Source organism: Megalops cyprinoides, chromosome 1, assembly GCF_013368585.1.
Source record: "Megalops cyprinoides isolate fMegCyp1 chromosome 1, fMegCyp1.pri, whole genome shotgun sequence".
Lineage (NCBI taxonomy): Eukaryota > Metazoa > Chordata > Actinopteri > Elopiformes > Megalopidae > Megalops > Megalops cyprinoides.
Genome location: NC_050583.1, coordinates 19,849,625 through 19,921,713, shown reverse-complemented (window position 1 = coordinate 19,921,713; position 72,089 = coordinate 19,849,625). Strand labels below are relative to the sequence as shown.

The following is a 72,089-nucleotide window of genomic DNA, read 5'->3' as shown; positions in this document are numbered from 1 at the left end:
CAGGAAGAGTCATTAGCATTGAACTCCTGCAGCTCCGCTTTAAGTCTTCCTAAAACAGGGATCCGCACCCTCAGGCTTCCTCACTGCTTCCCTCCTGCAGAGCCTTCCCAGGCCCACTGGGGATGGCATGAGGATGCTGACTCAGTGCAGGTGGGTTCCTGCCCAGCTGCAGGGGCTGTTGGGTTTTTGGGCACAGCCATACCGCTCTTCTTCCATGCTGCTTGTGTTAGTGGTGCCTCCCCCAGTGGTGGTGGGGTGTTGTCTATAGAGCTCTTCAAATCAGACTGCTTACAACAATGATCCCACTGAGTGAAGAATACATACTCTCTCCTTGCAAAACGTTTTACACAGACAGTGAAAAGGGGCCATTGTGTTTCCAACAAAACTGTGGGTGACAACATTTTTACAAAAAAATTAATCTCTGTGTGGTCTATTTTCAATATTTCAACTTCTATGTGCATATTGGGGGTATATGGGGGATAAATATGATTATTACTACTAGTATTACTTCTGCTATCACTACTACTACTAATAATAATAATGAATATTTTAGGTCCTTCATCAACATTGTCCAGACCTCCATCCCCTGTTCTGTCCCACCCAGCTGGGGTGTAGTGGCTCTCACTGTAGTCACAGACAGTTGTCTCTGCTGCTCTCCCAGTGCAACGAACTTCTTCAGGAAGACAACAGTCAGTAGCACATTACCAGCTTCCTCACTAGCACAGCTGCATAATTTCTCAGAAGAGGAAAGGTACGCCAAATCACCTCATATTGTGTTTCCACTTTAATGGTACGAATTCCACAGAAATATATTCCCTATTATTTATTGCTGGAACTGAACACCACATTGGGCCCCCCGCCAGATTTACAATGATTTACAGTAGTCAAGTAGCCTAGTAGTGCGTATTAGTTTAGAAAACAAGACTACGTTTGATTTTGTGAAACTTTTTGGAACAAACCTTTTGTCAGCTCTGATAGACAACATATAGAGTATAGTGTGGACAAAAAGGTTGGCAAAGGCAAAACATCAGGCATATATATATATATATATAAATATATATATATATATATAGAGAGAGAGAGAGAGAGAGAGAGAGAGAAAGAAAATCTTGCTTGAATTGCTGCCCTTTAAAGCTTTTATTATTTATTTTCTTTTGAGGCCATTCCTGAATATTGGAAGACTGATACACATCAGATGCAGTTCTAACCTTGAAGCAAAATTGACTCATTCTTCCATCTAAAGTTGCAAAACAGTCCATTCGGTGACAATGACAAAAATTTGGTGCAGAACTCATGAAAGGGAAAAGTTCAGTATGAGAGCGTAGAATGAGAATGACGATGTGGAGGAGGATGACAGAGAGGATGAGTTCAGGAAGAAACACGCTGGTAGTTGAAGGTTTCTAAACAAGGCACCTGATCTCAGAGCAGGACCACACCCACACCACCCCTTCCTGTGTACTAGCCATACTGCACATTCCACACTTAGCTGTACTGCTCTACTGAATCAGCAGTCACTGACGATGCTCTGAAGAACAATTAAGGAAATGACTGGGTGAATTAGGAAGTTGGCCATGCCTCTGCCTGCAGCCCCCCACCCTGATACGTGTATATACCACACAGAAATACCACTGCATACGTTAATGACCAATGGCATGAGTGTACCATTCCCCTGAAAGGGGCAGACACCAGAATGGGCTTCCTGTCCTCTTACAAACAGATGCATTATCTGTTCCCGATAATTGCAGCTCAGACAGTGAGCAGCAGCCATGCGCATGTCACACAGCACAACTGTGTGGAGTTGCACGTACCCTGAGGAAGTCTCAGTCATCCATCACCTTAATTTCCCTCCCTGGAACAGTCACTGGGGGGCACTTGGCCTTGTGTGTGGCACTGGCATATGCATTGAATGAGTGAGGCAGACACCAGATTGTATCTTCTCTGCTTCCTGTATTGTCTTCTCAGCCATGCTCTTCACCATGTCTTAACCAGTTCACAGTTTTAACCAGTTCACAGTTTTAACCAGTTCACTGTCAGACGGATGGAGAATGTTATTCATAGTTTCTCAGGAATAGCAGTTCCGATATTCTTCTTCCCACAAACATGATCATAATCCAATTTGAAAATGTTATTCATTCAAATGAGTGTTTCTTGGTCTGATTTTTCTTCTTTTTTTTCATTTTCGGTTGTGAGATAGCCAAGAAAACAGAAAAATTGCACATGATAATGGTGTGCCCTCCACAGTCTCCTGTCATTTCCATTGATTTGAAGCCCGCACAGAACTGAATTTAACATTAACGAAACCTCACTCTCTCACACACAAACTAATCGCAGCCCAGCTCCCATGAGCTGCAGTTTCTGGATGGTCCTGGCCTCTCTGCTGAGACTGCATCTCCTTCCCTTATTAGGGTTGACAGAGAGACTGGCAGCCAGATAATTTTCAAGCAGTCTGACTCATCTTGAGCAGTCAGAGCCCAGTATGCCTGAGTAGGTTTTGGACTGTGAACTTCCATTTCCTTAAAATGCAGGGAGAAAAATGCAAAGAAGCATTTTACATTCAGGGAGGGTAGGTTTTATGATGATAAACTTTTTCCTGTGAGCAACTTACTGCTACTGACAGTGGCACGCTCAAGATATGTCCACAAGCCGTTCCAGACTCAGGGCCAGTGTCCTAAAAGTATTATTAAGAATGGACCAAACATTTATTTATAAATGTGCTAGGTGTAACTTTTAGCAAAGTTATAAGAGAAACTGTCATAACAGTCAGATTTACACTGAATGTCATGTGATGTTCATGAACATGTGTGGCGAGATGCATTCCAAATATCAGAATAGCCTTGGGTGAAATGTCTTTTTCATTCCCTGTTCATGACAGCAGCAGTGAATCTGGCAAGTCAGTTCTTTTGAATATTATTAGATGTTTAATTGTGATTCATTTTTAAAACTTTAACAACTCAGGTGGAATATAACCCTTCATCTCAAAGATGTAAGGATTGATAAAAAAAAAACAATATGCAGCAAAGCTTAATTAACAGGGAAAAGCTTAGTAAACAGGATATGCCTTAATCAGATGTTTTGCAATAGGTATGGATTGAATCCTTAAACATATGCCAACATATTTCTATTCATTTGTATGGTTTGAGGTTTGGATTAAAGGTGAAAAAGATGTTCCAGCATTTACAGGTACCTTTACCCTGGAATCTGATGTATGAGTCACACGTGTCAGCATCATATACATCTTGAGGATGAAAAATTTGTAAAATATGTGAAAATGTGCCAAAAGTTAAATATAAAACAATAACTAGACAAGTCCCTTGCTATACTCAGAAGAGATATATCACATGCTGTCTGTATTTGGCAGATCAGTTACCCTTGCAAGAAAATTTAGAGCTGGCCCCCATTTGTAGTCTTTACCTGTAACATCCAGACAGTGCAGCGACCCGATGACATCACCGGAGCCGAGGCAGTGCTGGATCTCATTAAACTCTGAGGTTTTGCGACACGCAGGTATGACTTTATCCAGGAATATCATCAAAAATGATTGCTTCTGACCGCGCTGGAGGGCACCCAGCCAGTGGCACGCATTCTCTTCAAATCGGGATGCGTGCCTTGCAGGCGGGTGAAACCGTGATGAGGACACCACGGTATGATGTTTCGCCCTTCATTTTAATCTGAGGACCAGTCTGTATGGTTTCTGTTCAACCCTCAGAACACCAGACAGGCAAGTAAGAAAAACAGAAGGGATATAGGAACAGGAAACTCAGACGGAGATGCACTCAGGACAGGGTGAACAACCTCATCATGTCCCACCGCAACAGTAACACACAACAAACCAGCTCCCAAGCATCAACCATGTGAATCCAGACATTAAGAATGCAACAGAATAAATATGGTGGTGCGTCTCCTCAGCAGTCTTCAACAGACAGCAGATACCCAGGCCAAAGGAACACCGCGAAATATTTGCTGACACTATATTATTAAGTACAGTGTGTCCTTAGCGTTCAAAGATGGTTCTTGTAAACAGAAACCCTGTGGTAAGTCATTTGGCCATCCATGTGGTGACATGGTGATTTAATATTATTCAGTGCATGCGACTGCAACCCACATCAGCCGTTTCAAAAGCTTAAGAGTGCTCTCAAGGCATTAGGAGTCCTCAGGAGCACTCTCTTATCTTCTGGACGTTGTGAGAGCACTCATAATTCCTGAAAGGTGTTATCAATTTCTTTCAGTCAGGTTCTTAAACTCTGGGGAAATTGCCAGTTCTTTGTATTTTCTGCATTTTATAAGTGGTGCTTTGAAGCATCCTTCTTTTTATGAATATGGCCTCCTGATGTGGAGGTGTCGACCTGAGATGTCATCATCACTGTGCCATCAAGAACATACACTATATGGACAAATGTATTCAGACGCCTGACATTACATTGTAATGACATTGTATTCAAATACATATACTTTAATATGGAGTTGGTCCCCCTTTTGCAGCTATAACAGCTTCCACTCTTCTTGGAAGGCTTTCCACAAGATTTTGGAGTGGTTCTGTGGGAATTTGTGCCCATTCATTCTGTAGAGCATTTATGAGGTCAGGCACTGATGTTGGACGAGAAGGCCTGGCTCGCAATCTCCGTTCCAGTTCATCCCAAAGGTGCTCAATTGGGTTGAGGTCAGGGCTATGTGTGGGCCAGTCAAGTTCTTCCACATCGAACTCATCAAACCATGTCTTTATAGTCCTTGCTTTGTGCACTGGGGCACAGTCATGCTGGAACAGAAAAGGGCCTCCCCCAAACTGTTGCCACAAAGTTGGAAGCATAGCATTGTCCAAAATGTCTTGGTATGCTGAAGCATTAAGATTGTCCTTCACTGGAGATAAAGGGCCTAGCCCAAACCATGAAAAACAGGTGTGGCCAAATACTTTTGTTAGGTATAGTGTACCTCAAATGGTACCCATGGGCTTTAAGTCAATATGGTTTGAGCATGGATTAACATTAACTTTATAGGTCGGCAACTGTCAACTGAAAAGGCTTTGCATTTTGCAATGCGGACAGCAAGAGGTCTTCTGTTTTTTCCTCCTCTTATTTTTGCAGTGAGATGTGTGTGACAGATCCGAGATCGCTCATGATCGCCCTCAGAGTACAGAATGTGTCCTGTGGCAGAAATACTTTCCTCAGCAACAGAGCACATACTGGAACAAAGCTGCAGACTTAGAGGAGAGCGTAGAGGAACAATGATATGAGGGAGGGCATCGGATCACTGAGCATTCAGGCCTTCAGGGGGACTGCTTGTTTACTGCCTGTTCTGCTCTGTTCAGTTCTGTATGGTTCCATAAAGTTGATTACTTCAAACCTCAAGACTCTCCGGATGGAACGCGTCCAATTCTTAGGCCTGTCATACCACAGTGGCTCTCTCCGCTTTGTGAGCAGTGTGCATGCGTTCAAAGAGAACAGGGGAGAGAGAAAGACAAAATGAATCACCGTAAGTAAAATAAAAAAAAAGAGAGAGAGAGAGAGAATAAAAATGTCACACAGTCTGAGGACACTCAAATATGCTTGTGGATCTAGGTGCAGTTATCATTTTGGTCCATCAGGACCTGTAAACACATTGGCCAGGCCCTCCAGGCACCGGGGGGTGTGGTCTGCGGGCAGTGCCACCTAGTTTGGCAGTTGTCCAAGGTACAGGGTTTCAGAATCAGTTGAGCTGACAACGTGACAAGATTGCTTAGGGCCAAGGCAGTAGCAGTGGTGTCAAGGACTTTACTGATAAAGCAGGAGGTACATACTTACTGAGGGACAGGCTAGTTTCGATAATTCATATACATATCTTATGTGTCCTGAAGCTATACAGTATACATTTATGTTATTTTGTTCAAACTGCGAGCCTTACAAATCCCTCTCGGCTCGGAAGAATTATATTGAGAGGATGCAGTTACTAACCTAGGAGTGGAGATACAGTAAATCATTGGGAGCTTTAGAGCAAGTAGAGAGAAGAGGATTTCGACAGATCCTAGAACTTAAACAGATTGAAGTGAGATTTAAAACACTTAATCTCTTTACAAGGCTCAGGGGAACTTTGACTGAGGTCTTTAAAATCTTTAAAAGGATTAATAAGGTGGGTAAATGGTAGCTGTTTCGAGCTAAATTATGTCAGCTGAACAAGACAGGACCGGGTGGAAACCTGTTAAAAGTAAAGTTTCCTCAAACACTAGTGTTTTTTTTCATGAAGATAAATGAGTGCATGGAGCAGTTTACCAGCTTTTTGTTTGAGGGCAGCTTCATTTTTCATATTATTATTATTATTATTATTGTTATAAGATAGATTGTCTTTCATGCAATGGAGAGCACCCTCCACAAAATGTGTGCTGTTCCTAGAAGGGTTATCTTCTGTACTTTTTGGATGTTGATGTCGCTTGGAGTCCTATTGGTAAATTTTTCCAAGCCTTTTTTTCATAAGTCCTAGAGCTCAAATAATCACTGGTATAATCTCTGTGGACATTCCCCACATTCTTTTGATCTCAAACTCAAGATCCTTGTACTTGGAGAGTTTCTCAATTCTGTTCTGATGGTACAGCTACATTAATCAATACGCACTTTTCTTTCACTGTTCATTTTGATAACTATGTCTTGTCTGTTTGCACTTATCTGTTGATCAGTATGAATTAGCATATTCCATAAAATTGTAACACCATTAGATTAAATCACAGTATTGGGTTGGTGTTAGTACTGCTTGTCTGTTGTTTCAATATTGTATTCCTTACAGATTTTCTAGTGCAGATACGTTGCTATTTTGTTGTGTCTGGAAATACATTCTGTTTTTGCCAGTTCCGGGCAGCCTGCGATGATGTGGTTGACGGTTTCCTCAAATATACTGCAGATCCTGCGGAGTGGGTCTGTTCCATCTTTGATTATTCGATGGTGGTAGGATCTTGTGGCAAGGCTTTGGTCTTAGGCAGCAATGATCAGTCCTTCTGTTTCTGCTTTCAGTCCATGGCTTTTGATCCAATAATTAGTCTTTTGCCTGTCCACGTCTGTTTCTTTTTTGGTATTTCCCATGCATTGCTTTCTCCTCCCAGTTTTCTTGTAGTTGTTGCTGTTTGAGCAGCTTTGCTTTCTTTCTAAATCTTTGGGCATAGCTGTTAGCTGCCTCATTACTGGTTGGTATAGTATCTGTGAATCTGTGATTCCTAGTTCAGTTTTGTACTTGACAACTTCTTTTATTTTATGGAATACTGTATAACTTCTGACTGTCATGTTGTTTCACTCTTTGGAGAAGCACATCATTGCAAGTTGATAGATATGTGTCCAAGCCAATGGTTGTAGTTTTATAAGTCAGTTCCAATTGGGTTAAGCCATGCCCTCCTTCTGATCTTGGTATATAGAGTCTGTCAACATCAGCTTTCAGGTGGTGAATTTTTTCCATGGTCAGCATTTTTCTTGTTTTGGTGTCAATCTTTTTGATGTCATTCGGGCTCCAGCTGATGATGTTAAAGCTATATGTCACTACTGGTATAGCTAATTTATTAATGGCCTCAAACTTGTTAGCTGCATTAAGCTCACTTCTCAGTACCATCCTGACTCTTCTATAAATTTTTTTTGAATTCTCTCCTTAATGGCTGAGTGTTGAATGCCTTCTCCTTTGTCAATTCCTAGGTACTTACACAGTAAGTACCCTCCTGATCTAGCTCTTTGTGTTGTTGATGTCCAGGTTTATATTACAGGCATTGGTGATCCTTCCTCTTCTACAGGTGGCTTTTGCCACCTTATTATTATTATTATTATTATTATTATTATTATTGGTGTTGTTGTTGTTGCTGCTGTTGTTGGTGGTGGTACATTCTTGGTGAGAAACAGATTTTAGTTTTTTTTTCATGTTGTATAGAGGAGAAGAGCTTTCCATTTTCCTCTTTCAGCTGATAGCAGGGGTTGCTTGTGTCTACCCATATGTACAAGATATTGTGCATGTATATGAACACAGACACATACACGCTGATGAATTCTGGCACAGCCATTTATAAACAATGAGACACCATCCAGAGTGAACATGGATTAGCCATGTCTACCTTATTATTACACTCAACTGTAAAGCCATTGATTTGTGCACCATTTGCACCTATAACCTCTTCATATTTCCTCTGTGTGGGAAAAGGAAATGGAAGGAAATATGGAAAAAGGGAGAAAATTAATTGAAATGAAGATCCTCCGTTCCTACCCCTCTCCTAGCCAAGTCATGACAATTGAACTGTACTTTATCAGATAGCTAGCTGTTTCCAGCAATAATCCACAACTTCACACAATTTGAGTTTTGTTAGACTTCCTTAAAAGTCATTTTTGTCTACCTCCTGGGTGGTTCTCTGGTTTTAATTTCTCTGTCCCTGGCTCTCCATGTCTCTCCTTTAATCTGTCTTGATGGTTCTGTGGTTCTGTGGTGTCCCCCTCAACTGTTACTATTAACAATCTAATTACGTTTGATGCGCTACAGACATTTTATTGAATATAAATGTTGATAATACTGGACTAGTAAACATAAATCTACTCTGCCATTTTTTTTATTTATATGCATAAAACTGCAGTTTGTTTAAAAATGCACAATATAAGCACAGTGTTCCATATGGGAATACTCTTCTAAGAAGCATATTACTTTTGTAAGCTGGTAAATCAAAAGCTGAAATACGTATAATTTCTCTCACATATAACTTAAACACAGTTGCCTTACCTCCAATGTTTTGACATTTAAAACATTCTTTCTGGTCTGCTGAAGCCATTAACTTGTATTTTTATTCCCATAACTACTCATGCACTTGGTAATAATGTCAGAAAACTGTACTCGCTGAAACGTCTCTGTGTTCTGTGCATCTGCATTGCGGACACTAGTCTGTCACAGCAGGGTTGCTCTTCAGCACAGTTTTATCCGCGAGCTCACTCAGCTGTGGATTTTTTTTTTTTTTACCCACGTCTGAGCCACCACGGGTGTCTGCTTAAGCTGCCTAAGCACTTCTCAAGGTTTCATACCTTCATTATCTGAAGCAGTCTGACAGATTACACAGCAGTTATGGTGGACATTCGCTGTCTGTAGAAACAAAACCATGTTCCATGCATGATTGGCGAGAGGATTCTTTTGGCTACAGGGTTTTGAATCACTCAACTTCATGGATGCATCAGGTATCCAAATAATAATGCATTTAGTTAATTGTGAGCTATGTACCGATAGGTGAGAAGGAGCGCTGAGCATTGAGGGAGCTATTTTCAGAGAAATCAAACAAAATATGAAAAAACAGTAATAAAGCTATGTTGGCCATTAAAATGCATTTATGGTGAAAATTTACTCTGGATATCAGAGGTCAAATACAAGTTGTCACATTTTCATTGTCATGACTGTTAGCATATTAGTGTAATTGTGATGCTGGATAGTTTTGGTTTAACATGGAAAGCAGGTATTATATTTATATTATTAAGTATTATCTGCCTATATAGGTACAGTTATTTAATGAGAATTAATTTATGTAGATTTACCGTTACATTAAAACAAGCTCAAAAACATGTAAAAGCAGAATGTTTCATTTTTCAATTCATTTTGAAATTCACTAGTGCAGCAACACTTGCCCTGTTGAAATGAAACACTGGGGAGGTGTGTGTGTGAGCGTGTGTTTGTGTTTCTGTTGCCATGCATAGGAGGGGATGCAGTGTATGTGCGGAATCAAAGACAGTTTCCCATGTCCTTGTCATTCCAAATACAAAGCGGAGTCAGCAGCGGGAGTGAACAGAGTGTTCCAACATCACTGTTAGCAGCATTAACATATTCTTATGCACTCAGGAAGTAATAATTTCCAATCAGCTGCTCCAAAACCTTACCAAAACACATATTACATTAATCAGCTGCTTCAGGGTACTGAAAATATCAAAATAATTATATAAATTAGGCCTTGTGTTTGCCAGGATGTAACATTGTTAAATACACAATTAGGTTCTCAATATGAATTTGACTTAACTATTTAGCTTTGTACATGGTGCAAATAGCATCTTTAAATAAAATTAAGAGGTAAGAAATAATTTGTTTTTCCCCCTTTCCTAAGAAAGTTGTAACACATGTATCCTCTTTGCAAACGATCAAGTAATTAGCCACAATAACAAGGAAAATATATTTCACTAATTCTCAGTCTTATGAGAGTTTCTTGAGATGATCTTTTCTGAAATACAGGCACCAGCGTGAAAATTAAACCCCCTCCCATAATTATACTGTGTTGTGGTCTCCTCCATGCTGCAGCTAAGTAAAGCTGGGCCAGATACCATATTGGGAATGGATATAGTGCTGGCAAACCAATAAGGGGCACTCTCCTTTGTGGACAAAAAGTACTGCCCCCATTAAAATGTCTGTTATCATTAAAGATCTGACGGCACTTATCACAAAGAGATGGGGTGTTTCCTTGCTCCCTAGCCAAATTTCTATTCTGGCTTCATTAAAACAGGGCACCTGACTGTCCTCTGTTTAACTGGCGAAAATAGATCCTTGGTTTTCCATTGAAAATCATGTTCTAATACAACATGGCTTCAATGCAATATGTTTCTCAAATGGGTGCTACATATTCACGGTGAACAGTGGATTCATTTATTTGTTCATTTATTTCCAATGCTACATACCCAAAAATGTAAAATAAAAAAGGAACATGACAGCAAATTCAATAATATTTATTATTATATCTGATTTGGCACTAAAAGCACGGTCTTGTCTCAGCACTGCTCACTGGTATTAACTGCATCACTCCTATCTGGGAGGTCAGGCTCAGATTCCCACTCCTATCAGTGTTTAGTGCAGCTCAGAACTGATTACGTCACAGTGCATTTGGCCGGGGCGTTGATCCAGGGAGGCTTGTAAATTCTGGAATGCGGTCATGGAGTTGAGTTGCTGTGTTTACTGCCACGTGTTTACACAGCAGGACAGCAGGACCACCTCCCAGCACCACAGGGATCTGAACCTTACCAGTCACAGAACTTAACCTCCCCCCCTCCCTCTACAGTTTACACTGCCCGCTCTATCCTGACCGACACTCAGAGATATGTAGCGAGAGTACGTGTCAGTGTGGGTGAGTGAGTGTACTGAGTGTGTTTGAATGTGGATTGCCAGACACATGGCCAAACACACACACATACACACACACAAACACACACGCGCGCGTGTGTGCATAGACATACACACTAACACAACATGTCACTTCTTGTCTATCAGGGTGGAGCAGGGACCGCACTCTGCCCAGGGAAGACAAAGTCCAGGAAATGCATATGCATGAAAAACCACCTCATCATTTCCTAATGATTCAAGAGGCTGCACTCTCACCTAAAGGCCCAGGGCTGGATACTGGGCATGCGGCTCACGTGCTGGCTCCCCCCAGGGAGGAGTGTTAGCTCTGAGCGTATCACAGCCGTGTCAGCGCAGATAAACACTGTCTGCACTCGTCCACTTAACACAGACATGCTACGGGCAAGGAAAATTTGGAAGAAAAATGTAAGGAGCTATTTCTCACATTTATTATTCATCTCCAGCTCAATATGGTTTGACCAGTGCATCCGTATTTCTGCTCTCACCTGCATGCTTAAGCTTCTGGGTGGTTCTGCAACTCGACTCTTCTGGACAGGTGGGCATGGAGTATAGCCATGAAAGCAATGGCTACCATTCACTGACCACCACATGACATCCCACTGGTGTAGACTCAAAATTCTCCATTACTGCTTAGCCATGATATTGCATGACCTTGCTTGTGTTGACAGGGTTACTCTGTGGCGATGGCTGGAGCAGAAAAGTAGAGGACAGCCTCTTTTCACATCAGCAGTTTCAGTGCTGAGGGGGCTGAGAAAGATTTCAAAGCCAGAGTAATCCTTTCCCTTTGCAGTAGTGATTTTGCCAAGTTGAGCTCAGAGCAGATGCTTGTTAATATGCTGAGGCAGCCTGTGTACTGCTGGCCTGGGACCTGGCTTCCCGGTCACTGAGTCCCCCTAATTCTGAACTACATATGCCCTTACAGCTTAAAGAATATCCCTGTTCAGACTTCTTCAGGTCATTCCACGTAGCGATTTTAAATGGATGTGTGTGTTGCCTTTCACCTGTTTCTTTTCACAATGGATTGTTGATGCTTCAACCCAAAGTTCTCCATCAAGTTTGCATTTCCTTTCTTTCACCTCATGGCCAGCTTCTACGTTGATGGCAGTACACATAGTTCTGGACACACAGGTCAAGTACAGTAAATGTCTGGGACTCATCGCTGCTCCGAGGTCCCACGTTATGCCTGATAATTCATAGTGAACAATTCCACAGAGCAGAATGAGCAAACGAGGTCTCGAGGAGTCCCGTTGTTTCCTCTAGAAGGAATTACTAGCAGGTAGAAATGCAACATTGCTGTCCTTTCTGACAGATGTGGCTGAAGATCGCTAAAGTGCTGAAATTAGGAAGCAGTGCAAAATAGGTATTTGAGCACTAGTATTACAGCGCACCAAAGCCCTTGGTCACAAACCTTGTTTTCAGATTATAAAACTTTACTCAGGAACCATTTTGAGACTGATTGAACAAAATTAATTTAAAAAGAGAAATACAGTATGTGTCAACACCATAGTGACTCATTATACTCCCACTGTGTCTACACATGAAGGACTAGGTTTGATGTTGTCACAGTGGGAGGTATAGGAAGTGACAGAGGGTGGTGTACTGAACAGAAAGGAGAGGCACTCCCTCTGTGAGCCTCCCTGAGGCATTTTCACTTGAGCAGCCCCCCCCCCCCATTTCAAAAGAATAACACATTTGATTTTCACTCATTTATCAATTTATTTCAGGATGATTTGTTTAACCCTGAGGGAAACATGACTGACAAGTAAATTGAATCTTGTTTCATCTTTCAAAAAAAAAAAGTGAGTCTGAAAAGACGCCACTTTGAGCACAGTGGGAAGAAAAAAGTTTTGGGTTCAGTTTGAAAGGCCTTGTAATATAATTTCAGAAAGATTTGCCATTGGCTGCAGCTTCGATCCTCGCTGCCTACGAGGGATTCACAGGAGATCACTGCTATTGAGTGTCGGGGGGTCCTAATGGAGCAGAGGAGGTCGTTGGCTCCGTTAATGGGATGGATTGTTTGTGTCAGCTCCTCCTGCTGCGACAGCTCTGGCTTCGGGGGTTCGCTCTCGGCCACGGATCGCAACAGCGCCGCGCCGGGACGGTTATCAAAACACCTCTCCCAACTACTGCCCTATATGCGCGGAAGGTCGGGCCGTTTACAGCGCGACCTCAAACACGGCCGTCGGCGCTGGGACAACAAGCCTGCGCCGCCGGCCTGTTTTCTCTGGCAGGACCCGACCGCTCACGGGAGGATTCCACAGGGCACGGAGACAGGGGGGAGCCGTAATCAATCACAGCTAAAGTGAAGAAACACACCGCTGTGACACTGGAACATTGGAGGAGAACCACCGTCTGCCTGACAATGGATGACGTGTGACTGCCCAGTGCACACAAAAGCTGTGTTTTTAAAGTCAGAGGCGTCAGTGGAATAATATATGGCCGGATTCAGACTGATCTGCAAGGAGCCAGGCCTTTCCTCCCCCCAGACCTACTGTACCCCTTAGAGAGTCACAGCACATTTGGACCATTTCAAACTGAACCAATTATGCTCAGCAGCTGCGGCACTCCCATATTGCGGGGAGAGGGATGCAAGGGACGAGGTTAAGGCCTCCAGTTTAGCATCTCTCCTCTTCTTGCTCGCGCTACGCACTGCCGCGCTGGAACTTCCTCGAAGTTTCCGTGAAAAAAAAAGTGAAATATGGACAAATTGTTCCTGGATGTCCCTGCGGAGAGCCGAACGAACAGATGCGGTAGATTACGGGATGGTATGACGCGCCACAGGCAGATGTGTCACCAATCACTCCCCTGGCCCCTGCGCCACCGCACTGATGAGGTGTCGCAAGCCGAGGGAACGCGGCGGTGACAGCCGGGGAGGAAACCGCCACATCTGCAGCTCCCAGTCGGCGCTATTAGAAGGAGAGGGGGGCTGGTTCAGCCGAGGCACAATTGCAAACGTGTGGAGGCGTTTAGGCGTTTAGATCTTTGGGACATCAGCACCTCGTTGTGACAGACATCACCAGGAGACAAGAGTACGCCCACATTCATTAAAACTGGCGGGAAATAAGTGGCTCTTGACGGATGTCCCAGTTTGGATCTCTGTTTCCATGCCTGCGTTATAAATGGGATCTGTCTTTGTCAGAGATGGCAAGGCTAGGGCTGAGGGATGGGGGTCAGGCAGCAATTTGTTCTCAGCACTGCATTCGGCATGGGCAGGTGGACGGAAAGTCCTCTTAAAAGGAAGGTGTTAGAGGTTACATTCCATTGAGATGTTCTAGATTAAAAACCCCATGCACTTGTGAACACAAACAGATTGGGAGAGATTTGGAGGGGGGGGCATCCTACTGATATCTTCTACTCATCGGTGAACACCCTCTCCAGACATTACTCATGAAAGAACATTATCTACCCTGAAACAGAAGCACCTCCGGCTTTGGACACGGCTAAAATGTAGAAAACAGAAAACACTGAAATAACACAAGAGAGCTGCTGTTTTGTGAGAGCCCATGCTGGCTCAGAGGTTAAAAGCAGCCCCTGTGGAGAGGATTACCACATATTTGTAAACTGAATGTTTTCGTGTGCTGTGTAAACTGAGAGATGACGCTGAAGGATGTCACTGGTCTGTTTCTCTCTCTTACTCCCTTGTTCTTTCTCTCTTTCATGCTGTCTCCATTTCTCCCCCTCCCCTGGCTTTTCTCTCCTTTTCAACTTCTCTCTCTCTTTCCTTTCTGTCATTACTCCTCTGATTTGTCTCCTCTTTTTCTGTCTCCATCCACCACTCTTTTTCTCTGTTTCCGCTTTCCCGTAACTCACTACCCTCTCTTTATATTCATCTCTTTATTGGCTCTCTCCCGCAGCTTTTTTCTTTCATCATTTTGACCTGTTTTCATTAATTTCTCTTTCTTTGTACCCCTTTCCCTTTTTCTTTTCTCTTCTTTTTCCTCTCTCCCCCACTTCTCTCTGTATTCCCATTTCTTTTCTCTTTCCCCTCACTGATGAGGCAGTACTCCCAGTTCCTGCTAGAGGGCAGTATAGTGTCAATCTGTCTCAGACTGAACATTCCATTCACAGTCTGAAAGCAGAAGAAACTTCTGAAACTTCTGCTTAGCTTCTACTAGCCAGCAAAGAGGGGACATTTCTCATTCTCTTCCACCAGCATCTTCTATGTAGATGAGTTCATCCCCCTTAAGAGTGCAGGGATTCTTGGCTCCTTTTTACCATTCGATCTCTCCCACCCACACATGAGAACACATAACCATACAGAAATGTGCGTCCTCATACATACACGAATAGTGAAATCATGGCAGTTTACTGGTAGGGCGATTAATTGGGAAACAGGGACTGGCTGTCCTCCACAGGCTGACGGTGAGTCTCAAGGAAGCGCTTTGGGCAAAGGCACGCTAAACCGACATCAGCAATTTTTTCCACCAAGGACGGGAGGGATTACCGTGCAAATTCGCAGACAATTACCCCGCTTGCACTTAGCCACAGCCACTGATCCAACATAATGCACATCAGAATCCCACACAAGCGTCCATCACAGACAGTGAAGGAGGAGCAGGTGGAACCCCTTGTATCTGTGAACGTACTGTCTCAGGAAAGGAGACGGATTATGGAATTATAAAGAACGCGCATAACGAGCATTAAGATATAAATGCTCCCTGGAGCTGGGCCAGCAAGCAAAGTGAGCTATTGCTCTTCATTTTGACAGCTGGGGTGGGACGGCTGATAATGAGCCACTTAATGCCGCGACCCCCAGCTCTGCATTAGCTGCATTATAAACCTATTTTGTTCACTGCTTCATAGAATAGCATTGGCTGTCATATTCCCTGTCATGCAAGCCCCTGATCTCCTGATCCTCTGCTTTGGTTGTATTGCCAGACTCCCTCAGCACTGGCACAGACTGAGTCTTTCCAGTCAGTGACTACCAATGTACCATTCATGCTTCCTTTCAACAGGGAATACACATGCAGACAAAATCTCTCTCACACACACACAGGCAAGCAGACGCACACACACACACACACACACACACACGCACGCATACGCACACATGCAATTTATTAAAGCATATATTTCTCTAATATGTGTTATTATATTGAGAGGTCACTGTTCCTGGGGAAATCTGAGATGTGAATGTGACACAAAATTACTGTGTGACTTCAGAAGATTGACTTTTGGAAAAGCAGAGGGCTTCACTGTGACACAGCTGCTTAAAATGATTTGTAATCATGCAGCATTTCATTGTACTACCCTTTTTTAATGAGAGTTTTGAACCTTCCATCAGTATGAAAAACAATAAAGTAGATTAGAGAAAAATGAAAAGTATAAGGGGAAAACACATTAGTTTGACATTCTGGTACAGTAGTTATGCGTATGTGTGTGTGTGTGTGTGTGTGTGTGTGTGTGTGTCAGGGGGTTTGGGCAGGGTGGCAAAGCATTTCTTCAAATGACAAATCTCTGGATATGAGGAACAAAAATCCCATGTACTTATTGCTTGGCTCAAAAAAGCGGTCAATCAAATCAGAATCCGTCAAGGAAATTAGTGTATTACATTTCTTTCCACAGCAGTGTTACCTTCCAGACTGGTGTGCTCTTTGTAGCGCCATCCTTAAGGTTATTTCCCCACAGAGTCTGTTTTTCCCATCGGCCTTCTTCCACTTCCTCTTGGTAGGTTTGGAAGTCATTTAACACTCCAAGTGTCAGTGTAATGTGTCTGTGCAGTCCCATGTGATACTCACATGAGTGCACACAAAGGTATGTATACACACAAGGATAGACATACACTCTTTTTCAGACACAGATTCACATTCACACTCATACAAACATATTCACATTTACTCACATACACATACATTCAAATGCAAACACACACACACAGGCACATTCACACACACACACACACACACACGCACACACACACATGCACACACACGCACACACACACACACACACACACACCCAGGCATCCTTTTTTTGCCTTTTGAACAGCGGCCCTGTCAAGCCCATAATTGTTATTAGAGTGACTGGCAAGCGTCCCTGTGTCCTTCAGTGGTCCTGGGTTTTCGCTGAAGCTAACTTACCCCATCAGTGCACAGTAAGAGCTTGGCAAAGGCTCTGCAGATCAGGAGCGGGCCGCTGTGTGCCGCACAGATGACAAATTTCTCCTTCTCAATAAATTCATTAAAGGTCACCCTTCCTCCACCGCTGGCTTTTCAAGGAACTCCAGGCCAAAGCCCGGCAGTACAGTATGTGTTTCAGTCTGATCATCCAGTCGTGGCACCAGTCCCGCCCTCTGACTCTCTCTCACCGTCTCAGTTTTGAGAAAAATAACGAACTGCTGTGTGATGGCCTCCAGATGTGAGCATCAAACCCCTGCAGAACAAAACAATCTCCACTTACTCTTCTTCTCATGAAGCAAAAAGTCAAACCACAAACACGCCATCAGATCTCACAAAAGGTCTATGATGCTATGGGTTGTGCTTTGTCTGAGGTAAGCTGAGAAGGGCAATACAGTAGTGTGGGAATGTGATGGCAAACTTGCCAGTGGTGTTGTCACTGACATTCAGGGATATGCCTCACACCTCAGAGGGATGAGTCAGACTACAGACCACTGACCAATATGTAAAGCGTCAGCCATCATCCCCCTGGGTGCATGACACCAACAGAACTTGCGCACTAACATATTAGCGTGCATTCCACGTTTCACATCTGTCACTGTTGCTTATCTCTCCCCTCAGATCTCATTTTCAGCCATTTAAACTTTATTCATGGAAAGTTGCTTGCAACTGTGAATGCAATAACACACAACTGACTGTGACAACAAATTTTCTGACACCCCCCTTTGATTAAAAGTGGCCTGCTGAAAAATAGCATCAGCAGGGCGTGTGATGGCGGTAAATTCCTGGCTTTAAACATTCCTCAATGTCAGCTGTTCTTTGCTTCCCTTTGCTGTATGTCTTCCTACCCCCGTGGGGCTGATCGCCTGCTTGAATTGGTCAGTCGTCCTTACGCAGAGCCCGAGGGACTGACCCCAGGTAAAGTTCTCTGATGAGAGCAGCGCCACAGTAAGCCTCTGAGGAGACGCCCCTGGACAGAGTCTCTCATTCGTAATCCAGGCACGTTTCTCAGCTTTTCTTCTGACCTTTACCTTAGCGCGAGTTTCTGACTGCACACCGTACCTGTGCAACACTTTTGCAGAAATTCTATTCAAGGGGAGGCAAGGGGAGGGCCACAGTCTCCCGGGCGTCTTTGCCTGACAGACATGGACAAAAGCAATCGCACAGCGGAGTAGCGTGCCAACCGCCTTCCTGTGTAAGATTCCCCATACATCCTCAAGAAAAAACAGACTGTACAGAGCTGCAATGTACCACAAAAAAAACGCTGCAAATCAACCGACAAAGAATGCACTTGCACATGTTAACAGAAGAGGATGGGAGTTTTTTGTTTTTTTTTTAACTGTGCACTATTCCTTGCACACAAGAGAAAATGAATGCTAATTATGCCATGGCACAATATCAGCACAGCGAAGAATGTCACACTCAGTTTGTAAGTGCCATTCGGAGCATAATTTTCATAGCAGTTATGTGAAGGACTTTTAAAGGCCCTTCAGTAACATTCCAGTGTTATCCAGCATTATTGCCTCTGATTGCAACAGTGTCAGGCTGCAAAAATACAGTTCAGTTTGGCTATTTAGTATTGAATGGTGGCATGACCTCTTGGCACAAGGAATCACACATAAATACCCTGCACAAGGAGATATTTTATTTGAAGGATAATTCATCAAAGTGTCCCCAAGTGACTGAAAGTGTGGGAGAGTGACCATGCTCCACTGTACAGTGGTATAAAAAAAAAATAATACCACTATGACATGGATACATGCATACATGGGGAGTGGGGGCTAAATATTTAAAACAACAGAAGCACATTCTGAGTGCAAGTGAAAGGCAAAATTTTGAAAGTGAACCATGATGAAATCTGTAATAAAGTCTTGGTCATGGAACATAGAAACACAACTTATATGGTTGAATCTTGAAAAAGATCATCTTGACCAAAATTGAATTGATTTCATCTGCGCATTAAAAACATTTACTTTACATTGATTCATTTGGCAGACGCTTTTATCCAAAGCAACTTACAAGTGAGGTGCAATACAACACAAGCAAAAAACCATACTCAGTCAAGATTAAAAAAAAGACTATAAAAAAATTATATTCTGTTGCATAAAACTAAATTGTGACAAAAAGTAAAGACATAATACATTCATTTCTGATATTGATTTCCAATATTAGGAAAAGCATTTTCTGCTTCAGAGGGAAGGTTCTTTGAAACAGGAGAAAAAAAGCGTGTGCGTGGTGTGAGGCTTGTGTGTATATCCTCTAAAGGACCCAGAGCACTGGCTGGAGCTCAAGGTGTGTGGCAGCACAGCCCAGTCACACAGAAATAGCCACAGCAAGGGGAACGAGCAGGACACATTTCCAGAATACCTCCTCGTAATCCCAGCCCCTTCCCTTCCAATGCTCTCTTTCCCTCCCGCCCTCACTCCCTCCCCTTTCTCTCTCTCTCTTGCTCTTCCTCTCGTATGCGAGTGCCCCCCTCTCTCTCTCTCTCTCTCTCCCTCTCTCTCTCTCTCTCGCTCTTCCTCTTGTATGCGAGTGCCTCTCTCTCTCTCTCTCTCTCTCCCCTTCTCTCTCTCTCACACACTGACTCTCGCTGTGAGTGAAATACAGAATGCTCAATCTCTAACAGTATCTTACAGTACTGCTGCCTTTAGACAACTCATGTCTTTGTTTTGTTTTTTTTTTTTAATGTTTGTTTTTTATTTAATTTCTCTTCTGATTGTGTTAACATCATTGGCCTCTTGTTCTTAACCTGATCTAAGGGGCTGTGATCTGCAAGGTGTTCTGATGAGTGAAAGGAGCAGAAGTTTGCCATGTTACTAAGCTAATTTCCTTTTTTACAGTAATTAGGGTTTCTTTTACAGAATGAGTAAATCTGTTTGTATGATGATCGTGCTTTAATCGTGGACTTTTTTTATCAATTCAAGATCAAGGATTTTTAATTCAAATGCCCTCACTGGATCTGGGGTTCAAGTTGCTGATTCTCTCATATGAGACACATATGGCGCACAATGAGTTAATGGCTGGTACATACAGTAATTGAAGCTAAATGCTGAACCTTTCAGTTGGAGGAGTCGTTCTGTCTGCCGGATTCAATCAAGGTAAGGCAGCAAGTTTTGACTTAAATGGCAGTTCAGTTTGACTCACTGAGACTTACAAACACACGGCTTTACTCTGCCTGAAAAGATAAGGGGATTTTGTAAATGAGAGACAAATCACTCGAGCTCATGGAAATACGTTTCTTTATTCCTGAGACATTAATGTCCTTTTAATTTTGTCAGAGACCACAGTAGCTGAGGAGTTTTTCAGAGTTTTGCCATGCCCTAGAGGGTTTAACACTGGCAAATGCCCTATGCTAAAAGTGACTTTGTTTTGTTTTTTGTAATTTTTGCGTCAACATTTACTTGTTCCAAACAAGTAATTATTTTGACCAAATTAGAGTGGAGTACTTACAGCCCAATTAGAGTGGTGTGTATTTACATCTCTGTGTCACCCAGATTGTTGTTTTCAAACCTTGGAGGGAGCATTGAACCACTCTCACCATATCAAAACACTCAGATCAATGTATTCAGCTACTGATGTGCGTGTGTACACACACGCAAACACAAATTATTCCTACGTTCATTTTTCAGTCAATGTCAATGAAACTTGAGGTTAATTTATTTAATGTATATTCTGTTGTGTTTCCTGTTCGTGGACCTCGTCCTGCTGCATAGAGATGACCACTGTATCAATGGAGCCCCTGGTGGTGCTGGTGGAGAGGATCCCCAATGCTACCGATCCTCCGGTGGACCCCTCCACCAAGGACATGGCCGCCACACTCACCATCGGCACCATCCTGTCCGTCATGTGCCTGGTGGGCGTGTCTGGGAACATATACACGCTGGTGGTAATGTGCCACTCCATGCGCTCAGCTGCGTCCATGTACATTTACATAATCAACCTGGCACTCGCAGACCTCCTCTACCTGCTCACCATTCCTTTCGTGGTCTGCACCTATTTCCTCAAGGGGTGGTACTTTGGCAATGCCGGCTGCCGCATCCTGATCAGCATGGACTTCCTGACCATGCACGCCAGCATCTTCACGCTGACCATCATGAGCACGGAGCGCTATTTTGCGGTCATCAAACCCCTGGACACGGTCAAGCGCTCCAAAAGCTACCGCAAGGCTATTGCACTCCTGGTGTGGGTGGCGTCGCTGGTGCTCACCCTACCTATGATTGTCAGCGTTCAGCTGATGCCAGTGGGCATGTGCCACTCTACTCTCAGCCCGCTGTCCTACAATATCTACATCTCCTTCCTCTTCTGCACCAGCATTGTGGCCCCTGGCATGATCATCGGCTACCTTTACATCCGCCTGGCTCGGACTTACTGGATATCCCAAACGGAGACCTTCAGACTGACCAAAAAGTTGCCCAACCAAAAGGTTCTGTACCTGATCTTCACCATCGTTCTGCTCTTCTGGGCCTGCTTCCTGCCATTTTGGATCTGGCAGCTGCTAAACCAGTTCAGCCCCCCTGTGGCCCTCTCCGCCAAGGCCAGACGGAACATCAACTACTTGACCACCTGCCTGACCTACAGCAACAGCTGCATTAACCCTTTCCTCTACACCCTGCTCACCAAGAACTACAAGGAGTACCTGCGCAAGCGACAGAGGACCTGGACCTCCGGCAGCTATTTCAACCGGAGGAATCGGTTCCAGAGGTCCCCGCGGCGCTCCCTGTCCTCCAGCAGCCAGCAGTGCACAGAGAGCTTTGTGCTCGCGCACACATCCCGAACCAACAACAGCAGTCTGTGAGGTAGGTCCGAGCTGCCATTACGGATCTTCACTCACCAATCTGTGCTTTTTCTTTCTCTGTATGTCCACGAACGCATTTTGGTTTCAGTCCCTTTTGAGCCCTCTGTGGGTTAAGATGGTCGATTTCTTTTGTTTGATTCTGCTCACCAGTGTCTCTCTTTTTTAACTGTACGTGTGAGTTTGAGTCTACCCGGGGTAAGCACATTTGATTGTGCCGTCTGAATGTGTTTGTGGCTTCAGCTGTTTAGGCGCATCCACGGTACAGGTAGCAGAGATTCACAAACAATGAGCAGGTCAAACCCAGCTCCTTGTCCTCAGTGAGACATTCTTTGACATGTAATTGCTCAGCAGAGACAGAAGGGGTGTCTCACATGTCAGAGAGCTGGGACACAGAGGAACAGAAATGCCACACAAATGATGGGGACACACTAAGCACTGACTGCTCCTCGCACTCTTGCACAGAGAGGCATTTCTCACAGCTGCAGGTTCCAGAGATCAGCAGCAGCTTTCAGGCTGAGATGGACGCCCCCCTCCCCAGAATACAATCTGCTGAGTGACAGTAATTTACGAGGAAGAACATTAACCTGTTTTATGATGTGCATACCGTGGAGTATACGATACACGCAACAATGTGTAACTCATAAGCAGTTCAACGCCCTGAGCACATGCATAGCTGTATGTGTGTGTATATATAGATGCATTTACAGAGCACAGGTGTGTACATTACCCCCTACATGGTCTTACTGACTGCACTGTAAGTTTGAGATGTGCAACAGGTAGATGACATCCATTCATGTGTGAGCACAAGCTTTCAATCTTGCATGCATACACACACTCACGAATAGGGCAAAAGAAAGTAACAAGGGGGGGACACAGAGACATTTGCCTCACATTAGCAAAAATAAATTGTTGCCTCACAAATAAACAAATGCTGTTATAAATCCATCAGAAAACACTTACATACAAAATGAAGCAAATGCTTTCCTGGGTAATGTCATTGGCAAAACATCAGATACTAATCCTACATGATATTTTTATTGTCGTTGTATGAGCAGCTGCATCCAAACCATTGACCCTAAGTCAGTAATATGAACTTCGTTTGTTAGTCTCTGATGGGAAACGCAGTATTTCTCAGCCTCCAGTACACAGAATTATGACAGATGTTTAACTGCAAAATCTCACTGCCTCCTAAAAACTGCTCCACTCCTACCAAAACTTTCTTTTTTAAAAATTCCGTACAAAGCATTCTTTTCTTTTTTGAGAAATGTTTTAACCCACCCAGGATTCCTTTGGCGTAGTCCTGCCTTATTTGTGCATAGAAATCGCGTGTACAACCACAAGTGAACGGAAGCGCTGAAATAAAAATTCCTAATTAAAAAGTCATGTACTGCACATGAGTGTGCATTAAAACATTCAGTGCATTAATTGGCACAGCCACGAGGTTCACTGATATTACTGTGGTACATTTTTTCAGATATTGTCATTGAACTGTGTGCTTGCTTTTTTTAGCTGATGCTTGAGTATGGCATACGTATAACATTAGAATTAGAATATGGACTGCTTTCACCCTGTGCTTCAGTGCACTCTATCCTGTCACTCTTTCTTCACTTCCTGCAGTGCTCTGCAAAAGAGCGGTACAGCAACACTGTGTTTGATCATTTCCCTTAATAAGCACACGCCAGGTTTATGTAGGCCAGGTTATAAAAAATCTTCGCATTTCTTTTTGTGTAATGGGGCTTTAAAATGCTAGAGGGCCACAAATAATGTGCAGCAAAAAAAAGGCATTAAAATTTACCCTCACAGTTTTTGGATTATATATAGAGATTGTATGTGTGCAACAGGAACTATTCCACCATTTGTAGCCTGTAGTCAATGCCTCTGGCAGGGGTAACTGGTCTGTTTTTATGTTGATTTAGTTAGTGTCATGTTTCTATAATCGGCTTTCTTAATGAGCTTTTCATCAGCAATCAGTTTCTTGTCTCATTAAGAGTAACACTGCCCATCTCCCATTAAAATTCTAGCAACTGAGTTTGACTGACTGAACTCAACAGTACAGACAACAGTAAATCATACAGTATTTCTCCAGAATGACAGCGTCTGAAGATATCAAGGGGGAAAAAATATCTGACAGACTGCAGAGAATGTTCCAATAATTAAGTTCTCCTTTTATTTTTTGGCTGAGTTAATTTCTGAAATATATCGTATAGCGTGAGTCATGTATGGAGATCAAAAGAGCTGCCCTGGGTACGTGTAGTTAAAGATGCCTCTGCTCTTCCCTGTCAGTGCAGCTGGGTGTTCTGGTGCTTTTCCGTCTCAGATCTTACTGATCAGCACTGCTAGCTGCACATGGCATTAACATACACTCCAGACAAATCTATTTCACCCTCCAGATGAGTGATTGGATTCCTGTTCTCCTGTTCTTATCAATTTTCTTGCTTTTCAGAAAAATGGAGGGATTTAATGGTCTTTTTTTGCCAGAGGGTGGGGGTGGCAGCATCTGAATTATTGAAGCCATACATAATGATTCCCTACATATCCATCAACTGCTGGAGAACTGTGATTACATGATGTGTCATTAGAACAGATACTGTCCTGAAGACAAGAAAAGAGAAAATCCCTATTTACACAAAGTTAGCTTATCAGATGGCTCCAGGATATTTTACCACACATCCCAACCTTACTAACCTCCCATACCAGGATTAACCTGTAACCCACGTCAGCATCCTTTGGCCAAAAGGACGGGGTTTTATAGCTTTTGCAGTGATATTGCTAAACATAAATCTGAAATATATGACTCTCTGAATTCATATCTTGTTTAAATTTGCTTTGACAAGTGTTCTTCTAAGATTAAATTTGAACATGTTTGTAATTATGTTCAAAATGATGGTCACAAAGAGTCACAGAAAAGAGTACAAAATTCCCTGGGGATTCACCGGATGCATTGATAGATGCAATAGGATGTAGTGGATAGAATAGGTAAAATAGCCAATGAAATGGTGTAGGGCATATTAGGATACTCTAGAAGGGGGAACCCATGTGAGAGAACACCTCATGACATGAGTAAAAAGTAAGCAAGTACCTTGGAGGACCTCAAGAAAATTGTCCAATGTGAAAGAAAGAATGAAAGAAGGAAAGAAAATTACACTGAAGAAAAACTAGCATACAAATCTGACAGGGGTATGGATTGAATATTAATTTTGTTTTCCCCAGTTGTTGAAATGGGGTTCAAAAGGTTCCACACTAACTTCCCGCGGCATGCTGTTAAGTGTAATAAGAGCCCCAACTTAAACTTGCTACTATACACACACTATTTTTGAATGTCTTTATGTAATCATGTCCAAACGTGTTTATGGCAGACACAGCCTAACACGGGTGATTCCAGGTGGAGCCAAAGCACTTATTTCTGCATTTATTTCATATTGCTATGACAACCAAGACAAAAAAAAAACTGCACTTCCACTTCTTTGTGTTTCAAAATGGTGTTTCTAAACACCTGCCTTTTCCTCTGAGATTTTGTGGGGAAATAAGTCAGCAAATCACAAGGAGGTAAAAATAAAGCTCTGCTGTTGCCTCATTTTCCCAGTTGAGGATGCAAAACATGGACTTACCCAAGCACAAGCCGGGACTGGAGTCGGCATTCGTTATCCACGGGTCACAGCCACAAGGCTGACCCCCGCACACCTGCGTTTCTTCTCCATAAATCATGGGCTCCAGGTTCAATTAAACAAACAATGTGCGGGTGCCTTTCCGAATTCATTCCAGAATGGTTTTAATTTACTCCCTCCCTTTCTGACTGTTTTCCTGCATCTCTGATTTTATTTTTCCCCACTCGCTTCAAGGCTTTTTTTAAATAGTGAGTATGTGTACAGATTTAGAATAGTTGCATCTCTCTGCAAGTATGACTTTTGCAAGGTCTACATAGATTTCAAATGCACAAGACAAAATCATTTTTTGGCTTGGTTTCACTTCATTTTTTTTCTTGCCCAGGGCAACTTGCCCTTTAAAGTCTATCAATAATACAAAACATATGTATTATTTACAATACTCCGTATCCTATGGAATTTCAACAACTCCCTTTCACACATTTACAGGCTTTGTACTCTGAATGGGATGCTACTCGACATGTGGTACAAATGAAATTCCTGTCTGTCAGTTTGTTACAGCCTGGGCTGTAGCCCACAAACTTCAGACTGATCAACTGTACCATTTACTTTTTATGTCTTTTCATGTAACCACTGCGTATCTACACACTTTCAAATAAAGGACATCACAGAAAAGAAATGACAGCCATAATTTGTTATATCTGACAATGTAGGCCAGTGTTCTGCAGCTCTGAGACTTCAGAAGCAAACTGTATATATGATGGTTTTCAGTCCTTCCAGTGGTTAATTAGTTATACTTCTGGATGTTAATTGAACACTGATCTGCATTTGTCATTTATTGGCTGCTTGCTTTATGTTCTCCATGAAATAAATGTTTTGGGGCTGAGGTTATGCTATAAGCTTGAGCTTGCTATGAGCTTCTTACTTTGGTTTATTCGTGCTTATTGAATAAAAGGCATTAAATGTCACTAATTACTTAGCTGAAAAATAAATCAAATATAATTACTTTAGATCTACATCAATTAACTGACACGTGATTGTCTTAACCAGTCTGAATATTATTCTGTTTTACTAATTTTATTATTTATGCATTCTTTTACTAATTTATTTATGGGTGGGAACACTCATCTGCTGTGACTGAAAAGATTTTCATGTGAAGATGCATACAGTGCATGTCATAAGGTGAAGGTTCTCAGTATGAGAGGTAATAGAGAACTGCTAGCAGCAAGTTGAAGATAAAACATCTAGAAAACCTAAAACCAAGAATGCTAAAAAAATTGTTAAAAATGAAAGAAACAGAGGGTACTCATCCCCCCTAACGCGAAGTAACTTAAAATTAGTCCAGTGGGAGGCACTCCAAAATGAATGATTTATGCACTTTTTATTTCTCCTTGTCTTTATTCTTAAAAGAAAACAAAGTGCTGGAGTCTGTTGTTTTAAGGCTAAAGAAAAGTGAAATAAAAGTGCATAAATCATACATTTTGGAATGCCTCCCAGTGGACCAATTTCAAGTTTTTCACAGATACCTTGCAAGCCTGTAGGATTGAGGTAGATCAGGAACCAAGCTACCAGCCCCTGACTAAGGCTGAGAAACACGGCTGGATCTGAAATAAAATGAGCATGTGGGCTGAGAGAGATGATAGTCAGGTGTGATGCTGGGGCTGGAAAAGATCATATACTTGCCATGAGGGTGAGCCATATTGATAGTAACCATTTTTCTGTGTTTGAGATTAAATTGGTCTGGAAGTGTCTGAATGTCCATCAGGTTTTGCTGTAGATCAGCAAAACCATCTGGGATAAGGTGGACAGTTGAATCCAGCTGAGAAGCTGAGATCCAGGTCTCAGATCAATACCGTACGTGCTGGGTTTTACCACCCATATATTTTTCCGAGATAATGTTTTGTCCTTATTGAAGGTTTTCAGAGGTAGCACACTTGTGGGATAATGGGATACTTTCTGCTACGAGTAACTATCAAAAGACTGCAGTTTTCTCTGTCTCCTGTCCATCTGCACTCTAATGTTCACCAAAAGCACCCTGGGAAGGAATTTAATGAGGAGTACCTTATGCTGGAGTGCTCTGTCTCAACAGCATGGCACTGGGCAGAGGAGACAACACACCGAGGGAGGGAGGCATGGAGGTCCAGAACAAAGGCAATGCAGAATGATAACCAATGTAGGCAGCGATGGGTCAATACTTACCCACTTAAACCCGCTTAAACCCACTTAGAACTGCAGTTTTAAAAACAGCAAAATTTTAGACTGAAAAAATTGCCCATAAAAAAAAAAAAAAACAAAGAAGAGAGCTGAAAAGTAGATTTTTTTTTTTTACTTTTTGGTTTGTATGATTACTCTAGACCAAAAGTAATTAACTGACAGCTAATTTTCTCAATCAATCAGAATGGTAGTTGGTTTTACTATTTTTATTAGTTATGTATTCATTTATTCATTTATTCATTGAGTGGAGGGAGGCATGGAGGAGCAGAATAGAGTCAAAAAGTTATGAAAAGAAGTAGAACGTTTTTAAACTTTTCAGTTAGTACAAATCCTTTGAACAATGTATTTTTTTAACAATGCACACACATTTAGAATACATTTAAATAAGATAAAAACAATTAGATCTTCACAGAGATACACTTTAAGTAATAAAAATAAAATTAAACTAATCTGAAAGAGAAATATCATCTTTATACCAAGAAAGTGCATAATACTGAACAGCATCTGATGAGCTTGTTATATACCTTCTCCAGGGAACAAATTTTGCAAGGTTATTTGGGAGAAGACATCATCTCTCCTGTTTTCCTTGGATCTTTTCACTGTGGTAAAGCCATCAGCTGTTCACAAAATTAAAGTCAGGAGCATTTTTATGAAACAACAATTTTGATGTCGTCACTATATCAGAGCTTGGTGAGTCAAACAGGAGTCAAATCATACTAAGCAATCAGTCTTCACAGACTCCACAGGTTTTAAATGCTTCATTTATGCTTTCTGCATAGTGTAGATAAATGCACAAGTATATCAGTATAAACCATTCCTTTTATTTTATTAGTTAAATGCTTGTACAGGGTGGCTCAAAAGTCAATGATTCCGAATGATGATAAAGATAAATATTTTTGCCCCAGGAAAGTGATGCCTGCAAAATTAACACAAGAAGAGAAAGTGAAGTTTTTTATTTATTTTTTATACGGAGGAGAATGTGCCCAACGATCTGTTGCTGTAGAATTCAATGAACAACATCAACGAAAACCACCAATTGATCCCAGAACCGTGGGGGGAGAATAATTACTCCACTAAAACAAACAGGAAGGGTCCGGCCGTCATGGTCTTGCTGGACATAAAAGATATTACAAAAAGTATAACAAAGTTGATGGCCAACAATTTGTTGTTCTTGTGTTTATTAATACCCGCTTGAGGCATGGCTTTTGGGCCACCCAGTGCAGTACTTCCAATTTTAAATCATACCATGATCAGGATTATAATTAGGATGAATGGGATTACAACTATGAGGTTACAGGGTGTTTAAGGAAAGAGGGAGTTGTGTAGGAGGGATAGAGGGGAGGAAGAGAGGATGATAGAGTGGAATAGCAACAAGGACACACAGCAGACCTGTTAACAGCAGCACTGAGTGAATCTGGACAGCTGGCTGCTTTTATCAGATTTTTTTTTTCCTTTCAGTGCACAGGCTTGTAAATAGTTTTCAAGTGACCCTGGACAAAAGTGTCTGGCATCTGAATCCTATTCATTTGGTTCTTAATTTGAGTCTTATTCAAATTCAGTTTACGATACGGTACATTTCACCGGCTAAAGCATGAACAGAACGTGATTTCCCTGGATATGTCGCACAATTTAATTACATTCAGTGTGGATTTCATGCACAATTTATGTGACTCCCACTTGTCGCAGAGGGGCCACACAAAGCTAAATTATAATATCCTTCTCAGCACATCAAAGGAATCTGTGGCAACTTTTCTGCACCGAGGCAATCATCCTTTCACATACAAAAGTCTCTCACCCTCAGGAGCCCCGTCACACTCTCACACAGTAGCCTGCACAAGGTCATACTGTTACAGAGGCGTCACTTTCCACCCGCATTTCCTCTGCTCTGAATCCACACTCTGCTGCAATTGCACAACATCTGCCTAATTTACAGCACAGACGTCCTCCCCCTCAGTACCAGATTTAATGTGACACGCTATGCTTGCAATGTTTCTGCTATTTGACAATGACATGCTTCAAAAAGTATCCACATCCCTTCCACGACTATACAGCTCATCCAGATCTGTGCATTGCAATAACGGACGGCAAATCGGGACACGTGAATGCGTACGTTTATCGGTAGGCCCATATATCTGTAAATCTTAGTGCAGATGAAAGACGCAAAGAGCTTTGGCGATCTGGGAGGATTAGAGACTTTTGATCTCTGTATAACCTCAGGGGATTCCAGGGAACAGACTTCCTCCTTCCTCTCCTGTAACAGAATTACCCTTTACATGTTGAAAAGAATGTTGGTATCTTTAATATGATTTGTAATAATGTTATTTCAACCACACAGACACTAGATGCAGTTAATTGTTAGATTTGTTACATTTTCATTTGATTTGGGTTTGTCTATTTTTTTTTCTAAATCACTTTTCTAACATGTTTTTAAAAGATGGTGATAATGTATAAAATTCCTGACACAACAATCTCTCTCCTCCAGTTGCAAATGCCCCTGAGATGTACAAGATTCAGGATAAATTTAAGTACATTTTCCAAAAGCAAATACTCTGAAAACACAAAATCACAAAAAATGAAGATAAAAGGATATAAATGCAACCATGACAAATATTGTTAACAAACAATACATAAACACAAACACCACACAAAGTTATCTGGGAATAACAAGACATTTTCCAATTGAAAATAACTGAGGGGCATACACAGTAAATGGAACAAAAGCTATTCAAATAAATTCAGATGACTCAACAAACTAATGCAAATATTGCATTGCATATGCAAAGACCAGTCAAGCCAGCTGTCACTCATGCCAGTAAATCGTTACCGCCATGCATCTGCAGGTATTCTACATGCAGTGTTGCATCTCCACTCAGAACACAACATTTAGATTTGCATATTCAAATGATTAACCAACAACTAAGCAATTTTTGAGCAACTGCTATAATATCTCACATTGGCACACGCAGCCCAGTTCTGTATTTACAATTTACTTACCAGTTCCCAGTGCAGAACACTGTGGAAACAGTTGACATCTTTGTAGTTAATTTGGTTGGACAAGCTATCCAGCTGCTGACGATCAAAAGCCTCTGTTTATAGAATGGAAAATTACTTTTGGTGTTATTTTGTCTGGGGTCACGGTGCATTCTTGGTTGTTGACCATAACTGCACCCAGCACCAGCAACGTCTGTGCCCCAATCCATATTGTTTCAAATTTCTGCTGTTTCCCCACTGCCATTAATAGTGTGATGTGGTTCTTTTCTGAATTCTGTAATGGTGAAGGACATTTAAGAAAATGAGCTGTACTGGTTACCACACAATGTGATAATTGAATAGATGGCATTAATGTTTGCAATAAGGCCGAATGGAAGGAAATGGCATTTAAACAACTGAGCTGAGCTTTTTGATTTTGTTTGTATCAGTAACAAAAGGAAAGTAGTGTAAAATTTTGCCTGCCCTTTTGAATTAAGCCTTTTTCACATTGCCACAAACTTTTGAAAAAATATTTTCTTTATATAGAATATTCAATATAATTCTATGTATATTTAAAAATTATATATAGCGTATTATAACAATCTATATTGCCTTATCTAAAACTGTTTCTGTTCTGAATAATTAATATATTTTAGTTTAAAATGGACAATACATGATAGTAAACATATAAGCAATTGCATCAATTCACAAAGAATCAGATTTAGCTACACAGATTCATACGTAGTCCTTTGGTAGGTGAACAGGCATAGGTATGTTAAAAAATAAATAATAATGATGTTTAAAAATTAAATGGTATAAATACATAAAGTCAGCATATGACAATAAATTATCTGGGCTCAGTACGAGCTCACAGCCAGACACATCTGGTGTTATGACAGCAAAGCTGAGCTAGGTTTAGCCAGTTTGGGAAAGCACCGTAAATAGTCCAGCTCCTGATTTCTTTGGGTAAAATTCAAAAGCTCCAACTGAGAAGGTGACTACATTTGCATTTTCTGTCCGGCACATTATAGTCACCTCTCCTAGCTGTTGTAGTTGTTATGTTTTTCTATTTTTTTTTTTTCTTTTTGTTGTTGTTTTATGAACTGACCTAGTGGTGGTGGAGCCAGATTGTGCAAAATTTTGAAAATGAGGCACGCCTCTGTAAATTTTATCAAATTTGTCAGTTATATTCCCTTATGATCTTACAGTGACATTGGTTGTTTGGTTTTTGTCCAAACCTTCAAGGTTTGCATTAACACTGATTTCAGTAGGTCATGTGGTTATTCCTGTCTGTGACAAGCTTGTTTAGCAGTAGAGAGGGGAAGACATACAATCACAGGGTGGTGTATAGTGTAAATTACATTTATGATGAATATGTAGTGTGCTACTGTAAATTGCTCACATTATTGTGAAATGCCCAGGTACTGAAGATTACAATGAGCAAACACTGGTGCAATATCGCATATTGACCTTTCATTTTATATATATCATGGCGTGTGAGATAAACGGTCCTTGGCAAGTGCATGAGAAGCATGAAAAATCAGATAAATATACAGAGAATAGATGTTAAAGTCTGTGGCGTTCGCAGCCGCTGCCCCCCAGGCATAGTGCAGTTGAATACATTGCGTTCTGCCATGTCAGCTCAAAGATCACCACCACGGGGCTCTATGGTGAAAATGAAGTTTAGCTGAGAGAAAATGTTTCCACTCTCACATCTGCAACTCAGACGTCAGATTGACAGAAAAGGAAGGAGAATGAGGACGGCACCTTCGGAGCCCAGCATCGGCACACAAAGTCTATATACGGGAGGATACGCAAAGGGAGAGGACAAACTGGCTTTCTCGGCCTTAATAGGATGAAGAAATGATGAGAATATGAAAATGCTCTCACAGAAAAACAAACACGTGACCTCACTGGAACACACACAGGCACACAACACAAATGCATGCACGCACAAAACACACACACACACACACACACACACACACATGTGGACAAAAACAGAAGGGTTTTAAGAGTTCTTAAGGAAACATCAGTCTTAAGTAAGACCAGATGATGAAAGACATTCTTTAGGCAATACATAAGAGGCATTCTGGAGCACTGAGAACAGGCATGAATATTTATCACACATCTCAGACAAGACAGGTAGCAGGTACCATGACGTAAGTGTCCACCATCACTAGGGGGAGAACTGTCAGTCCACCCTCTTTACCCCTGCTAACTGACATCTAAGTATGACCCCCACCCAAGAGTCCAGGAACAGCATGCATGAAGAAAAGAATTCATTTATCAATCCCACATTTTGTTTATCACACATAAAACAGAAAAAAATTGTCAGAAGAAAATCTATTAGCGCCTCATTGGTGAAAGGGATTAGTATGATTTACTGTGTGATTTACCATATGTGATTTGCTTCCAGTGTATGCCAGAGTAATAATGTGCTGAAATGATCATCAAAGCTGTTAAAAGTAGATTCTGACTTAACCTCCCGAACTGAGTTAACCTCTGAAATGTATTCTAAGACAGTCGTTCCAAACATTGTGCAGTTTTGGAAAATCTTGAGTGCACCGAGTGCTTGTCTGTCTCACAATACAAGTTGGCTACTTCCTGCACTGACACACCAACATAGCCTTGAAATCAGGTCATAGTATGTGATGCAACTTTATGATTTCCACTGTTGCTAACATGCTCAGAGGATTTAAAGAGCAGAAAATAGCTCCACAGTGTACAAAATCACCCAGTACCAAGTTGTTTGGTTATTTCTTTTAGCTTACTGTGTTTGTTTGTTGCATGATTGTTGCAGGAGGTCTCTGTTTAATAATCATACCTCTTCTGCTTCTCTCTAAGTTGTGATTTTTGCCTTGGTGCTTATGGACTGGTGCCATTTTGTCTGCCTTCTTCCATCTTCATTCTATGGCTTTGCTGTGTCTCTGCATAAAAAAAACTGCCAGAAGTGGCTGCTGGAACATTATGTTTTTGAATGGTCATTTTTTTATTGGCCATTGGCAGTCCTTCTTGTAAGTCTGACCGATAAAAATATTTAGGCTTGCTTGAAACTGAATTGGTAGCTGTGAGATGGCAGAAATAGCAATTAAAATGGGCCATAAGCAGGGAACACTCAATGCCTCTAACCTGATGTACAATTTCATGGTGCGCACACCAATGATTGTAACTGACTTGTAACACCTATTATCAGGGCTAAAACAGTACTGTGCTCCAGGCTTAACAATGGTTTATGGCTGAAGCAGATTTGGAAAGGCTTCACATGTGTATCTCTCTCTGATGAGATATCAGAGATAACCAATCCTTTTTTTCCTTGTTCTTTTTTCATGCTCATCTGGCAGTCAGCTTTTGAGCTCTATATATGCTTGTCCAGAGTGCTGTTTGCAAGGTGACTGATACTGCTTTCTTCATGAGAAATACTGACAGAAAGGGTTTCTGGCACATGAAAGGCAGTGAAGGACACCCCATGCACACACGCACACACACACACACACACAGGCACACACACACGAATGGGGAAAACTGCTGTTGCATTCTTGACTGCAGTTATTCAGACACACAAAAATGTTTTTTCATGTATGCTCATGTGTTTTTTTTTAATGTGGGAAAACACTGAACCCTACAATGAATGACAAGTTGCAGCTATAATATGTTCAAAATATAAATTCAAGTTCTAAGAAATGTACAGAATGATTAATTGCAAATAGCTGGACCTGATTTAAAAAAAGAGTTAACAGGGTATGTACAATAAATATCCCAGCTAATGATATTTTTATACTGTAATTCTCTGCTAGTCTACATATCTACGATTTGATATGACATGTCAAATGTCACACTCCCAAGGCCCAGTATCACATGTATATGGAAGTGTTACAGTAGTTTTTCACCTGCCTGTGTGTCTTGCCTTCTTTGTTAGGATTTTCCATTGAGAGTCTGAGGAATGACCACATCTTGTCTTGCCTCCAAGTTAAACCTTTACTCTTAATATTTACATCAAAAATCAAGTTGCTTTGAGCATTTCAGATATTTGGATAAATCAAAGCCATTTTCTGAAATAATAAAGGGTTTTTGCATTCACACAGGCCCATTTCAGGAAGCTGACAGAGAGTAATGCAGACTGGGCTTTTTGAATTAGTGTAAAATTACAACAATCATTTTCAACATACAACATACACTTTCTAAAGTAATGAAATAATTTAGTAAACTTCAACAGACCCCAGATGGAATATACAATGAAGTACACAGTGAAAACATTTATGAAGCTTTCAGTTAGTCTTTATTCAATTCACAAAAATGAGGAATCACAGAAGAGTGGACACTGAAAGAAATATACCTCTATTTTTGATATGCCTGTCTTGGAAATTTAAAGCTACAGAGTTTCTTGTACATTTCACTGAAAATATTGGAATCTACCAAAAGGGAAAAGTTATTCTTGGTGCAAAAAGGGCATTATAAGAGGAAGACAAATGGATTTGACAAGGGGAGATAATGCACTCCAAAAAAAGTTCCTGGATTTTTTTTCTAGATCTCAAAAAACTGTTGACTCAGGCTTATATTACCATTAAAGGGAGACACACTAACGGCCAGATTTACCGAAGGAGCCTCTGTGTTATGTAAAGATAAAACACTGCATTAAGCTAAACTGTTTCTAACTAGAAGCAACTGGTAACTTGTCTAGTTACTCTGTATTAACTGTTGCTGTTTTATACATACTGTAACAGTAGTCTGAGTATTGCCATTACAAGTTGGTGTAATCATTTATACCCCGTGTAATAAGCTGGAGTCTCTTCTGCCACTCACATTTTTGCTTAAAGGCAGCCTCTGCTGTCACCTTCAGCGCTTTAGACATGATGCAAGCTAGAAATTATTCTGTCTGTAAATCTTGCTAAAATCCACAAATCTATTTTTTTTTTCCACAAAAGGCGGCTCTAGGGACAACATGATTCACTCAGTGGCACTTAGAAGTGAACATCCTGGTAGAGGGTGGAGGGGGAGAGGGAAAGCAGTTAGGACCAACTTGCAAGGAGACTTGAGGGGCTTCAGGCAGAGAAGGTGCTTTGCAGATGTTTGCTGTTGTTTGTTTGATTTTCATTTTGATTGTAACCATGTGCCAGTGGTAGGCTATTTCCTCCTTTGCTCTGTTAATGTTCTAAATGCTCTGAATTGTTTTGCATTTAAATGTCATTAGCGGCACACAACGTTTTAATTCAAGTATTTATTCAAGAATAGTTTGTTGTTTTTTTTTTTTTTTTGTTCTGTTCACTGAACGGTTATATTTTCCGGTTATACTGACCATGCAAGAAATTAAAACCCGTACCACTTTGGCATTTTCTTACCTGATGGGTCATTCTGCTGACCTGATACAACCAGTTTTTAAGAATTGTTTTGCCAATTTAAATTAGGATCAGTTAATGTGTTGTCAGTTAATAGATGAGAGCATGAAGAAGCTAGCTGATACTTCTTCCCCAAAATGCTTTTTGTTCAACAGGAGTGATGATGTTCAAAAATGACACCACTTAGTATAAATAAACAAGTCATGATACAACTGGTAAAATTAAAAGGATAAAATGGAGACAACAAGGGCTAAAATGTATATGTGTGCATGTGTGTGCATCTGTGTGTTTTACTGTTTGATGCGAACTTAATAACAAAAGTATACTATTACAAGATTTTCACATGAACATATGAATACTACTACAAGGCCCTAACACAAAAAACATACATACAAATATATACATTCAAACCAGATAAAAAGCAGGAAGGATAAAAACACGTGTCCATAGTCAAAATTGATTCTTCACAGAAAGATTAATCTAATATGAATATTTTACTGGCACAAGCTGTGCAGCTTTAAATGTACTCTGAACATAGTCAGGGGCAAGACCATTAAGAGCTTGAAGAGCAGTTAAGAACCCTTGTACTGCAAGCAGTACTTCACAGGGAACCAGTAAAGTTGCCACAGGGTTGGATTGATGTTCTCTGATTTTTTGGTGTGAATTTTTTAGTTGTGTTTTTGTGTGCTTCAAGTGATAATGGAGGGGGAGGGTCCATTGTACTTGAGGGTATATTGCCCAGGTTTCTCACATTTGCAGATGTTTTGTACAGCGGGACCATTAATGTTAAGACTGATATGGGGGGGGGGGGGGGGGGGGGGGCGTATATAGGGGCAGAGGTTTTGGTGCCATAAGCATGCAACACTGTCTTGTCACCATTCAGCTTTACAACATTTGAACTCATCCATTCTGTAAAGCCAACTAACAGGGAGGGAGGAGGAGGATCTGAGGTGGGGTTACTGCTAAGAAATAAATGTGTATTGTCAGTTTAAATGAAAACAAAGGCCCTCAGGACAAATGATTTCTCAAAGGGAAGGGATACAGATAAAAAGTAGACCCAGAACATAACCTTGGGGGATGCTCCTAGCAACACATTCAATCTCAGATTTGTGGCCACAAATTGAGGTGAAGTGCTGCCTATTGAAGAGGTGTGATCTGCACCAAGCCAGTGTCATGACATAGATACCAAGAGGTCTCAAGGCACGACAGGACTGACAGTGTCAAAGGCTGCACTTGAGGCAAGCAGGAAAAGAATGTTAACCATACAATGCAACAAAAGGAAATGGCAATGTGAGGTAGGCTACTGTTGTCAAATAAGTTATAGCTTACCATAAATTATGTAAAACTATACCTTCAGATTTTCCACAGGTTTCACATTACCAGTTCAGCAATATAGCTCCCTACTTGTCCCATATGCACCTGTTACCCTATTCAAGAAGTGACAATGCTGTTTTCTTCAGTTGGATTACCACCTATTTTACCTGCACCACTTAACACTAAAACCTTTGTGTGTGTTCCCTAAACCAGTGTTTCTCAATCCTACTCCTGGAGCCCCCCTGTCCTGCATATGTTCTACCCATCTTTGCTTCAAACACACCTGATTCAAATGACTAACATGCTCTTGATTAAATCAGGTGTGCTCAGCTAATCAAAAGTGCCACTGATGAGTTCAGTCAGATAGGTAGAGCAGGGGGGCCCCAGGAGCAGGATTGAGAATCAGTACCCTAAACCAAGTAATATGCTACCTCCAGTTTTTTTGGTTTGTGTGCATGCTACCAATTGCAAAAACAGGGATTCTCTCCACAGCAATATTTGCATTACAAACATAGAAAATGTGTTAACTTTACACTGACTGCCACCACATACATATGAATTGCACCTATAACCTCAGTAACTTGTCTCTATTGAAGGAGACTCTGGAAATTTATTGAATTTGGAGGAGATTAATAGTAATCCTGACTACAGCAGATATTGCTCATGATTATGATTACAAATACAAGTTCAATTTTTTTTTTGTCCTGACACTGGGTGAACTCAGCAGGGGAAAAAAAAAAAAAAAAAAAAACCTAGTGGTTTGTTCATTGGGATCACGCAGAGGGAAAATTTTCAGACTGGAGCCATTTCCATGCATCAGCTGTGGTCAGAATTCCTGAGTGCCATGACACACTGCTCTGCTTTTTCACTCACCCCTCAGACCTTTCGAAAGGGGACCTAGTGATTCCATGAGAAAATAACACCCAGAGGAAGACTGGCTGAACTCACCAATTAGAATCAGCCGTTTAATTTAAGGGCCATTCACAGTACTCTGTGTGCGTATACAACCAAGTAAATTCAGCTGGAGTATGCTTTTTTTGTCTCTTGAAAGACCAGCAGCAAGCCTTGGATGACCCATGCTTCAGATAGACAGCAAGGTTTTAAAAATGCAGTGCAGCTGGAACGTGTACAAAATAAGTTTAACCAACTAACCTGAAAAGCTATCGATCAATCAATCAGTTAAAAAGAAATGTTCAGAAACCTAAGACGAAGCAGCACAACACCTCCCCACTCCCCACTCCCCACTCCCCTACACCAAATACATCTTGTGTGTCTGCAGCCACAGCTGAGTCTAAAATAGCTCCTGGCAATTACCAAAGCAGTTTCAGCTGGTCACATTCCAATCACTCAATCAGCAAGCTTACAAACCAAATAACACCTGCATAACATTTAACAAATCACAGTAAATGGGCTGGAAACAAAGCTTTGTAACTATATGTCCTGTAAGTGATTTAATGACATGTGGCCCCCCAAAAACAATAAAATAAACATAACAAGCAAAATGCACAAATGATTATTGCAACAGAAGTAAAAAGTTTTATGTCATTTTTTAACAGTGAAGGCTGCTCATTCCCACACATTTAATTAGTAACAGTTTGTTTGACATCAGGGTCAAGAGAATGACCCACTGGACTTAATCACAGAGTGGCTGAAACGCTAAGCAATTACAGGGTAACATGACATTTTATGCCCTCCAGTTAACATCACCCATCACAGTGCTAACTCAATAAAAACGGACCAGAGATATTTACACCTGATTGTCACAATGTTAGTTTTCAAATTCATTTTTTCAGAAATATTTATTTCAAGTGCCAATTATACACACATAGCAAGTGCACAATTTGGTAGTTTTCCTATACTATAATACCAGTTAACTACAATCAGGTGAAAGGCTTTTTGATTCACGGTGAGTAAAGATAATGAGAGGCCTGTGGAGTGTCAGGAAGAGGAGCAGGGGAAGTGTGGGAGCCAGAGCCCAGAGCGAATTGAGAGGGATGAGGCAGGAAGCCTCAAAGAGAGCCACTGTGTCTGACTCACGGGACGTCAGGACCCGACAAACAGCAGCAGGTTTGTTTTTCTAATAAAGGGGGTACATAGCGTGCTCTTTCAGGTGCTTTATACATTAGGGCTCCAAGAACCCAGGATTGATGGATGGGTTTTAAGTAAAACACAAGAAAGACAAATAACATCTTTGAACGACCGGGCCTCATCTGAACTGCTTCTCCTGCAAGCCTTCGCAGCAGGAAGTGAGAAGCGAGTGAGACTCGATGGGTGCGTTATGCAAAGCCAAGGTGATTTCTCTCTAGTTTGCATTCATGCACCTTTATTTCCCTCTTGAAACTTCCTTCTGAGACAAACGAATGATTTGTTTAATTGTTCTGGGCCGCTCATTTGCAAGCGGACGGAACATCAGTGCAATTAATCTTATGTGTATGGAAATGAAAAGCATCCCAGACTGAAGGTTAAAAAGGTTCATGCAGTCATACCCCGTATTAACATTCCCCATTTCCACAGGACGTGAGAATCATGGGAGATCAGCTCTCTTGATAATCATCATCACCAGGGTGACTCAGACTTGCCCTCCTGTGAGCATGGTGACAAATGTGACATCCCCCAAAAAGGACATGAGAAATTGTGCAAAATAATACCCCCCCCCCCCCCCCCCCCCCCCTCTTTCAGAAACAACAACATTCCAGGGTTGCCTTCTCTCTCATTTCCACAAAGCCAAGGCTGAGGTAGTTCCACCACCAGAAACTCGGCTGCCACAGGGACTGAGAACTGCTCACACATAGCATCACTGCTGCGTCTGCCTCCATCAAGTCAGCAACAGTTGAAGTTTATGTATTTTGGCATGAGAGGCCTGACGCACCGGCATGCATTCCTTGACGGAGGTCCACGTTCGAACATCCTATCCTGGACCATGACCTGTGTTTTTTAAAGGAAGTTCCACTCTGGAACATCCTTGCAGGGGAGAATGACCTGACCGGCGGAATCCGGTTCCTTTATGGACCGTCCATTTCTTAAGCCAGTGGTGCAGCTCATGTTGCTGTGACCTGACCCGCTCCATTATCAGCTCAAACCTGGACAGTCTACAGTACAGTATCTGACAGTTGACAGTATCTCGCAACCCTGCCGGGTTGCCAGCTCTCATGCATTCCCCCTGACATTCACTCTTTGAGGCCAAAAAGCTCTGAGAAAAAGCCTCAGCATAGCTTTACAGTAAATACATGACAGTTGGCAAGCCAGCTTTTGCTTTTGTCTTGAAATAACAAAATCGCAACTAAAGCTGACTCTACACTTGTGTTTCATATTAATGTCAATACTGATGTCAATACTAATATCCTGATACATTTACGATATAAAATGCACTGTAAATTCAACACTTTAATATGTGAGTTTCTAAAGCAACATGAGGGATCATGAGAGATGTAATAGATATTGAAAGAGCTCAAAACCTGCCCTAATTGCAGGTGCATTAGTCACAGAAATAGAAAAATTCTTTGATGTGTCAAGGGGAAAAATGATGAAATTCATGGCAGCATATGCCAAACAAGGAAAAACTGCATCAGGAAATAAGAACAGTGGTCATAAAATGGATTCATCAAGAGAGATGGACAGATACTTAACAGGATAGTTGCTAAAAGCCACAAAACAACAGGCTTAAAAATGACCTCAGAACTGAACCTACACCTTGTGGATCTCAACAAAAACTGTATACATGAGCTTCAGAAAGCTGATATTTATAGTAGGACTGCCATTCAGAAACCACTTTAACCAAGGCCATTGTGCAACAATGCATTACCGGGTGCAATGAGTTTAAAACCTTTACTTCTGAGCAGTGGAAGAAAGTAATATGGTCTTATGAGTGATCTTTGACTGTTTTTCCTATATCTGGACTGTATATCTGTGTTTAGAGAAAGGGAAGGAAGCCTTCAACCTACATTGCCTGCTACCAAATGTTAAACATAGTGGTGGCTCTGTTATGGCATGGGCATCTGGCTCGTGGTAGTTTCAGTCAAGTTATTACTATGTATGCTATAATTATGGCCAAGGAATATAAAGCCATTTTAGGTGATCTGGTGCACCCTATGCTGTAACCACTGTTTTCACAATATGCACCCATATTCCAAGATAATAACACTCCTGTACACACTGCCAAACTGATTCAAGAGTGGCTTCGTGAACATCAGGATGAAGTCAAACACTTTCCATGCCTCCCTCCTTATCGTTGGATTTAAACATCACTAAACCTTTATGGGAAGCTCTGAAACAAAGAGTGCATAGTAGATTTCCACCTCCTTCATCTCTTATAGAACTAGGGGTCTGAAGAATGGTCCAACATCTCACTAGAAACAGTTCAAAACTTGTATAATAGCATTCCAATACCATTCCAGACTGAAGCTGTTCTGAAAGCAAAGGGGAGCCCAGTTCTTTAAAGGTTGTGCCATGTTTGCATTTCCCATGTCCATTGAAGCAGTGTGATGCAGACAGATCAGGCAGTGACAACGACTCAACATGGAACTTGATAGCAGACTTTCCAATTTATATAATATGAGCTCTCCAATTTTGAGCCTGACAACCCCTCACTCATGTCTCAGCAAAAGCAGCACCGTTCATCGCATTAGGATCACAACTGGGAGAGGATGGGGTTAGTGCTATCATAACTGTTCGATAATGTTTAGTAGTTTGCCAGTTTTGCAACATAAATAAATGAAGTCGCTTGGGGATGTTTGTGGGGTCCTCCGTTAGGTAGTTAAACACCCAAAAAACAAACCACTGACAAAATGCAAATAAATTAAACTCATAAATAAACAGGCAGAAATTTCAGTCTCTGACAGAAAATGCTACACATAAAAGAATTTTTGGTGTTCCATCAGCAAATAGTACACAGAGTCAGTGCTTATTAACAATGTTGACTTCAGAGGTGAGGGTTGAACTGATGCCTAAATATGCCTAATTAGATTCTGGCTAAGTATCTAATTCCTGTGGAGACAGAAATCCAGCCAAGAGGCCTTTCGAACTGTTGAGCTCCTGTTTTATTCCTGATTGCAAACTATAGAAGGAGCTGCAGGTGTTGTAACATTAAAGGAAGCAAAGTGAAGACACACAGTAACTGAACTCCAGCCCCCAGTGCTAATGTTCCCCTGGCACCTGCTACTCACTCTCATTGATTTTGCTACCTGCAACCACCTCTGCTCCCATTCACAGGGACACTGGAGCTTCTCTGTGAAATGGCACAAGAATTTAAACTCTTTGTTAGCCAAATGGCACAGCCAGAACAGACCTGAGGTCTTTGGTGAATTCTCACACACAACACAGGCATGATATGGGGCTTGCAAAACCTTCACTTCAGGATTTGACCACTGCCTGTTCAGATAACACTGAAAAACATTGAGGGCCACATCACATAACAAATGAGGTGCAATAGCAAAGGGTATCAGTTCAAAAGAAAGGGGATCTTCCTTGGGTAAATCTGTTAGAGTTGTGGAGGGAGATATTGAACAAAAAATACACATCTACTGCATAAGCACACCCATACAAGATAATCTGTCACACAGAGACTAAAGTTAAAATTACACTTTCATCATAAGAACCAGGGGATCATCCAGTGAATAGTTCAGATGGGGCCCACTACAATTCACTGCAGGAAAGGTTCAAATTTTTCCATGACATCATAGAAGACATTCAATCATGGGATTACATTGGGATTTTGGAGGTCATGGAACTCTTGTTTAGCATCCTTCAGTGTCTGAAATTGTCTGCAATGTATAATATTTTAAGGGGTACTTTTTATGTGCTTGGTATAGCTGTGATGTTATGCACATGTAGTATGCACATGCACCTTATCTATAGATAACCTTATTCTATAGAATTAGTCTATAAAGACTTAATTAGTAAAATATTAAATATTTAAAAATATTTTCATCCTGGACAGACATGGAGATGTCATGGAAAGTCATTTTATACTTTTTTTCACAGTGAGAAAAATACTTCCATCTTTCTAACTCGCTGGCTTGATAAATGATTATCTTTGATATATTTGCACTGTCAGTGTGTGAATCAAATTGGCTTGTACATTAAGCCCCCTACCAAAAGTCAGGCATTCCCTGCCAACAGCATCTGCAATTGTTAATATGTGTTTCCAAATGTGTTTGCCTTCACAATCCCAATTTAACTATTGCAGAAATAAAATAATCCTTAAATAAGAATAAAATAATCCTATAATAACTTAACCTTAAAGCTTCATTGAAAAGTCATGGGAAATATAAACATGATTTGAGTAGGAATCATGACCTGAACAGCAAATTATGCTAACACATAATAGACTGAACTAGTTAGTGATGATAGATTTCCTGCTCGTTTTGGTTCATTGGCCTTTCTGTCTTCTGTCTAAATATCATGCACAACAAATTGGCTTCATTCATTTCGGGATTATAGTGGATAGGTCAGCCAGGGTTTGCTGGGCTCACTACTCTGAGTCATACTGTGATTCACAAGGCATCTGCAAGCTATTGGGAAGACGGACTAGCTCCTATCCTCCGATTGGTACCCACTTCATTGTGTGGCGCACTGTCTGTCTTGTAGTGTGAAAAACAGCCACTGACTGTGTGTGAGTGCATTGGAAGTTTGCATTTCAGCACTCCTGCACAAGACCAGAGGTTGTTGCAACAAGACTGGACTACATTTGGTGATTCAAAACAGGGTTGGATTGAAGTTGAAAAGGCTTAAAAAGTGAATTATACCTAGAAAAAAAAACAGAAGAAAACACAACATTCAGTGTACTCTTGGGACTGCAGAAAGTTCCTACATTTTCTAAAATAGTTTTGTTAACTGGCCAAGGTGAAAGAGTGGCGTTGCACTCCAATCTCACCAAATATAACCCCTTCTGATTCATCCTCTTTGACTGACTGCCAGTCACAAGCAACAGCGCCGTGGGTTTTGGAACAAGGTACAACAATAACTCACAATGCTGCAGCCCCATGCAAGCAAATATTTTTAACTGGGTCTGTCTCTGTGATGTAAACAACGACACAGTTGACTGGGGAGGGGAGCGTTTGCAGCTGACAGACTGCTAACCCAATATAATGGTTTTCAGAGAGCCCAGACACTGAAAGTCAACATGTAACATACTTTTCAATTTGTCAAATCTGGGTCCCAAGGCTCACAGGGGAATTACAGAAAAATGCTATAGAAAACACTGCGAGACTAATGCTGTCCTGTAACTCAAAACCATGAACTCTGCCAAATGTAGGAAAAGGAGGGAAAAATTAGTCTCCGTTTTCCCTCAGCAGGAGCTAAAGGCATATTACTGCTGTTTTCATTGAAAAATGGCTAAAGGTTTGGCAAAGCTGGTGACTACTTAGTTTCCAAATCTGCTCAAAGCCAAGGCTTTGCAATGAAATGCAGTCAGATATGTGGTGTTGGGGGCAAACCAATCCATTAAAGACAGCCTGGTCAGAAAATAAAGAGGGAAATAAACCTGAGATGAAACATGATGAGTAAGACAAAGGGGACTCTGTCTAGATTTTTTGTGTTTGGAGTGTGAGAAGACGTAGAAGGAGCAAACTGAATCCAACACCATGCTGTATGAATGTTTTAAGATGACATAAGCTAAATGGTGATAAATATCATACAAATTCCTGTGGCACAATACACACAGCATGGGGAAGGGCATCTGCCAAGCAAATATATATTTGTCTCATTTAAAATTTTTGACTGTATATGTGTTTTTATGACAGAAAAAAATATCTAGTGACAAACTGTGATGGTCTAGTCATTCTTTAATTCTTACTCCAGCTGCAGTCATCCTTGGATAGTTTCATTTAGCTGTGTCTTCTTTTATTTTGGAATAGGTGGTCCACACTGCCACAGCTCCTCATACTTTGGCTCTGTTTTATTTATCTTCTTTTCATCTATTTTCTTGTTCATTTCTTTCTTGACTTTTTATACATAGTACCGCAGCCGAGGCTAGGTGCTGCCAACGGGTTATACGTTTCACATATTTGAGTGCAGCTGTAGGCTGAAACAAAATCTGACTAATCACTCCGTACAAGGTCATGATGTCACACCAGTCTGACCGCAAATCAATATGATCATGGCCTCTGTGTCCACGGAGAAAAAATTCTGTCTGGCTGGAGCAACCAAGAACTGGGTCTGCACCTCACTGATTGATTCAGAAAAAATATTCTGATCACACTCTGACTTAGTCTAAGCCTTTGTAGGCAATTCAACACAAAGAGATTTTATTCAGGTCTAGGCTGGACCAGAAAAGTATCAGAGAAATTGATTTCCCATTAATTGAATGTACTAGCAGTGATAGTGAAAGAAGAACTATAATTGAGTATGTTTATAATAACAATGTCTGTATTGCCCAATTATATAATTATATAATTATATAAGTGAAGGTTAACTGAATATCAATATCATGAAATATGACTGACTGTCTCTTTGGAGTCCCCTCTGTTGACTAGTGGTTAGAGTTGCAGATAAACACAATCAAAGTCAGTTCAATTTACTATTCCCCTGTATGACAGAACGATGTTTTGTTTGGCTTTCATCAAAGGATACAGGAACCTGGCTTAAAGAAAGTTTCACCTCTTCCAAAATCCAAACATACCTGCTACCTCTGATACCTTCTCAGACTTTATAGATACATTTACTGCTTGGAGGATGCAAGCGATTGTCAGTAATAAATATTATAGTTTATTCTTGAGATCAACAATATAATAAAAAATATACAATTTCTTTATGCTTTGCACACATCCTGTGTAATGACTTTACAATGTTTACAACTTTATATTACACTGCTGGGATTTCACTGGTAAAACTGAGGTAACGTACAGTATATTTCTCAAGTGGAAGTTGTAATCTGTGACCAGCTGTGACATACTTTAAACCCACACTCTGAGGTCCATAGTCTAGTATTGTAACAATGAATTACCCTGCTGCCCTGTATCCCATATACAGTACAATTATTGTGCAAAATGATACTTTGTGACATAATTCCAAAAGGCCCGCTTGAGGATTAAACAAATGAAATGGTAGTTAGTGAGAACGGCTATATTTAGAGCTGTCAGCAATTAAGTAACTGTGGATGCTACAGTGTCAGAGATGGGTATTGAATGTATTGTGATGACACCAGGAATCCCATAGTTCATTCAACCCTATAACTTTCCAAGACAGTAGCTAGAGGCCATCTAAAACATTTAAGCATAAGGACATTTCAATGATGAGAAAAGGTCACTAAGCCCATTTGGGCTCCTAACACCAAATTCAATTTGGACAGCCATATTAATCAAAAACAACAGAAAAGATGTCGCTTATCTTGCTGGAGAAATATTAAAATAAGACATTTGTCAACAAAACAACAAGAGCAACAGCCCAACACAATCCACCGGTAATAAAAACAAATTTACTCAATTCAATGCATTAGTAAAGTAAGTGGAAAAAACACTTTATTGTGTCACAGTTAACTTTTCACTTATGTCCTCAGAACATAGCTTGAAATATAATCCATGGTCCCTTTTATGATAAGATTTAAAGTCGAAATCACTCTGAATCCCTGGTCTCATGTCATGACTCCTCTGCTGAAAACTTGGGTCTGGTTTTGTTTCCTTTTGTTTCCTGTACTTTTTTCAGAGTTTCAGAATCTTATTTCTTGTATGATGACCAAATATGGTCAAATTTGTGATATAGCCCAGCATCATTTCCTCATATACTCCTAAAGTTCAAAATCTACTTTTTGTGAAAGTTGGGGCTATCATAACACTCCACATCTTTTTTAAGTATAATTTCAGATTAAACATTTTGTAGCATTCATAAAATAAATATACTCCCTTGTGTGAGAGTAAAACAAGCTTCCCATCTCATAATCACACATGACAAATCCAGTCTAAAATCAGCTCAGACATATTCTAATTGATTTAAGGTTTCTCTCCAAGGTTGTACTTTAACCAGGGGATTTTGTAGTTTGAATCTGTTCTGATCATTAAATTCCCTGTAGCATGAATGGGGTATGTCAATTCAATACTGAAAGCAGTTGTGAATCCACTTTTGCTACTTTAATTCCTACATATTTTAAGTTTTAGTCTCTCATGTGATACTTATCAAAGACTTTTTTGAAAACACTAACACAGTGTACCTTTATTAATATACACCACCATCAGAATTCAATTATACCCATGAAATTGTTCCTAAATTGGAACAAACACATGGATATTTTTATTCTGCTTATTTTTTCAATCTATTAATTTTATTTTTTGTTCATCTTTATTCAAAAATGAATTATAGGTATGAATAACTAATGTCAGTGAAAGAAATTTGAATTAATTAAATAAGACTGTAATAATTAAGGTCAATTGAGACAGACTGTTGCCAGGCATGCTGGAATTCTCTACCCAGGATCAGTGCCTGTATTTCTTAATAAACATGTCCATATAAAGGCGGACTGACCACCCATTATACAAGCAAATTAATGAGTTCATTAAAATAGGCTCCCTTCATTTTTCTCCATACTGTAATATAAACACATCAGTAGAAATGTGTCTTACATCAGAACACCTCTAAGCAGTTCTCATTAATGGATGAATGGTGAAACATGGAGAAAATCCAGAAACAGATTTGCAAGTATTTATTCTCACTGGGCCAGGCATGAGTGATGAATAAGTCAAACTGAAACAAAAAAATTATATAAAATGCTTGTATACATACACGCATTCATAGAGTGATAGTTTTATACTCTATATTACAGTACTTTCCTCAATCCCTCAATATTTTCTTTTAACTTGTTTTTTTTATCTTAACAATTATTAATAGAAGGGGGTTATTATCAAAGGTATTTCTCTTGGATCATTTACACACAGTAGCATAGGTTATTTTGCCATTCTGTTCACATACAACACATAAATATCATTTGGAGCACCTCCTGTACAACAGTAAATCATGCAATCATTCAACCTGGCAGAGTTATATGTGATTGTGCAGCCTGATTGTCCAGTGAGTGGTCACACTGTTGTCATATCTCCCTCTTAGTTCTAAGCATTTCCCAACCCTTTGTTTTTGCCAAGCAAAAGGGGCCTCCAAATTGCAGTATTTCAAGCTATAGCAATTTAAGGCATGTTGGCATTTCAGTGAAGAGGTATCTGGCCTCTCTAATTGTTCTGAAATAAAATATCTGGCCATTCTGAGTTTGTGACTGGAGTGAGATTGCAGGCTCATCATAATGTGGAAATGTACTGTACGTGAGATTGAGAATCATGTAAGAAGTTTGATAATTAGCTAAATAAAATAAAGAATAAGCCTTTTTGAATAATTAATTCAGGATTAGATACTGTTCTGTGATAACAATCATATTCACCATAGAGTGTGCAGTATTTTATGTTAGAATTGAATATTGGTTACCTATATACTAAAAACTATTACAAATGCAAAAAATAATTCTGGTGATTCTCAATGTTTCATATGCACTGTATGTATTTACAGTTGAGTTAAGCAGGCCTGATAAAAACTTTTTTACCCTATTCACACTTGCAAATTTCATGCAAAACAAATTGCTAGGAGTCAGCACACAGGGGTAGGTATGAAAACAAAAGTAATTAGCATATGGTTCTAGCCAGGCTCCGCTTGATTCTTTGTGGATGACAGTATTAGTGGCATTCAAAGAATGCCAGAGTAGTGCCAAAATGGAATGAAAATGCCGAAATCGAATTACAGGTAGAGTTACCACAAAAACAGGCGGGTTGAGAGAAGTCTCAGTCAAACCAGCTCAGTTTACATTTAAGTTGACACTTACATTGACACGCACGCAGTTATGATATAGGGAAGCAGATTAAATAAGAAAACCATTCTTTGCCTTTATCACATTTGTCAAAAACATCAGTCAAGGCTGAGGCTGACAGCTTAGCTGACTCCTCTGCTCCCTTCCTTTTCCAGCTGTTGCTATTGATTTTTGTGCATGCCCATCATCCTCTCCATTGACAACGCTGTCACTTCCAGTCCTTTATGCTTAACCACCGTGTGAAACCAAAACAAAAAAAAAAAAATAGTTGTTGGCTATTCAGGTAGAGTGTTGTGCATTCATCTCTGGCATCTCGTTCTATAACAAGTGAGAAAGTGCACCCACACCCCAAAAACAGAACCCATACATAGCCTCATTATCATGAATGACATCCACTGCCCTACAATGTCTCTGTGCTAACATCTCTTAAACTGGGATTTCTATAGGAGGCCAAGATCAGCAGGTGATGCTATTTATTACTCCACCATAAAATCTGCACAACATCAAGAAGAACAGTCTGGTAACAATTACACTGACATCTGTAAAATGGCTGATGTGAAACCTTCATTACAGCTCCTAACCATTTCCTCTCATGCTTTGACTTCTTCCAAAGGCCTTGGACAAAAGACAAACTGTGATTAATTACAGGGTTCAGTCACATCTCATGTCTTAATAATGCTCTCGCTAAAATTCACCCCTATTTACCTTGGCTCTCTCACTTCACCTTTGGAAAAACTTTTTGAATAATTACTTATTTAGTCTTTTCTGTTATTATCGATTTTTCCTCCCATTCTTATTGTGGCTGACTAAAATGTGTTTACCTTCCTTTTGTGAAACTCACGGGAAAAGTATAGGATGATAGCACAGACTTTTAGGCTGCTAAAAAAATTATGAATTCCTCATGTCACTGTTCTGCAGTTCTCACAGTGATCAACAGAGGAGAACAGACACAGTAAATAACACTACTCTGTTTGGCAGTTTCCTGTTAAGCCCAGAGAGGTTGTGTTCCAACAAAAATGTTCTGTACCGGCTTAAAGAGCACCTGGGATATGTATTTCTCTTAAAAATCACTAGTTCACCTTACATTTGTTATGTAATGTTTACATTTTATTGGGAGCTTGGCATTATTTTTAAAGTTCTGTCTAGCAGTCTAATAAGTATTTGGAAATGAAACTCAGGAAAAGTGCTTGGTTTGACTTGTCTGACTGAAAGATACATCCAACCAAGCAGCTAATCGGTGTTTCCTTTATTTCAGACAGCAAGTATAGGTTTCCCTTCAGTCTGTGGTTTCCTATTACAGTCAATGACATAACAGAAACGATGATCACTTATCTTGACACGTGTGTCTCAGCTGTTACGGACCAAAGGGAAAACAGAATGCTTGCTATCACAATGAAGTACAGAATTATTGTTTGGCTGGGTGTTGTTCGTTTACTCATGGATTTAGTATTTGCTGCCATCATTTAAACGTGTTTAATTGGTCCTCCTGTTGCGTGCAGCTGCGGTGCCTTGGGAGAGGAGTCGAGTGAGTCCGTCATCATCCCTCTCTAATTACATGCAATCTCCCACGGCGCGCTGCACTTCTGTGGCGCAGAATCTGCTCTCATTAGAGCACCGTTTGAAACAGAGACATAAATACATGAATGGAAGTGCCTTGTGTCTTGGCACTGCCACCGGCACGTTAGACCCAAACAGCATCGTTCTCGTTCCAGCTCAGGCTCACCAGGATTATTTTTATGGAGCATCTTAATGGGACACCAGTGGGGAAGCTCAGACTGATGGAAAACGCTGAATGAATGACTCAATGAAATAAATAAATCAGTGTTTTTCTACTCGTGTTGCAAAAGGTCCTTCATACAACAGGCCAAGAGGTCACGAGTGAAGGGATTCAGAAGGATATCATTTCATTCCTGTGCCATTCCTGAGCCAGGTAACGATCCGTCAGAATGTTTAATGAACCTGTCACTACTGCTGCTGAAGGCCTCACTCCAGCTTGCACCACAACAACCCACAATCATGTCCAACATTATTAGAGGGAATTTTGCAATTCAGGGTTTTTTTCCTACAAGGGTTGGCAGTCAGCAATGTTATTCCTAAACTTTGGTTCTAAATGAAAAACAACTTTGACTGCAAGGTCATTAGTACAGTAATAACAATAACAAAAATGAACAATTTCTCTGTCATCCTGCATGCTTTACAGACATTTGCCTTCATTTTTCCTGCACAAAAATGCCATATTTTAAAATGGCGCATGGAGTCTCAATGAGATATGGACCTTGCGGACTATGCCAGCAGTTTCACTCCAGACTCAGCCAGCACCACATTTAAAGGCAGATTCTTTCTAATAAGACAGCTGGGAAAAATGTCCTTCATTTTAATAATAGGGCATTATACCTTTTTAGAAGCACAACCAGCTTAAAGCTACTGAACTATATGCCATGTCTGACTTACAAGTACAGACATTTGTTGATTGAGTCAAATTGAGATTTTTGGATTTGGAAATGATTATCTCTGGAGGAAATCATTTATAAGCTTTTATCTGCATACTTATTCACAGAAAAGACACTTACACTTTCTACAGGCATTCTGATGGAAATCCCAGAACCCACACAGGAGGGGGGGGGGGGTGAGATTTTGAAGAAATTCAGCAACAGACTGTGAGAACCAAAATCAAATAAACCACTGACAGTAACTTCATTAAACAGAACGCTTTTACCCCTCTCTCCTTTCCAAATATTCCAAATTGCTTCTCAAGCACTGGAGATAAGATAAACAAATGAAGCATGCCTTATTGTTTTGCTATTATTTGGCAAAGTCATAAAGTCCCTTTCATATAACTTTTAACTCTTAAAAACTTTTTTTTCATTGGACACCACAGAGGATTAGAGGGGCTAATCTCAAAACTCAATACAATTAAAGAGGGATCATTGGGAGTCAAACAGCCTGAGAACATGGCTGGAAAATCATTTCCTCAGGAAAATCAGACTGGGATCCTTTCACATGTGGAGCAGGCATGTACACCAGCAGGGCCTCTCGTGTGCACTCCAGAGCAGAAGTGTATATCAGGGAATACGCCTTGTATGCATCAGACGAAAACAAAAAGCATTCCTCTGAGCTTAGCAGGGAGAAAGCTTGTAGAACACTCAGCAGACTCACAAAACCTGTGCAGAATAAATTTAACAGAGGGTAACTGTGTAACGGATGCTGAGAAAAATAAGTGAAAACTCTGCAGTATGCACAGCTTGTTCCTGTGGTAATACAGTATATTATTGGAAAACTGTTCAAAGGAGAGGAAGTTAGAAGAGACTTTGCTTAGGAGAATGACCTGCAATCAAGGTTACAGCGTGTTTTGAATAACACCGTGAGGACACTGAAAGAACAGGCTGTTTGGTTTTAGAGGCTGGAAGAGTGACAGGGTGGAGCAGGTAGATGACTCAGAAGTATTTAGATTTGGACCAGGACTCAGTCGGAGACATAGAACATTTGTGGTCCCTGCTAAAGCTCATAGCAGCAAAGAGAGAATTTCCTCACTCTAAGGGCCCCTGTAATGCCAATACCCACGACAAATACAGAAAATAAGATGAACACCCTGGGCTGTGAAACATTCCCATGGTCTGAAATTCCCTGCCCCTGTCACACCTTCATCTACAGCTACCGGTCTCCTGTAAGAGAAGCTGTTAACATCTGAATTCCCCAGCATAAAGAAGATGTGAGAGCAGAGCAAAGGCTAAAGGTGCAGGAAAATGGATTAAAGATAAATTAACTTTCAATAAACCAGCTGGATTCAACAACTTAAAAATATTGCAGGCTTTTTTGCTGCACCGTGTCTTTATTTATATTTTCATGTCAAGGGTAAGTTTAATGTCCAAAACCTACAAGAATTCATAAACTTCTGTTTATCTAGTACAAAGCCACGGAAAATATTCCCTAAACCCTTACCCTTGGTGTTCTCACCTATACTGGAGACTCAGTTTTAGCTTGTGTGTTTCTGCCTGTGTGTCTATATGTACCTGTGTGTCTATATGTACAAGGGCACAAGGGTCTGTGTGTGCATCAATCTGTGTGTCTGCTTCCACGCGTGCGCGTGTGTGTGTGTGTGTGTGTGTGTGTGTGTGTGTGTGTGTGTGTGTGTGTGTGTGTGTGTGTGTGTGTGTGTGTGTTCACTGAGGATAACTGGGGTATAACAGGGTGGGATCAGAGTAACCTGTCCCCATGTTCCTGCACCATACTGTAGAACATTCCATAGTGAGTATCAGTCATGGAGAACAAACAGCTTTCTCTCACCCTCTACCTCTCAGTCTCCTCTGCTGAATGGAGATATCACTTCTGTGCTTTGGTCATCATCAATGGTGCATCATTTTAAGGTCATCCCTGCCTCTTTTCTCTCTACAACAAAGCAAAACCACACTGTGCTACTTCAGAAAGATAAGCACAGGAGAGTAGAAAAACAAAGAGGGATTTTTCAGATTTTAGCAACAGACTTCAAAGGGTGGTTTATAAAAAGGGTAGTGACAAATACATATGTATGATATCCTTCTACTTCTCCCCTGCACCAGCTCCACCCCTGTGATCTAGACCTAGGAATCATGACCTAGTTTTGACCAAGATCTATCAGCTCCCCACAGAAAACCAATGACCACAACAACTAAGACTTTAACTCTGTACTATCAACCATGGGCACATACTTACAGGCATTCAGACTCATGTATATTCTCATTATGTATTCACTTTTTTTCCAAAAAGCCTGAGGGCAACCCAGTGAAGGCACTGCAGTTACTGTAGTTACCACGAGCAAAATTACCACTCCTGTAATCCTGTGCAAACATGCTACCAATAGTATAGCTATTGATTACTGCAGCTGATTGATACATAGGATTTACAGAAGAGGGTAACCTGTTGCAAACAATAGTGAATAATCTGCCAAACAGGAAGGGCTCCTTTGTAGTTCCCAGAATGAACCCACAAGAGCACATTCTTGGAACAAATGTATTAAGTACTCGGCGTGGGTATATGGTACCTTAACCAAAGACACAGAGCCGGGGAATTACTGATATGAGTGTCTTGAGATTTGAGCCATTTACAACCACGCAACATGTCCGGAAGGACACAAGCACACTCTGGAGCGCACAATGAGCAGGCATCGGAGACGGAGCGCTGCCACGCAGAGATAAGCGAAATGAGACGAGGTAAACCCGGTGGGATTAGCTGTGTCTGCAGGTTGGGGAGGATTTTTGTGAGCGCTGACGCCAGACCTGGCATGGACTGTGGAGGAGGGGAAGAGTTCTCCAAGTGCCGCACTTTATACTGCTAACAGACCAGAGAGAAGACGTATAGAGAGAAGGAGGACGATTAATCCCACCTAAATGCCCACGCAGGGCTGTGTGTCCAGCCATTGAAGTGCGCTCTGTAACACACGTGCACTCACTCACAGATGTGTGCATTGAGGCACATGCAATGCACACATCTGCACTCTGACGGCCCAGAGAGGCCTGGAGAGTAATGGAGGCTCAGCTGGCAGGTTGCAGGGATTTTGGGCTGAGGTGGCGGAGCAGGGTATAAGATGGGGCCTGACTGATGTGTTCAGACAGAGCGAGGAGACAGCATAGCGCCAGAGCGCTGTCCCGGGGAATCACAAGTCAACAGGTGTCTCGCAGACCTGATTGCTATGGGCGGCATTGTTCCCTGCTGCAGCTGATCCCGGGCTCAGCCAAGAAACAATAACACACACATGTCCAGCACTGCCACGCTGGGGTGGAAAGCTGCCCATTCCTCTCTTCTCCAGTCAGAATACGTCCCTGTGCTGTGGGAGCTCGTATGCACCCTGAAGAGGGTACAAGGATGTCGCCTTTAAAGGTGGTGTGGCTAAGCTGTTATTATGACCAGTACTTTGCCCAAGGTCTCGAGGGATGAGGGCTGTTTTTCAGACCTTTAAAAAGCAATTAAATTTAACCAGACGAATGTGTTTTACTGCAAATGAGTACATATGAGCACAGTCAGTCACAAAAGTAAAACATGAACTAAAAAAAAAATTGGCAGTTGCAAGTGTCCTTGCAAAAATATAACTGCAATATGACTTTTTATACATGCAATAAAATTATATTTCAAGACCTTCTGAATTCCCCCAACGTACTATCAGCAGTCTTTAATGAGCCCATCTGAGTGTTTAAATTGCAATAATTTTACACACTCACTTATCAGTTATGGAGGGCCAGTCTATGCACTGGTTGCCTGGCTGTAGCTCTTAAAGCCTCTCTGTATTCAATTTGACACCCACAGCACAGCAGTGCATCGAATGCCAACCGCCAGATGATCGATTTTGGTGCCTGGCTGAATTTAATTTGCTGGATTTCTCTCGTCTTTTTTCCCGTTGATGACATTTCCTCCCTGTTTCCGCTTTATCACACTTAGCAGATTGTGACAGCGTCAGCTTTTTTTTCCACGCTCTGCAGCTTCCGTCCCCGTGTGGGCGACTGCTTTCCTTAGCTTTGCCTTAATTACAAGCATTTTTTTTTATTCGTGAAAAGAAAATTTCTGGTAAAACATTGATTTCTGCATGACTTTTCTTAATAACATTAAGGATTAGTACCAAAGATAAATAAAGTTGTTACATAACATTCATATTTTTAGGATCACGCTGTGTGTCAACAATTAGAATCTTTGAATGGATTGCCAGTGTGCGTTTTGTTACTGCAATGTAAAGACAGTGAAAGCTCAGTGTGGACACTTTGTTGTGCTGATGTGAACATAACCCTAATCAGTTCATTTTCTAATCCATGATAAGGCATACTTCACTTCCAAGGATGCCCTTGTCCATGTTGTGTTTGTAAAAACTATTTTTTGTAGCCTGCCCCGCCTCCCTGCCTCAAGCTTGAAAGCTGTGTCTAATGGGGTTTTGTCAGTAGCTGATCCTTTCTGTTAAATACCTCTGGGAATGTGTGTTCTTCTCAGTGGACTCCTCTGAAGAGCGGGGTGAATGCAACACAATTTTGTTGCGTCAGCCAAACACACTGAAATCCGTGAGGCCTGTACTATTACTGCATACTGAACTTTATATCACAGGTGGCAGTTATATCCTTCCCAATATTAATAGCCATTGAAGCAGGAGAAATATTTAAATGTCTTATAATAGTAACATAATGGAAATTTCTTATACTCTGTTGTACTGACAGTGAGGTGATGGACCAGATGGTGAAATATGGACAGACTGAGCCAGAAAAGCCAGCTGATTCATACTTCAATGACACAGTGATACTGAGGGAAAAAAAACTGATCGCACACATTGCAATTGATCACCAGCAAAGTTTCTGCCTACCTTATTGACTATTAGGGCCCCAGAGACGTATGCAAAACCAATTTCACTGCTATCGCTGTGCAAAAAAAGAGGAGACAAAAGCATAATTGAATTCAGAAACAGTCGGACGGCAATTAAACTGTAAATAATACAGCAGCTAATCTGCAAGAGCTAGAGATCAGCGCAGCGGTGGGGGCGGTGTGAATGTCACCTTGTTGAGGCCATTTCCTCTGATTAAGCAGGGACAGAGCGGGACGGCCTTGAAGCCGGGCTCTGGGTTATCGTCTCGGGCCTCACAGGGCCCCTGATTAATGGCATAGCGCACAGCAAGACTGGCTCTCCACGGGGCACTCAGTGGGCTCTGCTTTTCAGATGCATGGCACAGAGAGAGGGCACAAGAACTTTGCAAAATTCAAATGCAGAACAGAGAAGCGTACGTCATTGTTCAATGTGGAATGATAATAAACATGATGAGCGATACCATCTCTGCCACCCAACCGGTTCGGTTCACGGAAAACAGAAATGTGATGAGAGCAAGTTTAACCACATCTTTGTGTAGTGCGAGGCCTCTCCTTGGTGTCACCTGGACACTAAGACATAAACATGGATACACAGGCGAACATGTGTGCTTGGAAGATTATGGGAGATCTGCTCATCATAGCTAACTAATGCTAACATTGATTCCATGGATGCAACTGTCTAGTGGAATTGCAATTGCAATTGCAATTGAAAACATATGTCATGAAGTCACATCTCCGCCACAAGTCAGTGAAGTCTGGGGTGTTCTTTCCTGGCCTTTTGTCTTCATAAAGAACCCTCTTGGAGGAGGTGTGACCAAAAACATTTAAGCACACCCACTGTTGTTAAGTGCACTAATAGACAGTGATGAGGCAAATGTGTTGATAGCAAGACCCAGACTCAGCAGTGGTGCTAAGAAATCGATGGTCAGATTGAGAGAGCCAGGTTGGGAATTTGGATAAAACACCAGGAAACCCCTTCCTCTTTATGATAAAAACCACAGAATCTTTAATAACCATGGTGAACCATGGTGAAAAGTTACAGAGTGGTATGTTTGTTGGCATAGCTTGAAGCGACTCTACTCTTGAATCTAGTTTTTCCTTTTCACATTTCACCTGCATAGGAATGAGTGAACTCTGTAAGGACAGAGATTAAAAATGTGGTTTTGTTTAAAAAGCTGACTTATTGCTGTTCATTTTGCTGTCTTTAGCTACCCATGTTTAGTTATACTACCTGGAATGTGTGCACAAAAATCCAATATCCAGTGCGCTGCTACTGCATCTCTAGTGACGGAGACCACTAAACTATTACAGCAAGCAGAAATAGTTTTTCATTGTTCGAAATAGTTTTCCATTATTCTTCTAGCCACTTGACATAAGTACAAAATTCCACTTCCACTTCTGGTTGGATTGATTGGTGAATTGAAATAGTTGTTTCTATGTGGAGGGAGGACAGAGGTGGCATATTTATGGTGTTGTTGTTCTACTGCATGTTGTCATATGCCTCATTACCTTTCCCCTTATTTCAGCCACAATAAAAGGACCATGGAGAGGAGCAGTTAGGTTACCCTCTGGGGTCTGTCTGTACTCACATTTCTATCCATCTTCTAGTGTGTCCATTGCCTTTTTTCATGGAACCTTTTTATTACCTTTAAAATACCAAGGGTAATAACATGTGAGCCAATTAATACTATGCAGTATGGAGAATGCTACTGTAACCTTTAGCCACAGTTCTAAATAAATAAGCTGAAGATAGTTTGAAATAATAACTGCTGGGTTCTTATTCAGCCTTATGCTGCACTACTTTAATTGAGTATAAAAACATTTGAAGAGTTACATAGTTTGATGATAAGAATGATAATAAATGGGTCTTTTTGGATAGCTTACATACTGTAACTTATTCTACCAAAACAAAACTATACAACTACTATAAAACTACAAGCATGTCTTCATCATTTGTCCACAGGTATTATGCTGAAATATATGCCAGATAAAGCATTATTTAATGGCTATTTAAGGATAGTTTAGTGTTCATACAAAAATATAAGAGGACATATTCAAATTCATAATAAGCATTATTACTTAAGTACTATATAAATTCATCTTACCAACTTGATGCAATCTCTGCTTGTTGCCAGACTGTGACAGCAGTTACTCATGTCTTAGATGTTCTGAGACATAACGTTCACCAGCCGCCACATGTTATCACCCTCCTGGGCGGCGATACAAGTGTGCTGCTGATCAACAACACGTACACTGACTGAACTTCTCATACAAATGCGTTGCCAGATTGTCCTCTATTTATATCCGAAAACAACGCTATGAGTGAATGAAATACACAAGGCAGGTCATGGGATGAAAGCAGCCCACTGTCAGAAGTATCAAAGGAAAATCTCTCTGATTTTCTGCAGATGTATGAATCACCTAAAATTATATGAGAACTTTATGGGCACCAGAGGAGCAATAATTAAGCTATACATATTCAAAGTAGAATACTTGCCAGCATGACAAGGTTCATGCTGATGCAGTGTCACCCAGAATACACCCCTACATCTGCTTTCTGTCTTTGTTTCAATTGAGACAGAGGTAGGACTCAACTACCCAGCCCTCCATATAGAGTATGTAGTGCCTGGAGCTTGACGCTGTGCAGGAAAGACCGTGTCTCCATCGGCATCTCAGATCTCTACATGTGAGCGGCCACGGTGCCCGCTGGGTATTAATAGCAGCTTGTTGTTTGTATTCTGCTGACAGGTTGGGCTGTGCACTTGGGTGGAATGACCATGGAACAGATGGGGCCAGAAGACAGCTTTGAGAGAGAGGAGAGGAAGAGGCAGAGGGAAGGCTGGCGGAGACACATCTCTCCCTGGTGGATCCTGCGTCATCAAACGCTCTTCAGAGGATAATAGTTACAACCATGAACAGCAAGGGCAGCATTGAATCTCTAAACATCCCCCCCCCCCCACACACACATACATATATGCACTATGTGTGTTTAGTCATGGAAGACCTGATCACAAAGTGTCAATGGCTCCGCTGTCCTATTTTGAGGTGTTCCACAGAACAAAACATCCCTGGCAGCTTTCCATGTCTCACCGTGTTTATCTCCCCTCCGACTCCCTCTGGCAAAATTCAAAGAAAAAAATGCTAATGGAAATGTCAGCCTTAATTCTTCCCTCTTCCCCTGCAGCCTCCTCAGGTGACATGACCATTCCTTATCATTTCAAAATGGCCGGCCTTCACAATTTAATCATGGGCACACAGACTTCTCTGTTTCTTGTGTAGCATAAATATTTTGCAGCATTTCAAGGATTTAAAAAGGGTTTAGATAGATTTGTAGGGAATAATTGTGACCCACACAATGAAAAGTAGATTAGATATGTAACATGCATGTGGCAATCAAAACCTGACATCAACAAGCATTGTTTTTATTCAAAGATTCGCTGTCATTCTCGTTTTTATATGAGAATTAATTTATTTTACTGCAGGGCATGAATCTAAATGAAAATTCCATTCATATCTGCAATACATAATTGATTTATGGAGTCTGTCAGCGGAGACTGTCTGAGGCATATGTTCTGGAATTTACAGGAAGGAAATGTTTCTGAGCACTGCCCAGTTCAATCCCTCATCATTGTTGTTGCTCTAGAAGTTCACCTGTTTACAACACCAAGCTGACTGACACATTCCCTCTGTTTTAACTGAGTGACCAGGGTGTGTTACTGAGAAAGAGTGCCAAAACCAGTGCCTCACTCAAGAGGACACGCATATTTCTGCACATCACTAACCTGCTCAGAGTTGCACACCTCCACTAATCCTTAGCACAATGCAAATAATGACTGAATTCTTCAGAATTGTGAAGAATTCTTCAATGCACATTGGGAAAAGGATTCACTTAAGCTTTTGGGAATGGAGTTTACACAGACTTCATTCATTCACATCAAAACAGGAGAAAATTGTCCTAGCAGTGTTTCCATACACTAAACACCACAGGGGAGGAATTGTGTTCAACCCAAAGGCCCCACAACTGAGATCCCTTCAGATCCAGTAGGCTAAGGTTATTAAAAGATTATTCTGGTATGGTGATTATTCTGGTGTGTGATGGAAGGACAGTTATCATCTCCCCTTTTGCATACGTTCAACATAGAAGTTGAACCCTTAATTTGCATAACAAACTGGTTGAGTGGAATTTCGTGTGAGGAAACCTGTCAAAGGCAAGCCAGTTATCATCATTACAAAGTGGAAGCTTCACTATTGTCGTTATTGTTGTTGTTGCTGTTGTTGTTGTTATTGTTGTTGCTGCTGCTGCTGCTGCTGCTTTTGTTCTACGCAAACATCCTATCAATTTGCATGTCTGCCTGGAATGAAAATGTCTCTTCTGTGCACAAATAGTTTCAGACATCAGCTGCAGAATGAAAGCGGAAGTAAAAAAAAAAAAAAACACTGGAGGGATGCTGGTGTTCCCTCTGTGTAGAGCGCAGCATCCGCTTTCAGACCTGGTACGGACGGCAGACCGCAGAACCCACTGTGCTCATCCAGGAGCCACAGCGGAAGCGTGTGGCCTGTAAATCACCCAGAAGGACCCACTTCAGAACTGTGGATTCCTCGCATTCAGATTCAAAATTTATTTTCCACTGGGAGCGGCTCACTTGGATGCAAGCAGGGTGGACATCTGCACTGAAGTCTGTTTTTACGGTTCTGGATGAGCATAACAGCCTCCTCCACTCTGCGGTTTGACATACTAATTTATTTCGTATAAGAACACACGCGTGTTTTTGCAGGATTGATTCCTTGAGCGAGTAGAAGACTTGGGCAAAGTTATGGGTCAGAAACCTGGAGGAAAAGTAGGCTCTCCTGGGAACACGGAGGTGTAAATATGCGTGTGCCACTTTCTTTTGTGTCACGGCCATAAACTTACCGTAATCGAATGTCTTTTGTTGACATTGTTCTGTTGCTCTGCCTTGCTGTAAATCCCAGTGGTGCAGTGGTGTTAGATTTATTTTGCAAAGTAACAGAGAAAATATTCTGCTTTCATTTTTTTTGCAATACTTTATTTAAGGAAATCTTGTCTGTGTATGAGCACTTATTAAATATTCTGATGGCACTGAGTGGATTTCCTTGTGTGACTGGGGATGGATAACAGGCAAAGGGAGGTACGGTCTTCTACGCAGGCTTCTGTCTTGGCAGGGGTTAGACAGGCAGATGGGGCTGTGCGAGAAACAAATTACGAATAAATCAACAAAATACAGTAGTCCCCCAGATAAGTTCTGATTGGATACGGCCTGCTGCTGCTGCTGCATAGCCTTCACTTGAAAAAGAGAAAATGATTAGCACAGTAGGGCTATCAGACTACGTGTCTGTTTTTATGAGGGACAGAGTGGAGCAGCAAAAACATCTGTCAAGACAGACAAATCCTTATGTCAAGCTTAACAGAGGTGGGTTACCCAGAATCCAATTGGTAATGAGTCTTACTCCTAAATAAATACATAAATCATTTGATGACACTTTACATGAAGTACCTGTGATTCCATAATGGTAATGCAAAAGAAATAATATAATATATGGTATGGGACTGAAATGTCTCCCAGGTACTTCACATTAAGTGCCATCAACATAATATTTTCTAATATATAATTTTTTAACATAATATGAACAGTATTGTCATAATGAATCTCACTTAAAATATGCAGGATTACCATTTTCTATTGATAATTTAAAAATCAAAATACAAAAAAAAATCCATACACAAGAACTTCAGTGTTGCTGATCAAGACAGGGTCATATCAAATTATAAATACGCATTTGGACAGCTACATCCAAATACGGATAGTTGATGTGAATTTTTGAACTGCTTCCTGCCGAGTTAATTAGAGACAGAGATGTTGGAGAGTCATCCTGTACATGATCATTTCGGAGAGAGAGAGAGGGAGGGAGAAAGAGAGAAGTCTAATTTAGCACAGTACGGAACTAAAATCCTTCCCCATGGTGTTTGTTTGAGGAAAAGTCTGAAAGAGTTCTCTTTTTGGACTGATGTGAAACTTTTCAAAGGCTGTGTGTGAGGAGTGGGGGGTCAATGAAAATAACTAGAGATTTTAATCAAGAATATTTTTTTACACAGCAGACATTGGGTGTACTCCAGGAGATGTCTGACACTTCTAGTTCAACTAAACTTTCTTATCAAAACCAGGGGTGGTTAGATTCATACAGGCAGTAAAAAGACACTTCTGATCAAATATTAAAAGCTGTTCCAGTGCCCTAGACCTTCAGTTTCTCTGTGCACAGGGCACAGCTCAGTGGTACACCAGCATGACACATTTATATCTCACAAATAACTTTGTATGAGGAGCACAAGAAAAGTTTGCGAAGCCTTCAGACTATTGAGTTGTCAGAGCTCATGGGGATGAAAACTTTGATGGTTTCTGAAAGACCAGTGAATCATCAAAGCATCAGAGGCAACACTGTTCTCTACCTCTGCCTCTAACACACTGTTTTTACTCTCTACCTCTGTGTCTCACACAGTGCATTTGCTCTGTACCTCTTTGCCTCACACAGTGCTTTTGTTCTGTAGCTTTACCTCTAACACAGAAGTATTTCTTGTAATGCAGGATACAGTTATATGTACACTTCAAAAGGATTCAACTTAGTTGCATGCAATGACACTGCAGATACAAAAGGAATTTGGTTGCAATCTCTCTCCTCTAATTTCAGGAAATTATCTTCAAAGGCGACATCTTTTGTTTTCATCTACTTTGACTATTACTGTCATCCTGGCATTTGTATTCTGATGGTCATCAGCATTGTCATGATAAAAATGCAATCTGAGACCGGTGAATTTGAATGTGTGACATGACTTGCAGCGGGCATATATTATTCACACTACATTGTTCATTTGATGGTACCTTTCGTACATCCTGTAATTCAAACAACCATTCATCTCGTCTTTGCTCATTTTCTCCCTCACAGATTTCAGAGAGGCCCTTTAGGTCACAGACAGAAGAAGAGAAACTGTCAACAACCAAAAAAAGATGATTAGCTGAGCTTCAAACATGCATCAATCTTCACTTACTTACAACCAACTACACAACTGCTTACAAGCCGTAGCAAAATTGTTTAAGCCTGCATGACCAGTGGCATGCAGCTGCATTAAGTAACAAAATCAAGTATGTATGTGCACATCTTACCTATTATCCTTTCAAATTTTAATTTCTTTTATTTGTTCTTTTTTCTTTAATTTTAACTGCATTGTGAAATTGTTGCTTAACCTCCATTCTATCCAAGAGGGCGATTTTAATTATATGTCCTCCTTCAGTGCATCAAGCCAAAAAAAGAAATATAATGAAGTATTTGTTTTTATCAATTAAAAAAATCCTTGCAAGAGATGATGTGTGAAGTGTGTAGAAAAATTGCTTTTTTGCAGCAGTTCCGAGACAATGCCTTCTCAGATGGACAATTGCAGAGGCAGGCTAAGATATTAGCAATATCAGACCAGGGAGTCTAAACAGCAGCAATACGTGAGTCCAAAATGAAACAAAATGGCAAAATTACAAACAATTTTTCTTTGAGATCTTTTTTCCATTAGACATGGTCGTGCACAGCTGGAGACAGGAGAGCGACAGAGCACTGCGGTATCATCTGGGCCTGAACCAAGAGAGAGAATGAATTAATCGGTAGAAAGGACACAACACAGTCTGTCGTCTGAACCAAAATAAGTTTCAGATTTTTATATAAATATATAATGTCTGTCCTCTCTTCTGGCAGTGAAAGGTGTGCTCTCACTCATCTTTGTCTTCTACAGCACAAATGAAAACTCCAATTCTAATTCCAGAGGGCACAAGATGAAGCTCTCTGCGCAGCTTGGTTTCCATGACCCCACAAAACATCATCAAACACAGGAAAATCTTATTTTTCATGCTTTATTGCCATAGATATTCCAGAAAAAAAACTTAAATAGAGCAACTTATACACACACAATTATTCGAGTATGTCACAGTAAATTCTCAAAGAGATACATAGACAGTCTGAGTTCAATTTTAAATCAGTCATCATGCTTGATGTACTTTTTTCCTGTTGACCACCAAGACATTTCCATCTCCCTCTTCACTGACGTAAATGTTTTGCTTTTAGATCATTTTACACCAGAACTGTAAAAAGGAGACAGATCTTTAGCAAAGCTCTTGAGAAACTTTCTTAAACATAATGAAATGTTTTACTTCAAAATGATTCAACATACATAACCAGGGTTTTAAGTAAGATGTGTGTCTCCCTGTATTTGTGTCAGGACCTGAGCAATATGCAAAAGCAATTTCTCTGGCTCACTCCAACCTGCCACTTCCTTCAACACACATGCATTACCTCTGCTGCTCTATGACTGGGAACGGTGAACTCTGCATAGAACATCCAACTGATTCCCTCACTTGCATTACTGTATTTATTAGGCTTGTTATTTGGGTTTAGACTGAGTGATCCACCAGGTGTAGAGTTCCTGCCCAACTGAGTCAGACAATTCTAAAATAAAGGTGTTTTATAGTGCTGCGTCAAGGACGTCTGTGTCCCGCACAAAGGATGACTTCATCCTGGTCTGAAGGGAATAAAAATGCGCATGACAATATGCGCGATTCCTTGGCCTGCACTTCCATCTCAACGTGTGCACGTTTGTTTAAAAAGCCTGGTTTTTCACTTCCACATCAGTATTTCAACTGATTTGCAATTGCAAATAGGAGTAAAATGCAATTCCCTAGATGGCCTACAAACCTGTCAACACGGACTGCAGGGTAAAAAAAGAAAAAAACTTATTTTACGGAGGCCAATTTACTGAGGGAATGAACCATACACAAAGTGATTCATTGTGGTAATGTCTATGTTTTGGTTGATTTACCACAGTCCAGTTGGCATTTTTTTTTGTAATAAATATATCACTGCACTCCTGGTGATTTACTTATAGGCTAGGACAAATTTTGAATAATTTGGATGGAATATAGACGATCTGGAGACTCTCTGAAAGAATTACTGATAATCTGGTCAATTTTACAAGAGGCAGTCCAGGCACATCACAGACCAGTTCCTCATTTCCAGTCATTTTCACCACTTTCTCTGGAAGAGAAATAATGTGAACAGGTGTCTCAGACAAAAAAAGAGATTACAATGGAAGATACATTTTTATGGCAGGTAAAGGTTCACAGTCTTTTTTTAGTTGCTAATTTAAACTGGACCCTTTTGGTTCGTTTTAAATTCTCAAATGACCTAAAGCTCTAATAAGGTTTCCACCACTTTCTCCTCATTGTTCTCTGCTTAATTTTGACCAATCAATACAGTACCATCATCACTGGACTACTTGTAATTCCAGTGGACTGATGATTCAACACACGTAAAGGTGGAAGCCTGATTACCCCGAATTGTTTTAAAAGGTCAGTGTTCTCATCTAAATGCCTAATTAAAGTGTAACATCACTACATGTTCTTGTAGGTGGACCAAAAATGCAGGAGAAACTAGGCAAATTGATCAAACTAGGGATTTATTGCACATTTCCATTGGTAGACACAAATCCACATTGAGCAATTCATTTAAATCTTACTTGATGTAGAGCTTTGACATTTCACATTTCTTTTGAACTTGCTTCAACTCATTTTGGAACAAATACATAAAGTACAGCCAACAGAGCCTTTTTTCATCAAAATACCTACAGCTGTATTTACATCCATGAACCAAAACAATATCTACCCTTTATGTGTCCATCACACAACATGCAGGAGAGGGAAAGACCACATTGTGAAGAACACCATAATAGATTGCACCACAGTTTCTTGTTTAAGCTACATTACAGCAAATCATCACTGAAAATTGTAGACTCTTTGGATTTTCTGGAACCTGTCAGTCATTGTCAGCACATGGGAGCAATAGCCATTATGACGTTTATGAAGTCTCACGCTCTTGTCACTAGTTCCAGTCCTTTCCTTTTTCGGCACAAACGTCCACCAGCCAAACTGGTCTCCATGATTCGTCCACAGCTTTGAAAACAATGGGTCATCACGGGTAATTATAGCATCAAATGAATGATGGCATCCAGACTAAGCTAATTAACAAGGCTGGACTTAATTAGTGGTAAAGGATACACTTTGACACTGAGAACAGGTGGGACACTATTATATTTTAGTTTGCGCAAGAGGTTACTTTTTAACAATTGTACAACTGTGTGCACATACTAAAACTTCCCTGTTGAAATAATCAATTTCTCAGGGTAATTTTACAGCTGAAATAAAAACAACAATGGCATGATCTCATACATGAAACCAAGGGACTCTTAGAGTTTTTGCAGTCATTGCTGGCATTTTGAGACCAACAAAAAAAATTATGAAGGAAGAAACCAAATTCATTAATTTATTGACACTTGGAAGTCTTCATAGATTGCAGCTCAATACCCCGTTAGGTCCTGAAGTTTTTACATCTCCCACAGGAGAGTGAGGAGCTTTTGATGGACTTCCTCCCACAACAACAAGGGTATGGATTACTCCCAGTTCTGGCAGCACCATGGAAATGGGGAATAGCCAGCACATTTGCTTCCCCACAAGCGGTCCCAATGCTAACCCACACATTAATAGACAGTACACTCTGACCTTTGAGTATTGTTTTCTCATAACTATTGCCTCTAGAAAAAAAGCCCAACAAAAAGGCACATTTTACAATTAATTTACCACTGACTTTCTCACATCAATAAATAAATCCAATTTTTCCTCACATTTTTACACTAAAACATCTAAAGTCTTCCAAGAAAACCACCCATTTAAATTTGAAATACAATTAGTCCAAACCATGATCAAGCTTCCTTCAATTTGTTTCAATCTTCAAGCCCACTCAACCTTCTGGCCTCCATATGCATGCGTATCAAATCTGTTCACTATGTTTCATTCAGGATAGCTCTGTGTGTGTGTGTGTGTGTGTGTGTGTGTGTGCGTGTATGTTTTAGTTGATCTACTTGATGCTCCTCTCAATACGGCTTGATTTTGTCACCTGACCATTGGGTATTTTAACAACCTTGACTGACGCTCCGACTATAGGAAAGAAACATTCAGATGAACTTGGAAAAAGCTTGCTAATGGGTTGTAAAGTCAGTATGTAATATGTGCTTTCTTGCTTTATTCAGTGATTCATTTTGTTTGGTTCTCTGCTGGTTTGCTTTGATCTCACCTTAATGAAGCTCATTCCATTGCTCCCACAGCAGGGAGTTTAATCTGACAATCCCCAGCCGCAAAATGGTCTCCACTGACATCACAACTCACATACTCATCCATTTAGCCAGCCTATGCTGATTAGCAAGGCCATTGCAAACAGACCCCTCCCCCAAAATTGATGGTGCGTCCTCAACTGATAAGACATGATGCATGAGCACACAAATACTTATAAAAGGGTAATTACCTATTGAGGGGATGGTGGACCTGGGAGATGGAATGCCGGTCCACGTGTAACAAACTGTATTAGAGCATAAATGTATGAGAGTAAATGGTTTTATACAACATGTCATGTATTGTCCTCCTATATTCAGTGCATCAGAAACACAGAGGAGGGTTGATGAATGATGAGGCTTGGTGATTGAATCTTTTATAAATACATTATTTAATATAAATATATATATATATATATATATATATATATATATATATATATATATGTATATATATATATATATATATATATATATATATATATATATAAAATATATTATTTATCCATCCAAATGGAGTACATTGAAGTAATGAAAAAAAAAACACTTTATGAGCCAAATATGCACAACGGGTGCGGACGTATTGGGGGCAAAATGCATGATTCACAGAAAATACTCCTACCCGGGGTATTGTTTCTGATTTCCATGCAGATTTTCCTTCAGCGGTTGACTTAATTGAAAGAAGAGTATTATGCTATCAGCAAGCTTCCTGCCCTTGATTTACCACCCAGCCTCCTAATTCATCTCCCTCTCTTGAATTTCTTCTTGAATACAAACTTCACCTCTGGTAAAGCACATTCTTTCAGAGGATTATTAGTTACTGTGTGTAATATAATGTGAGTTAACATTGCCCTCATGATATTTTTTTTGGTTCTGCACTTTGATGTAAGATGATGTTGCTTTTATAGATCATTTCTGGGCTGATTAGGCTTGTTGGTTAATGGAGTAATGATCACTGATCTAAGTATGTTACTCTTTTTTCTTTTATCTTATTTCAGCACTGTTTTTTTACCCTGATGTCTGTTTATTGTAATTATAGTACGTAGTGATATAGTTCTGTACCTAGTATTGATGTGGTTGTGTTGAGCTTGTAGATCATGGAATGTATTTAATGCATCATGCCATTTTAGCCCTATAAGTCAATCTATGTAAGAGTGTCTGCCAAATAACTTAAAAATTGTCTCACCAGTCTATCTGCCAGAGATTCTCTCTGTTTTCATTGTTCCTTTGCAAAGATGAAAAACTATGTCCAGTTTCTAAGTGTAAGTGTGTCAATAGAGCAGACTTCACCTATTGAAGAAGCATTCCTGAAGGCACCTTAGCACTAGAGATGTCTTGGTATTTTATACCCCTCAAAATTTGTTCCATTTACAAGGCAGGTTTGATTGATAGGATAATGAAATAAATTCAGTAAAACAACATTATAATTTTCAGATCTGTAAATGAGAGTGCAATAAATATCCCAAAAATGCCTCCTCTTTCACAGTCATCAATAGATGGGTTACATATATTTGCCTGATAATATGCTACTCTGACAGCAGGAATATATCACAGACTCAGGTTTAGACCCCAGTCCAACATCCACATGCTTAATCACCCACTTGACACATCTGCTAGGCTGTGATTTACCCCTCATAGGAAATCAAAGCATCCTTTAATTGAATCTCTGTTGTAATATTTGCAAGAGCCACCATAAAAATGTACCAGATGAGTTACAGGGCTAGCTCCCTTCATCCGGCCCATATTCCACCCATCTCAACTGTCCGTGGTTTTGATGCTTCTGACAGTGCAAGGGAAAGGGGCAGAGTACCCTTGCAGGCAGTCATCAAACCATCAAGATCAAAACACTCCTTCCATGTAAACAAAAATCACCCAGGAGGTCAAGTACAGATGAAATCCAGAGACTTTAGAGCCTTGGGAACAGCCCAAGGATGAGTCAAGTGCTGGGGAAGATCCTTAACAGACCAGATCAGACGAGGCATGATGAATCTACCCAGAGTCGCGCCAGGAAGACACACATAGATCAGGCATCCGGTCTGGGCTGGGTTAGGACTGCCTGTTCTGAGAAGACGGTCATCCCATTTGGTGGCCAGACAGGGGCTCACACTTCTGTTTCCCCTCGCATGTCTATCAGTCATGAGAGAGCACACACTTCAGTCATTAGGCAGAGTCCAGCCCTGAGACAGGGGAAACCAGCACAGTCTGTGAGGGTGGTTTTTCACTAGCCTCTGCCATTGGTTGCCCCCTCTCTCCCTCTTGCTCTCCACTGGCCTTTTTGACGCTGCAAACTGAGGCAGAACCCATTTATCCTGCAGCATGCCAGGTATACACATAATAGGAAAAATTTCAAGTTGACTAAAATTTGACACTGACCTTCTGCAGACGTTTCTACAGCAAACTGCGACATGTAGCACCATAACAACAACCACCATTAAAATGAATGGCTGCTCCATGCTCAGACAGACAAATCAGACAATAACAGGATGAAGCCCTGGCTGCCATAAAAACATAATGGCAGGGGGAAAAAAGGCAGAGAAGTTAGGCCCTGAGACACTAGGCAGAGTCACAGCACCACGCCAGCGTTGTTCAGTGTCGTTCACTGTCTCAATCACCTCTCCGAAATGGATCATCTGATCCCTGGGATTTCTGCCCTCTTAAAAGTCGCCCCTCCCCAGCTTTGAGCCGTCTGCAACACCTGGAGCTGATCGAGCCAGGGCCAGTGGCTGCTCACATGCACCGCATTCCTGCAGAAGTAAACTGCACAAATCAGAATTTATTTCCCTATAAAGATAATTCCTAACTCGAGTAATGGCGTAGTGGATGTAAGCCATTAGAGGGCCGTATCTGAGCTGTCGGCGAGAGTGATTCACTGCGGGGAACACACAGTCCCGGGCTCTTATTGAGCGTCTGCTGCCGCTGCTACTGCATGAGAATCAGTACATTTCCACCTGCTGCTGCCGGGTCTCCCTGGAGAGGGACCTGCGCACAGATTAAATTATTATCAAGAGAACCTTGCACATCTGCCTTGCATTGAAGAGGCTCAATTATATTCCTGACACATCAGTGAGTGAGAGAGTGTGTGTGTGTGTGTGTGTGCGCGTGTGTGTGTGCGTGTGCGTGTGCGTGTGCTTGTGCGGTGCGTGTGCGTGTGCGCGTGCGGTGCGTGTGCGTGTGCGCGTGTGCTTGTCAAATGTGAGAGCTCACATGGAGGTACCTATTCCAGCACTGTGTATCTAATCGAGCCAAATCGTTACTTTTAATTTCTACTTTCTTTTAATCATTTCCCCATTTCTTCTGGTTATCCAAGAAAAAAAAAAAGACACATGTGGGCAGTGAGAGAGAAATACCTCAGAGCAGACGTCTGGAACACGTGGCCCCTGAGTAAATTGTGCTGCAATTACAGTGTTATGCAGTCAGTCTAAGTTATTATCTTCTTACACTATGAAGAGTGTTTGGAGAATGTGTAGTGTGTTGCAACATGTGTAGTGTGTCGTAAGAATGCAGTACGAATGTAATGCCAGAGTTAGCCAGTGGATGACAGTGATCACTAAAGCTATAGAGGAAAAGTCAGTTATCTCTTCCTGTTAAAGGCAGATTACCAGTTGACTGACAGCTCTCAAGTCCTTGCACAGGAAAATTTTGAAAATCTTTTTTTTCCTTTGTTGGTAAAGTAGCAAATTAATAAAATACACTTATGGAGTCTTTACAAGATGTGTATGTGCAGAAGTGGGCAGAACTCCAAAGCATACAAATTCTTGTCTTGGTTTTGGCCAGCTCATTACTTGTGATCTAACTAGCAAAACATCTCAATAAACTGCACCTGCTAGGTCTAGACAGAGGGCAAATTTCTCTGGTAGGGACCACTATATTACTGTTGTAATGAGAATTTTTTTCAAGAGGGTTTCCTTGTCACAGGCATTCTCACTTAGACATATCACTCGGGTGACCTCACAAGTAATGGCTTGTGCCTTTAGAACATTGAGGTAACATTATTATGTGCTATGCTAGAAGCTTTTTTTGTTTTCAAAGCTGCTGTAATCTTGTTTACATTTGCCATTCTCATCAAAACAGCTCACTTTCCTGGTATTTACAACCAGCTGGCATCATTTACCCTTCTAAATATGCCTAGTACTACTACTACTACTATATTATTATTGACAATGACAACAACAACAACAACAATAATAATAATAATAATAATTCCATTATATAGTCTATAATGATCCATTTCTTGTGAGTAGTTCTTGTCTTATGTTGACATAATGATGCCTCTGATAGAACAAATCTGATGTTGCTAGTAGAACAATGGCATATAGTTACATAGATCTTAACATGAAGTACATATGGGCTTTCTAAGGAAACAG

The 72,089-nt window shown here is 40.9% G+C and overlaps 1 protein-coding gene across 1 annotated transcript; it reads left to right on the top strand.

Moving 5' to 3' along the window:
- The first annotated feature begins 20,119 nt into the window (after window positions 1-20,119).
- Window positions 20,120-60,750, top strand: LOC118783051 (urotensin-2 receptor). The gene is made up of 3 exons (XM_036536725.1): window positions 20,120-20,296; window positions 20,912-21,994; window positions 59,265-60,750. Exons 1-2 carry the CDS (start codon window positions 20,245-20,247, stop codon window positions 21,991-21,993), a joined length of 1,134 nt encoding a protein of 377 aa, XP_036392618.1. The 5' UTR covers window positions 20,120-20,244; the 3' UTR covers window position 21,994; window positions 59,265-60,750.
- The last annotated feature ends 11,339 nt before the right edge of the window (window positions 60,751-72,089 follow it).

Excerpts from the sequence above, each read along its gene's own strand:
- LOC118783051 (XM_036536725.1), top strand. The coding sequence starts at position 20,245 with ATGCTGAACCTTTCAGTTGGAGGAGTCGTTCTGTCTGCCGGATTCAAT. Across the intron at positions 20,297-20,911 it reads GTCTGCCGGATTCAATCAAG|AGATGACCACTGTATCAATG; the intron begins GTAAGGCAGCAA and ends CCTGCTGCATAG.